The sequence below is a fragment of the Staurois parvus genome, unplaced genomic scaffold (assembly GCF_062004578.1).
Source record: "Staurois parvus isolate SC_StPar_1 unplaced genomic scaffold, SC_StPar_1.0 ptg001370l, whole genome shotgun sequence".
Classification (NCBI taxonomy): domain Eukaryota; kingdom Metazoa; phylum Chordata; class Amphibia; order Anura; family Ranidae; genus Staurois; species Staurois parvus.
In genome coordinates this window covers 849,154-921,242 of record NW_028319166.1, presented here as the reverse complement: position 1 = coordinate 921,242, position 72,089 = coordinate 849,154, and the positions used below count along the sequence as shown (strand labels likewise).

The 72,089-nt window shown below is 42.3% G+C and overlaps 1 protein-coding gene across 1 annotated transcript; it reads left to right on the top strand.

Annotated features, from left to right (window-relative positions):
* The first annotated feature begins 20,729 nt into the window (after positions 1 to 20,729).
* MRAP2 (melanocortin 2 receptor accessory protein 2) lies at positions 20,730 to 60,043 on the top strand. The gene is made up of 4 exons (XM_089661693.1): positions 20,730 to 20,797; positions 30,320 to 30,453; positions 47,239 to 47,338; positions 59,515 to 60,043. Exons 2-4 carry the CDS (start codon positions 30,327 to 30,329, stop codon positions 59,894 to 59,896), a joined length of 609 nt encoding a protein of 202 aa, XP_089517819.1. The 5' UTR covers positions 20,730 to 20,797; positions 30,320 to 30,326; the 3' UTR covers positions 59,897 to 60,043.
* Positions 60,044 to 72,089: the final 12,046 nt, after the last annotated feature.

The window sequence follows — 72,089 nt, the reverse complement described above, 5'->3', positions numbered from 1 at the left end:
ATCCATTTACAGTACATCTCATAAACAGTGACACTTGTCAACTTGTCATACTTTTGCACTTGTCTCTAGAAAGTGTGCTAGTTCATCTGCTAAAACAGATCTGATCCATCCTGGACACCCTTTTGTTATTGTACATATCTCAATGATGTTCCCCAATGCTTTACTTACTATTAACTTACTATATTGTGTATTTAAGTTGTATGCTACATTTACAAGGCATTTGACATGTTTTCAACATTGTCCATCCCCTTTTATATTGTGTTACTGTTCTCCTTCTCGAGCCATATTGATCACCCGTATAGACGATTCTCAACTACTGAGTTTACATATTATTGTCTTATGTTTCCCCATGAGCTTTGTAAAATATTACACTTTCTTCATGCCTGAGCTTGATCGTTTTGTGTTTCCTATCCTGAAATCCTCTATCATTATGTATATTACACATTGTATCCCATACAGCATTGACATCATTGAAAGTAGTTCTCTCTTATGCATACTTAACTTCCACTGTGTTTTGTTTCCGATGGTTTTTACTTTAACATTTTCATTTAAAATGCTGTTTTGTTATGTTAAAATTCTTTCTGGTATTGTACATAGGGAATCACTCCTGCTTCTCCCTGTTTAATATTTGATTATCACCATTTATAGTGCATGTCTGTACTTATGAGCCCCTTATTTGAGAACCCTTCCACTATGTGTTGTATGCCCTTTATGGTTTTGAGAGCCCTTCCACTATGACTTCAATAGCATTATACTGATGTTTGATCTAACTTCACCTCCTGTTCTTAGTCAGGTTGTGCTTCTGTCACTCTTTTTGTGTCATGTTTTCAAGTCTGGTACAGAAGTGGCCTCCCAGCTTTTTTCTTTACATACTGCCTCCCCCTAGCGTTTTTTGACAGTCAGGAAACCCTAAATGTTCCTTCTCCTTGGGTGTCCCTTTTATCCCTTTTTCTTTCTGTTACTTAATCTTTTCTGCCCCCCCCACCTTTTTTCTTTCTCCTCTCCATACCCTTGCTGACACCATTAGGTGAACCATGCTCAAAGTGATTTTCCTGGGTGTTCAAGGGCTTAATGTCTCTTATAAATGTGTTTTAGGATCTAATGCCAAAGCCTGCCTTTACACGCACATGAACTTAAATGGCATCCCAGTCTTAGTCTGTAGGGTTTAATATTGAGTTGGCCCACCCTTTGCAGCTATAACAGCTTCAACTATTCTGGGAAGGCTGTCCACAAGGTTTAGGAGTGTGTCTATAGGAATGTTTGACCATTCTTCCAGAAGCGCAATTGTGAGGTCAGGCACTGATGTTGGATGAGAAGGCCTGGCTCGCAGTCTCCACTCTAATCCATCCCACAGGTGTTCTATCGGGTTGAGGTCAGGATTCTGTGCAGGCCAGTCAAGTTTCTCCACCCCAAACTCGCTCATCCATGTCTTTATGGACCTTTCTTGTGCACTGGTGCGCAGTCATGTTGGAACAGGAAGGGGCCATCCCCAAATTGGCAGTCAGGCAAGTACTGTTCTGGCAACCACCAAACCCAGACACATCCATCAGATTGCCAGACAGAGAAGCATGATTTGTCACTCCAGAGAACACACCTCCACTGCTCTAGAGTCCAGTGGCAGCGTGCTTTACACCAGTGCATTCAGAGCTTTGCATTGCACTTGGTGATGTAAGGCTTGGATGCAGCTGCTCAGCCATGGAAACCCATTCCATGAAGCTCTCTATACACTATTGTACTAATCTGAAGGCCACATAAAGTTTGGACATCTTTAGCTATTGACTCTGCAGACAGTTGGCGACTTCTGCACACTGTGTGCTTCAGCATGCGCTGACCCTGCTCTGTCATTGTACGTGGCCTACCACTTCGTGGCTGAGTTGCTGAATGTTCACATTTGCTTCCACTATGTTATACCACTAACAGTTGACTGTGGAATATTTAATAGCAAGGAAATGTCATGGATGGACTTACTGCACAGGTAGCAACCTATCACGGTACCACGCTAGAATTCACTGAGCTCCTGAGAGCGATCCATTCTTTCACAAATGTTTTTAGAAGCAGTCTGAATGCCTAGGTGCTTAGGATGTGTCCCCCGTATGGACTATAATTAGTTGTGATGTTAATTTTTAATGTTCTACCACAGGGGTTTCCAATGTTTAAAATACAGGGCTAGGTTACTGTAATCCAGCACCCCCCCCCCGACCTTAGGGGGGGGTAGATTGTGGACAGCAGGAACAAAAAGTGCTCTGGCATCAGTGGACAATGTCTCAGACTTTTCAATTTGGTCAAGGTTGGAAAAAGTTGCCTGGTCTGAAGAGTCTTGATTGTCACACCTGAGCAATTCTTGCAACTAGTTTCTCCATACAGCTAACGTCTTGAAGCTTTCAGTACCAACAAAGTATTTTGTACAAAGTATTAAGCATTTCAGTTAGCATGTTCATAACTTTTTCCCTGTGTCATTCCATTTTTTTACACATATCTTAATTTCTGAGCTTTATTTGTTTTGGTTTCTTTGTATGTATGAATTGCATGGGTTGTTACCGACATATGGTGAAAATTTCATTTCAGTAGCACATTTAGAGATATGTTTACTGAGAAAAATGGTGTCGTGTTCAATACTTATTTTATCTGCCGTGTGTGTGTGTATGCATGTATGAAAACTGATCAACTGATTAAACTGATCAATCCTGATGTACTGACTGCCTCATCTGATTTCTTGAGGTCCTAAAATGCCAGGACAGTACAAATACCTTCAAGTGGCCCCTTTCTGTAAAGTATACAGTCCAATGTATTTAGTACGAGGCATGGTAAGCTTGTTGAAGTTGTAATTTTTTGTCACAATTTTTTGGAAAATGAAGAAATATAATTTTTTTTTTTTCACAAAATTGTCATCTTAACAAGTTATGTTAACCACACAGCATAGGCATGCTTCTAACCATATGTGTGAGACAGCCTAGATTTATAGAGCAGCTCAAAATCCAGCGGGCACTTTTGAAAGTTTAAGACTAATAAATTACACATAAAATTGCGCAACTGATTTTCTCACTACATATCACATTTTTGGAGGCCCTGGGGCATCAGTGGATGTAACTACAAAATGACCCCATATTGGAAAGCAAACACTTCAAGGTATTTTCTAAGAGGCATGATGAATGTTTTGAAAATGATATTTTTTGCCACAAATTCTTGGAAAATGCAGGACAGAATATGAATTTTTTTATTTTAATTTTTTTTACAAGAAGTTGTTATTAAGAGATTTCTAACAAACATCTCAGGCATACTTAGAAATATCCCCTAAAAGATATTCTGCTTTCTCCCAAGTATGGGGATACCACTTGTGAGACTTTTTCATAGCCTAGCCACACAGGTCCAAAATCCAAGGAGCACTTTCATGCTTTCCAGTGACATAAATTAATCATCTAATTTCTTGACTACCTATAACATTTTTGGTGCACCAAGACAGTAGAAAGCAAACATCCCAAGGTATTTTCTAAGAGACATTGTAAGTTTTTGGAAAATGCAGAATATGTTGCCAGATATTTCTCACATAGATATTTCTCACATAGCATTGACATACTTAGAATTACACCCCAAAACACATTTTGCTACTCCTGAGTATAGTGACTTTTTTAGTGCCTGGACTGATTATGTACCAGACTTTGTATCTTGTGCATCACACAAATGGCTGGGACTGGTGTCCTACAGTAACACAGTAAGTTGGACATGCAGATGGGTCAGTTCAGGTGCAAGCAAAGACATGGTCAGCAAATAGGCAAAGGATTAGTCCAGGTGACAGGCAGAAACACGGTCCATTAACAGGCAAATCAGGAACACTGATTCTAGCTTCACTGGTCTGCCAACACTGTGGCTGGTGTGGTGATGATTGGAGAACTGTGGCTATTAGGGTTCATTAACACGTGAGGTTGGGGGCAGTAAAACGTTGAGTCACAGTTTTACCATCCCTCAACTGCTACCCCTTTTAGTTTCATAGGCAGCGGCTGGGGGTGTACACCTGCCATGGCTGTGATGCTTTACTTTGCAGGTGTGGAAGGAATTATACCCCCTGTACGCCCATTGATCGTGACCAATTCAACTGAATGGGGTTGCTTGTGCAGGGTCCAAGGAGTTGAAGCTGGTAGTGAGGAGGCAATACAATGTCTCCTCAATCTCTGTCAAATGCTCCCTAAAGACTGATTTAAACACGGATGACTCTTTAGAGAGCATTGCACATGTGTACAAGTCCTTATGGTGACACAATAACTGCTGTGGTGTTGATCGGGGACACTGTGATTGATGCGGTGTTGATTAGGAACACTGTGACTGGTGTGGGGGTGATTAGGGACACTGCAACTGGTGTGTGGGTGATTAGGGACACTGCAACTGGTGTGGGGGTGATTAGAGACACTGCGACTGGTGTGGCGGTGAACAGGGACCCTGTGAGTGGGTGCTGGTGATTAGGAACATTGAATGGTGACAATTTGTGTAAAAAAAAAGAACAAAACAAAAAATTTTTTTTTTAAAATTTTGTCACCATCGTGACACTACTACTCTGGGAAGGTGATCTGGATTTTTGTTTTATTTGTCATGAATGGCTTTCATCTATGACTCTTGTTTACTATGATTGGCCACAGTTATCACATGGTACAGTGCCAGTGTACTTGGCCCTGTATTATGTGATCACTGACCGATCACAGAGATCACCTTAGTAAGCAAGCTGTCATGAATAAAGCCATTCATGACAGCTGTGTTTACATGTTATGTCATAGCTGTGATTGGTCACCACATTCACATGGTACCTGGGCCAATCACAGCGGATTGGTACCAAGCACTGTGATCTGCTGTGTCACAGATCGCACAGTATCAGGAAGTCCCTGGATGTCCTTACGGAACTGGAGAACACCAGTCCGGCTTAGCGAGAAGTGGTTAAAGTTGTGTGATTTGTCCAGAGATCAATATTTAGGTAGTAATTATCAATTCTTTAAGGATATCTGAATATTGTCACATCTACATTTTCACTTCTGAATCATATAGATTATGAAAACACACTTATATTTTGATTATTATGATAATACATCTTCACTGTACTATATTTCTTGTCTTTGTTGAGTCCTTTAGATAGGAGAATGTCCTATATATGCATAAATAAATAGCAAAGCGTATAAACGCTCAAGTCCTCATGCACACTTGAGCTCAAAAACACTGCTTTTACAGACGTTTGAGCTTTTTATTTTTTTTCTCTGCCTCTAAACTCCCCTTCATGTTAACCTATGTATCCATGCACACTATAGGCATTTAGAGGCAGGGGGGTTTAGAGACAGAAAAAAACCCATCTCTTGTGCTCTCAAGAGAGGAGTGTTTTGACGGAAAAAAATACCTAAAACCAGGTAAACACATCTAACCGTTAGTTAACGCTAGGCTCTTTTGGAGCTTGAGTGTTTTTTTCATTTCAGTCGCCAGAATAAATTAACGTTCTTGCCAAAGAAATTAATAAACCCCCAAGTGCTTGATGAGCCTAAACGCATTTGAAAAAAACACAGCTTAGGAGAGTTTTTGCAGCTGCTCTTCTGATAGGGGAAAAGTGTTTAGAAGAGCCCCAGCGTGCATGAAGCCTGAGTATCCATTCAAGTGCGATGCCCAAAAAAGGTTCTGGAACCATTTTTGGGCATTGCACATCCCGTGATTTTGTTTTCATGATCGTGGCGCAGTTGTCACGTGGAAAAACGTGTTACGATCACGGCAAAAATGCCCTGTGTTTTCAGGTGCCATTGAAATGAATGGCACCTGAATGCGTGTTTTCAAATTGCATGCAAAATCGCGGCGATTCCACCAGTGATTTGTAATGTCTAAGTGTAAATGGAGCCTTACCCTGGGTTCACACTGATGTGGTGCGAAATTTGCACCGGTTTCTGTGCGATTCGCACCATAATCATAATCGCCGCGTCATAATCGCACCCCGTTCACACGAACCATTGTGGGTGTGTATTTTAAGTTAATGACACCCCAAAATCAGTTCCCAGACCACGGTGTGATATGCAGAATCGGATCTCATGGCTGTGAACAACCATGTGATCTGATTCTAGTGCGGACTAAAAAAAGGGTCCTGCATCTTTTTGGTGCGAATGTGGTGTGATTCGAGCCATACAAAATGTATGGCTCGAATCGCACCGCACAGAATTTGCATGTGATTTGCACAGGAATGTGGTGCGGTTCCTGTACAAATCACATGCGGTATGTTGCACCGCACAAGTGTGAACCCGGGCTTATAGTTATTATTTTCCAAGAATGTGCCTCAAAAGTATAAACTACTTTGTTTTATAAAATAGTGAAAAATATTTAGTTCACTTTCATTTGACCTCTCTTTGTTTTTAGGTCACTTGTAGAAAGGTTCCAGAAACATTCCCTTGTTCATAATTATGGTTGCATTTCTTGCAGTTTGTTGGCATTTCTCAATGTTAGACAATGCAAGGACAGCTGTATAGGCAAAGAGTGTAATTTTTTTGGTGTTCGATAAATAGATTTTGTCTTTCCCAGTTATAAAACTGATTGTTGTTGCATCTGTAAATGCCTTGCAAACAGAGAAAAGTAGTTTAAGTTTAAAGTGGGGTTCTCTTATTCAGGCTTTGTTAGAGTATTCCATCTACAATTGATCCTCACCTTTGGAGTATCCTTGATGCAATTGCCTTTCAAAATGTCTTTGAAAATCAACACTCCAAGGACCTTTCTCTTTGACTCGTAACACCTGTGATACTGAGTTTACCTGAAGTATCTCATCAGTATATCATATTATTGATCACTTTATACAAGAGAAACCCTGACATGACAAACTTATTTAAATGTCATCTCATTGTAAGAAAATTTGTATACTGGACTTGGATCATACTTTCATCACCCTCTCAACGCTATATAAATCTTCTTCTACCCCTGAACTAGCAACTTGGTTAGATGTTCGCTGTGAATTAAATATTTGCCCGTCTGATCTAGTGGAGAAACAAGTGTTGGACTAAGGCCCCTTGCACATGGGCGTTCTGTATGTCCGTTTTCCATCTGTCCGTTTACGGATGAAAAGCGGACCCCCCCCCCCCGAAAAAAAAAAACATTGGTCATTACATACCACCAAAAAGAAAGCTCTGTCTCTGTTGCAAGACTGTGAAAAATTTTCAGCGTTTTCTGTGCGAATTCTGCACCGCATCAGAATTGCACCCCATTCATGCGAACCACTGCGGGTGTGTATGTTAAGTTAACAACACCCCAGAAGCAGTCCAGAAAACGTGGTGCAATGTGCAGAATCGGATCGCATAGGTGTGAATACCCATGCGATCCTATTCTAGTGCGGACCAAAAAAAGGATTATGCACCTTTTTGGTGTGGGTGTGGTGCGATTAGATGATTAGTCTGGAGCAAGTCAGTGCTAGAAATCATTAGCAGCTAGCAAAACAGGTCAGTATACAAAACCTTCAAACACTAAATAATACATAAAACCTGCAGCATTAGAAATTCTGTGATATAAAAAAAAATACAAAAAGTTTTTAACAATACTTCATTCAGTTTTGTTGCATTTTGTTGTTGGTGTACTTACACAAGAGTAAAAAAGAAAACATATTCATGTGACTGTATGCTCAAAACTGTGTTTTAAAGAAAAGTATGGTGATTTCACATGAAACCTTGTGTGCCTTGCTGGTCCTCATGTAGGGCTGAAGGTGATACATTGGCTTCCCTGGAGAAGAACATAGAATCATAGAACTTCTGGCGCTGCATACTTTGTTTCTTCTACAAATGATACTCATTTGTCTACTGTAGTTTCAGACCTATTTCCTTTATTAATACTGATGTCAAACTATTAGCAAAAATCTTAGCCTCCTGCCTGAACTCTTATATCACTAACCTTGTCTCCCTGTACTAAATAGCCAGAGATTATGTCTGTCACCTTCTTTTTCTTATAGATTTATTCAAATCCAGTAAGGTCCCATCTCTAATACTAATTCTTAACATCAGAAAAAACATTTGACAGCCTCTCATGGAACTGCTTTTTCTTTGTTCTGCGTTAATTTGGAAATAACTTTCTCACTTGGATCCGAGCACTTTATATGGATGCACTGGCTTTTATAAAATACTTTGGCTTTCAGTCCAATACCTTTCCTACCCATTGTTGGACTAGGTAGAGTTGCCTCTCTCCCTTACTTTTTGTCCTATCAATTGGGACATCTTATTCATCAGTGCTCTGATATCTCAGGCCTTGACGTAGCTGGCCACCACCACAGATTATGCAAAACCTATTCTATACCTTCCCAATCTGTTTAAACTGTTATGTAATTTTACTTCACGTCGAAAATCCAGAGTTTTGAATATACATCTCTCTCCTGAGACAGTCCGAAGACATTCAAAATCATTTTGATTTCACATGGACTCCAAATAAGCTTCCTTACCTGGGTATCTAATTAAATAATTCCTACAATACTCTTTTTCCATGCTAATTACCCAGCACTATTAAGTACTCTGAAAGCTCTACTGAATGAATAACAATACCACTTGATCTCTTGGCTTCAATAGATTGTAGCAGTTAACATGACTCTGCTTCCTAAATTGTTATATTATTTTAGGGTTTTACCAGTAAAGATCCCCCTCATGTTCTATATTTTTTTAAACTAACTTTCCTGCTTTTATATGGAGAGATGCTGGACCACGGGTTGCAAAACATGCCTTATTTCAAACCAAGCTGTTGGGTGGCTTAGGAGTTCTGAACCTCTTTAGCTATTTCTGTGCTGCCCAATTTACTCTTCTTCATGCTCAAGTTAATATCCCACTTTGGTTCAGCTTAGAAGCCTATACTATTGCCCCCCTTTCTACACAATCTCTCCTTTGGCTTTCACCATCTGGGTGCAAAGTACTTTCCTGATAGACTCCATGGCAGCATACGTATGGGTTAGTCCCCCCCCCTTCTTCTCCTATAGGACCCCACTCCCATAAATCTTTGCTCCTCGCCAGAGGTCGTGTTCCTTTTTTTATCCTCCTCTTATGGACCTAGTGCAAGTCTTACCTGGTTCCTGCATACAGATGGTCTGCGACCAAAGCCTGTGACGTACCCTTTGTCAGTTCCAAAGGTCCAGCTAAAGGCGGAGTTTTGGACATGGCTAATGGATGCTGTGCAGGGAGTGGCGGAGCAGGCGTCCCCTCATCTCATTCCAGTGTTCCCCAGTTAATAGAGGGGTGGAAATGAGTGAGCAGGAGTTAGTGCCTAGAAGAGCTCAGGTCTGCCAATGGCGGGCGAGTGGCACTTGGGCTGGATAGCCTGCTAATAGCATTTAGCGCCCCGATCGGACGAGGCGGTCTCCAAGTCAGGCGGTCGTGGCTGTGCGGGCTTGGTAAGCAGTGCCCTTGCCCATGTTTGGGTCTCATTTTTGCTCCTTGTTGTCTTTGTTTCCCTGGTGCTAGTGGGTGCCTGACCGGTGCTTCCTGGTCAGTTTCTGGTGTACTGCGCATGCGTGAGTCAGCCTTGGAATTTTGTGGAACCAATCAAATTCAGGGTCACCCTGAGGATGACAGAGTGTATTGTCGTTGAAATGCATAAAACACATTGTACTCTCATATCTATGCCTGGTCATGGCAGCAGAGAACACGGGCATATGATGAATCAGGTCTGCGGACCAATACAACTGCAATTCATTTTTTTCAGTAATGCCCATGTTGAGGGTTAGGCCCAAAAAAACTGTAAATTCAGAAACCGTAATGAGTTTCCATGTGACTGGTCTGGCAAGGTTTGAATTTGGTTGGCGGCGATAAATTGTGCATATAAATTGCTTTGATCCACAATCAACATATACAGATATTCCGTGAAAAAACGCTCCAAAAATCAAGGAGGTATGTGAAAGACCAAGATGTACTAGACCGCTGGTGCTCGCCAGTTCACCAAAAGGTAGAGCGGCTCTAGTACAGGCACTCTGCTGCATATGAGAGTCATCAAAATTTACCGGCAAGTGCTAACAGAGATCAGGCCAGATTCTGCAAACACTGCAATTTTGTGTGCAATGTATCGTGTGACAGTGATCTACTGACACTGCACTTGCTGGGGGAGAAGGGAGGGGTAAGCGTAGGGGCTAAACGCAGGTGCCGGGGCTGATCCCGCTAACGCTGCGTTTTTGGGGACACTATACTAATGTGAACGCTGGTATAGTGCTGATCTGATCAAAGATATTGATCCGTTCAGACACTATACTAGCAATGGAGGTTTATTGTGCAGCGTGCTCCTGCCAATCAAGGGGTTAAATGTGATGACTGGTGTACTGACTGACAATCTGACGCTATCTGGGAGGGGCGTGAAAACCACAGGAGCGCATATAGTGTGTGTGTATATGTGTGTGTGTGTGTGTGTGTGTGTGTATATATATATATATATATATATATATATATATATATAGTGATTTAGCACACCCATGCCGCCCTGTAGCAGTATTTCTGCTATAGGGCGGTCAGGAAGCAGTTACAGAAGGGGTTTGTGTTACATCGATGCGTTACTTTAACTGACAATTGCGCGGTCATGCAACACTGCACCCAAATTAAATTTACATCCTTTTTTACCCACAAATTGAGCTTTCTTTCGGTGGTATTTGATCGCCTGTGGGTTTTTCATTTTTTGCGCTATAAAAAAAAAAGGCTGACAATTTTGAGAAAAAAAACGATATTTTGGACTTTTTGCTATAAAACATGTCCAGTAAAAAATGTAAAAATCAAATTTCATCATAAATTTTAGCCAAAATGTATTCTGCGACATGTCTTTGCTAAAAAAAAATCCAAATACGTGCAAATTAATTGGTTTACGTGAACGTTATAACGTCTACAAATAGCGGGAAAGATACTGGGATTTTTTTTTTTATTCTTATAATGGCGGCGATCAGCGACTTATGGCAGTGATTAGTGACTTATGGCAGGACTGCAGGACTGAGGCGGACATTTTGACACTGGGGGGGAACTGACTTGGGGTCACTGACATCCCCAGCGACACCAATACAGTGATCAGTGCAAAAAAAAAAACCACTGACACTGTACTATTGGCACTGATGAGGAAGGGGTTAACTTTTTTTTTTTAGGCAATGAAAGGGTGTGAGGGGAGTGTTTTACTAGGGGGGGGGAGGGCCCTTCTTGATAGACAACCGCTTGAAGCCCTGTTGGGTAAGCAGCCGTTTGACTTTTCTGAGACAGAATTCCTCTTGCTCTCCTTTAATTTGTTTTATTTTACTCTCTTGAATGTATTTTACTGTTATTATGTTACTGAACTCTTTATACCATGTGCGATGAACAAAACATGCTTTAGCTTCTCGTATTTTGCAAAAGTTTAATAAGAATATTAATAAAGGAAATGCTGACTATTGTAAGCACCCAATGTCGGTGCTAAAGCAGAACTACACTGCATCTGAGCACCACAAACCAAAAACACTATTTAACTAATTTTTAATATTCAAGGCCATCTCACCCATCTGTTTATGTCTCCATGCTTTATTTTGTTGAGACATCACTTTGAACCCTCGCACCCCCCCCCCACCATGTGACCATCTTGAGTAAGGGAAGATGATTCATGTAGCATTTACTTCCTGGAATCCATCTTCCCTTAGCTCAGGCATGCGGAAAGGTGGGTGTGCTTACCGAAGAAAACCCCTCCTCCCCTCTTCCTCTCCTGAAGACTAGTGGGATGTTTGACATCATTTGATTAGGCCTGAAAATCAGGAAGACACTGAAGAAAATGAAAATACTTGTTTAAAATAAAAACCCTCTAACTGCTCCTTTTGCTGAACTGCGTGACCTGTTTAAGGAATCTGAAAAGTAACAGACTTACTCTCTGGCTCATAATAATGGCAAAATGCTAAAAAAAAAAAGAAAAACAAAGCAAGCACCACATCTAAGAATTGGTAATCTGTTTACATTTTGTTTTTGGGTTTAATACCACTTTAGGACATATGAAGCAGATAAAAATATCATTTTGGCTTCCTGCTTTGGAGACAAAATTTAGCTCAGGCTTTAGAACAGAGGTGTCACTCAATTTAATTCGGGGCCACATTAGTATTATGGTTGGCCTCAATGGGCTAGTTGTATCTGTAAGGCTAGATGTCCAGAGCACCCCACGCACCCTTACATCAGATGTCAAGAGCCCCCCACCTATACATCACAGTGCACCCCCCTTACCTTATGCTGCTGCTGATAAGCTGGGGGTGAAGCTGAGAAGCAGAAATTGCAGGTTCTGGAGGAGGACCAGAGGAGGGCTGAAGTCAGCTGTCAGAAGAGTTCTGACTTCCTTTCTGCTGCCAATTGCTGAGACAAGGTGGGGGCAGAAACAAGGATGATGTAGATGCAGGAGAGGAGCAAGGGCCACATACAGTTGTGTCCAAAATTATTCAACCCCCACTGAAATTGAGTGTTTTGGCCAGTTTGACATTGCTTTTGATCATTCAGTCATCTTGCTTACATTTACATTAAAGAGGCACTTGTAGGTCAGACAAATATAACATAACAGTTATAATGAAATAACCACAAATGTCTTTTCTGTGCTCACAGCATTATCAGTTTTATTCAACCCCCAAGTGACATTCAATCTTAGTACTTAGTACAGCATCCTTTTACAGTTATAACAGCTTTTAAACGTGAAGCATAGCTTGACACAAGTGTCTTGCAGCGATCTACGGGTATCTTCGCCCATTCTTCATGGGCAAAGGCCTCCAGTTCAGTCACATTCTTAGGCTTGCGCACTGCAACTGCTTTCTTTAAGTCCCACCAGAGGTTCTCAATCGGATTTAAGTCTGGTGACTGCGATGGCCACTCCAAAATGTTCCAGCCTTTCCTCTGCAACCATGCTCTAGTGGACTTGGAGGTATGCTTGGGATCATTGTCCTGTTGAAAGGTCCAACGTCTCCCAAGCCTCAGGTGTGTGACGGACTGCATCACGTTTCCATCCAATATCTCCTGGTACTGAAGAGAATTCATGGTACCTTGCACACGCTGAAGCTTCCCTGTACCTGCAGAAGCAAAACAGCCCCAAAGCATGATTGACCCTCCACCATGCTTCACAGTAGGCAAGGTGTTCTTTTCATCATAGGCCTTGTTCTTCCTCCTCCAAACATAGCGTTGATCCATGGGCCCAAACAGTTCTAATTTTGTTTCATCAGTCCACAGAACACTATCCCACAACTTTTGTGGTTTGTCCACATGGCTTTTGGCATACTGCAGTCGACTCTTCTTATTCTTTGGAGACAGCAAGGGGGTACGCCTGGGAGTTCTGGCACGGAGGCCTTCATTACGCAGTGTGCGTCTTATTGTCTGGGCTGAAACTTCTGTACCCACATCTGACAAATCTTTTCTCAGTTCCTCAGCAGTCACACGGGGACTTCTCTCCACTCTACGCTTCAGGTAGCGCACAGCAGTCGAAGTCAGCATCTTCTTTCTGCCACGACCAGGTAGCGTTTCAACAGTGCCCTTTGCCTTGAATTTGCGAATGATGCTTCCTAAGGTGTCTCTTGGTATGTTTAACATCTTTGCAATCTTCTTATAGCCATTGCCCTTCCTGTGAAGAGAAATCACCTCTTCTCTTGTCTTCCTGGACCATTCTCTTGCCTTCACCATGTTTGTAACCACACCAGTAAATGTCTAGAAGGAGCTGAGTATCACAGTCATTTTAAAGCTGCCTAATTGGTGCTTATTATGCTTGATTGCTGCTCGGTGACATCCACAGGTGTTTTCAATACCTGATGGAAAGCACCTGTATGAACCTCTGTTCTTCAGAGTGGTAGTCTTTAAGGGGTTGAATAATTGTGGCAATGAAGAAACCACATAAGAACCATTTACTACTGTATTACATAAACAATTGATGTCATTTTAGTTGCATTTGGGTAGTTACAACGTCCTTGTAGGATTTGATTCTGAATACAATTCCAAATGTACACTATAGTCCCTAAACCCCTTTACAGCATTGGGGGTTGAATAATTTTGGACACAACTGTAATATGGCCTGGTCGGAGCTGCACAGCACGCTCCCAGCACAAAGATCGGGGTGTCAGTTAGAGCCCGGGTCCCGTTCTTATGATCAGGACCCAGAACTCCCGATTCTGGGTCACATGTTTGCTGTGAAAGCCTCTGATTGGATATCACAGTGACCATACTTTGTATCTCTCTCTATCTTTTCAGTTAAAAAAAAAGTGTAAAAAATTCAAATTAAAAAATCGAATTAAATTAGGGTCAGGATTTTTTTTTTAACTTTTAAATTAGTATCAGTGTCAGTTAGTGGCAGGATAAAAAAAAAAAAGCAAAATGCGCCATACTACAAACAACAACTGACATATGTGGTATCGCTGCGATCATCAGGAGCAGGAGAAATTTATTGTGGGTTGTTCTTTGGTGGTTTGTTATGGTAGTAGCAAGAAATTTACAACTAAATTAAGAAAAAAATTATTTTTTGTTTACTGTTTTGGGTCAGTTTTCCTTTTAATAATAAAAAAAAATCAGGAGATATCCATTAACATTTACCGCCAAATGAAAACCCAATTTGTCCTGAAAAAAACAAGGTATAATCCACCCCGATGCACAAAGTAGTTGTGACTTGTAAAGTTTTGCTAACACACAGTTGCAAAGCTATGCTTAGGCTTTAAGATTTGTTTTACCCCTATGCGTGAAGGGGTTAATAAGAATTCTGGTTAGTTCATTTATGAAGAAAGAAGGCACTCATATTATGAGAATGTGTTACTGAAAAAAGAGATTGATAACAGATTTACCACTTGCCCTCTGGAAGATTTACCGTCCTTCCTGACCAAGCCATTTTTTTCCTATTCAGCCTTTTTTTCAAACAAATAGTTTTCCTTTGGTGGTATTTGATCACCAATGGGATTTTTATTTTTTGTGATATAAACAAAAAAAGTAAACATTTTGAAAAAAACCGAAACTTTCTACTTTCTGTTATAATAAAATATCCAATAAACACACATTTCCTCATAAACTTAGGCCAAAATGTATTCTGTGGCATCTATTTGGTAAAAAAAATTCCAATAAGTGTATATTAATTGGTTTGCGTGAAAGTTATGTCTACAAACTAAGGTGTGTATATATATTGGAATTTACGCAGCTTTTACTTTCTGACTGCCCATCACATTTCTTGAGGTGCTAAAATTCCAGGGCAGTTCAAAGACCCCCAAATAACCCTTTTTTGGAAAGTAGGCACCCCAAAGAATTTGCTGAGAGACATGTTGAGTCAATGGAAAATTGTATTTTTTTTACCACAAATTTTGGGGAAATTACATTTTTTTTTTTACACAAAGTTGTCACTTAAATGATATATTGCTCACACATGTCATGGGTATATGTGGAATTACACCCCAAAATATATTCTGGTACTTCTCTGAAGTATGGGGATACCAGGTGTTCAAGACTTTTTGGGAGCATTGCCGTGTACAGTAGCCTGCAATCCAATGACTCCTTTGAAAGCCTAAAGGTGCATAATTTCCTAATTTCACTTCCTCTCTACCTACACTATATTGCCAAAAGTATTGGGACACCCCTCCAAATCATTAAGGTCAGGTGTTCCAATCACCTCCATGACCACAGGTGTATATAATCAAGCACCTAGGCATGCAGACTGCTTCTACAAACATTTGTGAAAGAATGGGTCGCTCTCAGGAGCTCAGTGAATTCAAGCGTAGTACCGTGATACTGTTGCCACGTGTGCAATAAGTCCATCCGTGAAATTTCCTTGTTACTAAATATTCCACAGTCAACTGTTAGTGGTATTATAACAAAGTGGAAGCAACTGGGAACAACATCAACTCAGCCGCAAAGTGGTAGGCCATGTAAAATGACAGAGCGGAGTCAGCGCATGCTGAAGTGCGCAGAAGTTGGCAACTGTCTGCAGAGTCAATAGCTAAAGACCTCCAAACTTCGTGTATCTTTCAGAATAGCACAACAGTGTATAGAGAGTGTCATGGAATGGGTTTCCATGGGCAAGCAGCTGCATCCAAGCCTTACATTACCAAGTGCAATGCAAAGCGTTGGATGCAGTGGTGTAAAGCACGCCGCCACTGGACTTTAGAGCAGTGGAGACATGTTCTCAGGAGTGACCAATCACGTTTCTCTGTCTGGTAATCTGATGGATGTGTCTGAGTTTGCAGGTTTCCAGGTGAACGGTATTTGCCTGACTGCATTATACCAAGTGTAAAGTTTGGTGGAGGGGGGATTATGGTGTGGGGTTTTTCAGGGGTTGGTCTTGGCCCCTTAGTTCCAGTGAAGGGAACTCTTAAGGCATCAGCATACCAAGACATTTTGGACAATTTTATGCTCCCAACTTTATGGGAACAGTTTGCGCATGGCCCCTTCTTGTCCAACATGACTGCACAGTAGTGTACAAAGAAAGGTCCATAAAAACGTGGATGAGCGAGTTTGGGGTGTAGAAACTTGACTGGCCTGCACAAAGTCTTGACCTAAATCCAATAGAACACCTTTGGGATGAATTAGAGCCAGGCCTTTGGGATGAATTAGAGCCAGGCCTTCTCTTCCGACATCCGTGCCTGACCTCACAAATGTACTTCTGGAAGAATGGCCAAACCTTTCCATAGACACACTCCTCTTATGGACAGCCTTCCCAAAAAGGTGGGCCAACCCAATATTAAACTCTACGGAGTAAGACTGGGATGCCATTAAAGTTCATGTACATGTAAAGCCATGCGTCCCAATACTTTTGGCAATGTAGTGTACATTTTTTTTTTTTTGTTCAGCCCGTGGACTGAATGAAAAAAAAAGAACAGATTCCTCCATTCACATCGATCGATGTGGATGAAGAAATCTCTGCACAAAAAAAAAAAATATTAAAAATATATGCCAAAGCATAGGAGTGATCCACCCACTGATAACCCCAGGCCCCCATGCTTGGGCATATATGTTCTTTTTTTAAACTGTGGATGAGAATGAATGTTGTTCCTGCAAAAAAACCAACAATGGTTAACAATAAAACACAGTAACAACAGAACATTAACTGAATAAAACGACAACTATTTTTGGCTTGTTTATTTATTTTTGGGGGTTTCTTTTACTTTTTTAAATTTACTTTAACTTTTTTCTTTTTTTTTTAAAACCATAAACTTTCCAGATTTTAGGGTCTCTCAAAATTCCTGACTACCCAACATCTTTGGAGCCCCTTTGTAAATCCTGGACTGTGCCAGGCTATATCCTATATTAATTCTCCACTAGTGTGGAGTATTAGTCCTTGAGGTTAAAAAGCAGTCCTTGAGGCAGAGACCAGGTTGGCCAGGACAGGAGGGACAAAAAAAGCAGGTATTGTGTCTAATTCCATGTCTGCTACAGACATGACATCTTTTTTGGGGTGACTTTAGGGTTGGAGTACCAGGAATGGCATCAGGAAAATGCCTCTCCTGCAGCCAACTCAATGCATCTGGGTTGGGGGGGGGGGGTTTGGGCCACAGCACCTTCTGGATACAAAAGGGACGCGATTATCTCTTCCTGAAATTTTAGGAAGGATATACTTTGTCCCTCTTTGTCCAGTTGCTTTGTAAAGTACAAAAGTGTTGTACAGAGCAAATTGAAATAAATATAGACACTTTTTTGTACCAGCATCTGGCTTCACGGGATACTAAGTACAGCTTCATCATCTGCTCATCCACCCCTCCCATGTTAGGGTTATAGTTGTTGATACAGAGGGGTTTCTCAACAACACCAGCTGCCATGGAAGTTTGGACTGTCGTGTCTGTGTGAATGGAAGACAGGATGAAAATATCCAATTTTTCCTTCCACTTCATTGCAAGCAATTCATCTTTTTGCAAGCAGGCTTTCTTTCCTTTCTAAGTTGGGTATTTACAAGTCGTTGGGGGGAAGCCCCGGCGATTAAGTCGCATGGTGCCACAATAGCCAATTCCATGATTGTACAAATGTTTGGCCGCCTCCCGCCTGCCATATAAGGAAATGACGGGCGGTGGTTCTTTCGTTCTGGGAGGACGCCATATGGCGGTGGTGCGCTGTGTCCCTGGAACACAGCGGATCAGTGGAAAGAGCCGATGACTTTGGTTCTGTTATGTGATCAGCTGTGTCCAATTACAGCTGATCGCATGTAAATAAGGAAATGCCGGTTATCAGCATTTCTCTCCTCACAAGATGTCACGTTGACAGCTCGTGAGGAGAGGAGAGCCGGTAATTGGCATTCCTCAGAGGGGACATCTACACTGATCATTAGGGTACTTTGACAGGTGGCACTGATGGGGCTACACTGATCATCAGTGCACTGATCATGTGTCCATCAATGCCACCTGTCAGTGCCCACCTATCAGTGCCAGTCAGTGCTCATCAGTGATGTCTGTCAATTCCCACCAGTGATGCCTGTCAATGCCCATCAGTGCCACCTATCAGTGCCTCATCATCAGTGCCCATCAGTGCTGCCTATCAGTGCAGTCTGTCATTGCCCATCACTGCAGCCTCATTAGTGCACATCAGTGAAGGAGAAAAATTACTAATTTACAAAATTTTATAACAGAAACTAAGAAAAAAAACTTTTTTTCAAAATTTTCAGTAGTTTTTGGTTTGTTTAGCAAAATATAAAATACCCAGTGGTGATTAAATACAACTAACAGAAATCTTGATCTGTCTCAAAAAAATGATAAAAATGTCATATGTGTACAATGTTGCATGACCGCGCAGTTGTCATTCAAAGTGCGACAGTGCTGAAAGCTGAAATGACGGGCGGTGGTTCTCTCGTTTTGGGAGGATGTCATATGGCGGTGGTGCGCTGGGCCTGGGCAGGAAGGGGGTGAAAGTGCCCGGTAGAAAAGTGATTAAATAGTGGCACACTTGTACAAAATTTGTCCACATATAAGTGGTACCCCATATGGAAAAAGTGTGACACCAAGTCCCAAACTATCTTGCCACTGCTCCCCATGTAGTCTGAGCATCCGGGGGGCTCCACGTGACTATCTTTTTCCCTCATAAATCCAAAAATGATATCTATAACCTGTTGCCCTCTCACAGTTGTAATACATTTTGACCCCATATCTGGCACACTTGCTGGGGAGAAACTGTTCGAATGCAAGGCGGCCAGAAAAATTAATGAGGGACTCATCAGTGCAGATGTTTTGCTAGGTCGCATTCACATCTGCAAATTTCTGGTTAAGGTGATTTATGAGGGGCCGAATTTTGAGGAGCCTATTATATTCAGGGTCACCCCGAGGACGACAAAGTGTATTGTCATAAAATGCATAAATCGCATTATATTCTCATACCTATGCCTGGCCATGGCAGCAGAGAACACGGCATATGATGAATCGGGTCTGTGGATCAATATGACTGCAACTCATTCTTTTTAGTAATGCCAATTTTGAGGGTTAGGCCCAAAAAACTTTAAATTGGGAAACCGTAATAGGTTTCCATGCAAATGGTCTGGCGAGATTTGAATTTGAATCTATAGTGCAATGTGACTTCTGCGCTATCCAATATATTTAAAGTGTAAATGTGCTAGAAAACTGGTGAAAAACTCGTGATCAGGTGCAGCTCACATCAATGTGCGTTTCCACACTTACAAATAAAATTAAACAGATAAATTCCACTCCCTCTTCACGTTTAAACTAAATCATAATAAATGCATGTAACAAACGCATGTGCTAATATATTCAATGGAAATACAACCCCAAGTGTTATATAATACAATAAATAGTAATAAATAAGTGACAGTAAAGCAAATAGTTAAATTTAATCAATCTGTGACAGTCCAAACAAATCCTAATTGGTGCAGTACATGCATCTTCTTCCCATATGTGATTAATTGAATCTATATTAACCATCTTCATGCAAACGCGACTCCCATCACCTGAATGATACTGCGCTCACCTCTGTAATTAGATGCAAGAACATACGTTATTAGGTCTAGATGCACTTTTCCCTTAAGAGATAAATATCAAGGTAAATGGTCTCTCCTTGGGAAAGTGGACAATCTTTTCCTCCCTGGACTTATAGACACTCACTCTTCCTTTCTCCTCCATTATGCAAATGCTCAGATAAACACAGAACAGCCTCTTAGAATAGAATACTTAGAATCAAGCAATTTATTAAAAGTATTGCACTTACATAAAATCTGAGGTCAAAGCTCCTTTTTAAAACAAAGCTCCTTTTAAAACAAAACTGTGTATACAACCATGATTCAGTACTGAATCGTGGTTGTACACACAGCTTTGGGCTCAGATTTTTTGTAAGTGCAATATGTTTTAATAAATTTTTAATCAAAACCAAGTGTATCAAATAGTGAAATACACAATATTGTGCTAGATGCAAAAATAAATTATGAAAACAATTTAAAATTAAAATACATAACATCCCTTGCTGCCACTATATAAATAAATCAAATAAAAATTAAAACCCACAGTGATAGTGTAAAAGGGGCGCACACACTTAACAGTGATAAGCTAATAATAAAACAAATTACCATATATTCCAAAAAATTTAAACAACCAAAAAAATCTCATATCAAAAAAAGTTATTAATATGTGAAAAAATTAAGTGGGAAAATAAATAAATGAATGTGAATCCAAATCAAACATCACATATTTAAATCCACCATGTGATGAAAAAACATCCAGTGAAAACAGAATATCCAGTGATAACAAAACACTGTGGTCACAGTGCACCCCCACACAGGTGTGCACTTACCAATGCTCTATTGTCCTCTGCTTTGGTAGGTGAGAATAAAGAAGAAGAGGGCTTTAACTGGTAAGCGATAATACAAGAGATGAAAGGAGTCCCCAATATCCACTTGTTCAGCCACCTGTGCACAAGGATCTCACAAGGTATCCGATGTCACTCCATGGGCAGCAATATCATGTAAACAGAAGAAGGAACAATACCTGCTCCAATGGTGTAGTACAAATATATCGAATGCTTTGTTGCTTTAAATGTTGCACTTACAATGTGTACAAAAAATACATTTTATACAATATATAAAATCTACAGTTAAAGTTTAACTTGAAGTTGATCTCTTGACCACTACAAAGAAAAACAGCCTTGACAAGAAGTTTGAAGTAGTTAGCGTATAACAGGGGTTGCCAAACCTTTCAACCAAAGGGCCAGTATACTGTCCTTCAGACTTTAGGGGGTCAGATTATGGCCAGTGGGGGTAGAAAATGTCCTGGCCATAGCATCAGTGAGAATAAACATAGCCACAAGGTTTGTGGTCAGAAGGAGGAAGAATAGTGCTCCATCATTGGTATTAGTGGGAGGAATAGTGCCCCATCATTGGTGCCAGTGGGAGTAATAGTGCCCCATCATTCAACTAACACGTTCCTCCTGCTCTTTTTAGGAGTGATCAGTATATAATAAAACAACCAACACTCTATTTAATACCTTTACAAAACTGTGCAAAACAATAATGGTGCGCATAAAATACAAATATAATGAATGAATATAAAACATGCAAAAACAATTCTATAGTGATAAGATCCAATAAGGATCTATTTAGTGCCAAATGCTATATAGTGCCCAAAAAGTGTAATAAGGTCCTTTCTAAGGCCTCATAAAGTGGAAAAAACAATCAACACAAATCCCCAGGGTTACCCGGAATCATATTCCAATACACATACAATCCCCTACTAGTGTAGAATACCAGTGAATAATCTACTAGAACAAAGTGACCAGTGTTAAAAAGCAATCAACAATACATTAAAAAATTATATATATAGTAAAAAGTAAACAAAAAACTCTAAAATGTCCACAAAAATCTTACATGAGTCATGCTCCAAAAAATATATAAATATATTCCATGCAAGGTGATAAAGGTGAATGTGTATTCACACCAACTGAAAAAAAAATCCTCAGTGGCTGAAATGCCCCCTCACCTCCTTACTATGACCCACTGGGCCAGCTTGCTTTCAGGATCACCCCAGGATCCTTCACAGGCAGTATCAGGATACTGGATGGTATCCCCCTCTCTGGCGGCACTTGCGCTCCTCCGGTCCTCTCCAGGTATAAGTATCCGCTATACAGCTTACTCTCCCATTGTAGAACCTAAGGGGTTAATCCTCTGCATTGTGTAAAAAGGCTGTTTGATCCTGTCTTCTCTGATCCTCCTCTTGTTCAAATGCCCGTGTCTTATCTCCTGATAAGACAGACTGAACCCGTAGCCATTCTGCACATGCTCAGTGGTGTCAGTGGGAGGAATAGTGGCCCAACATTGGTGTCAGTGAGAGGAATAGTGCCCCATTATTGGTGTCGGTGGGAGGAATAGTGCCCCATCATTGGTGTCAGTGGGAGGAATAGTGCCCCATCATTGGTATTAGTGGGAGGAATAGTGCCCCATCATTGGTGTCAGTGGGAGAAATAGTGCTCCATCATTGGTATGAGTGGGAGGAATAGTGTGTCATCATGTGTCACTGGGAGTAATAGTGCCCCATCATTGGTGTCACTGAGAGGAGTAGTGTCCCATTATTGGTGTCAGTAGGAGGAATAGTGCCCCATCATTGGTGTCAGTGGGAGGAATAGTGGCCCATCATTGGTGTCAGTGGGAGGAATAGTGGCCCAACATTGGTGTCAGTGAGAGGAATAGTGGCCCATCATTGGTGTCAGTGGGAGAAATAGTGCCCCATCATTGGTGTCAGTAGAAGGAATAGTGCCCCATCATTGGTGTCGGTGGGAAGAATGGTGCCCTATTATTGGTGTCGGTGGGAGGAATAGTGGCCCATCATTGGTGTCAGTGAGAGGAATAGTGGCCCATCATTGGTGTCAGTGGAATGAATAATGCCCCATCATTAGCGTCAGTAGAAGGAATAGTGCCCCATCATCGGTGTCAGTGGGAGGAATAGTGCCCCATCATCGGTGTAAGTGGCAGGAATAGTGCCCCATCATCGGTGTAAGTGGGAGGAATAGTGCCCCATCATCATTGTCAGTGGGAGGAATAGTGCCCCATCATTGGTGTTAGTAGAAAGAGTAGTGGCACATCATTGGTGTCAGTGGGAGGAATAGTATCCCATCAGTGGTATCAGTGGAAGGAATAGTGCCTCAAGGGCCTGATAAAGGCTAGCCAAGGGCCACATCCGGCCCTCGGGCCGCAGTTTGGAGACCCTTGGCGTATAACATGGGAAAACCATGTATATTAATTAAGTCAAGAGGTCCACACATAAAGGTCTGTATGTGTCTTAATTAACACTTTGAAATATACTTGAATAGGAAAACACTATATGTAATATATACATGTATTAATTAGGGATGCACCAATACCGTTTTTTTCAATGAGTATCGATATTTTTGGTCAAGTACTCGCCGATACTGATTACCGATACTTTGCTGTGCGATTTGCGTTAATACAAAATGTATGGACGCAAATTGCACTGCAAAGAATAGCAAGTGATTCCTGTCCAAATCGCATGCGGTTTCCTCACTGCTTCTGTGTGGACCCAGGCTGTCATAGCCTAAGCATAGCCTTAACAGGTCAGGGAGTTTTCCTGCAGCAGAGAGTGGTCAAGTGGGGATGTATACTACTGTAGCAGAGGCTCCATGTTCTAAGTAATCGGAGAGTAGAGAAAGCGACGGCACTGACCAATCAGATGCCCACTAGCCCCTATTGTCATCGCTGCAAGTAGAGGAGAGAAAGCCGCTTCAGAGGTCTGGGGATTTGAAATCTCCGTGGATTTCTGCATGCCTAATGCAGGCCATAGATGGGTCGAAAATCGGCCGATTTTTCGGCCAAAAATAAAATCGGCCGATTTTCGGATCGTTAGTGGGCTATTTGTTCGGCCGTTTTTTGGTATTTTGGCCGTTTTTTTTAATCGGGAAAGTTGGAAAAAAATCGGCAATAATGGGCTAATCGGCCGATTTTTTACCGATAAAAAATCTGCGCATGAGCAGTGACCTGCAAGAGGAAGACAAAAAGAAGAAGAGGAAGAAGAGGATGATGATGAAGAAGAAGAGGATGATGATGAAGAAGAAGAAGAGGATGATGATGAAGAAGAGGATGATGATGAAGAAGAAGAAGAGGATGATGATGATGAAGAAAAAGAAGAGGATGATGATGATGAAGAAAAAGAAGAGGATGATGATGATGAAGAGGATGATGATGATGAAGAGGATGATGATGATGAAGAGGATGATGATGAAGAAGAAGAAGAGGATGATGATGATGAAGAAGAGGATGATGATGATGATGAAGTAGAAGAAGAAGAGGATGATGATGAAGTAGAAGAAGAAGAGGATGATGAAGTAGAAGAAGAGGATGATGAAGAAGAAGTAGAAGAAGAGGATGATGAAGTAGAAGAAGAGGATGATGATGACGAAGAAGAAGAGGATGATGATGATGATGAAGTAGAAGAAGAAGAAGAGGATGATGATGAAGAAGTAGAAGAGGATGATGAAGAAGAGGATGATGACGATGACGAAGTAGAAGAAGAGGATGATGACGAAGAAGAAGTAGAAGAAGATGATGATGAAGAAGAAGAGGATGATGATGAAGAAGAAGAGGATGATGATGATGAAGAAGAGGATGATGAGGAGGAGGAGGAGGATGATGAAGAAGTAGAAGAAGAGGATGATGATGAAGAGGATGATGATGAAGTAGTAGCAGAAGAAGAAGAGGATGATGATGAAAAAGAAGAAGAGGATGATGATGAAGAAGTAGAAGAAGAAGAGGATGATGATGAAGAAGCAGAAGAAGAGGATGATGATGAAGAAGAAGTAGAAGAAGAAGAGGATGATGAAGAAGTAGAAGAAGAGGATGATGAAGAAGTAGAAGAAGAAGAGGATGATGATGAAGAAGTAGAAGAAGAAGAGGATGATGATGATGAAGAAGTAGAAGAGGATGATGATGAAGTAGAAGAAGAGGATGGTGATGAAGAAGAAGAAGAAGAGGAGGATGATGATGAAGTAGAAGAAGAAGAGGATGATGATGATGAAGAAGAAGAGGATGATGAAGAAGAAGAAGAGGAGGATGATGAAGAAGTAGAAGAAGAGGATGATGATGAAGAAGAAGAGGATGATGATGATGATGAAGTAGAAGAAGAAGAGGATGATGATGAAGTAGAAGAAGAAGAGGATGATGAAGTAGAAGAAGAGGATGATGAAGAAGTAGAAGAAGAGGATGATGATGACGAAGAAGAAGAGGATGATGATGATGATGATGAAGTAGAAGAAGAAGAAGAGGATGATGATGAAGAAGTAGAAGAGGATGATGATGAAGAAGAGGATGATGACGATGAAGAAGTAGAAGAAGAGGATGATGACGAAGAAGAAGTAGAAGAAGATGATGATGAAGAAGAAGAGGATGATGATGAAGAAGAGGATGATGATGATGATGATGATGAAGAAGAGGATGATGAGGAGGATGATGAAGAAGTAGAAGAAGAAGAGGATGATGATGAAGTAGAAGAAGAGGATGATGATGAAGAGGATGATGATGAAGTAGTAGCAGAAGAAGAAGAGGATGATGATGAAGAAGTAGAAGAAGAGGATGATGATGAAGAAGCAGAAGAAGAGGATGATGATAAAGAAGAAGTAGAAGCAGAAGAGGATGATGAAGAAGTAGAAGAAGAGGATGATGATGTAGAAGAAGAAGATGATGATGATGATGAAGAAGTAGAAGAAGAAGAGGATGATGATGAAGAAGTAGAAGAAGAGGATGATGATGAAGTAGAAGAAGAGGATGGTGATGACAAAGAAGAAGAAGAAGAAGAGGATGGTGATGACAAAGAAGAAGAAGAAGAAGAGGATGATGAAGAAGAGGATGATGATGATGAAGTAGAAGAAGAGGATGATGATGAAGAAGTAGAAGAAGAAGAGGATGATGATGACGAAGAAGAGGATGATGATGACGAAGAAGAGGATGATGATGACGAAGAAGAGGATGATGATGATGAAGAAGAAGAAGAAGAGGATGATGATGAAGAAAAAGAAGAAGAGGATGATGATGATGAAGAAGAGGATGATGATTAAGAAGAAAAAGAAGAGGAGGATGATGATGAAGAAGAAGAGGATGGTGATGACAAAGAAGAAGAAGAGGATGATGAAGAAGAGGATGATGATGATGATGAAGTAGAAGAAGAGGATGATGATGAAGTAGTAGTAGAAGAAGAGGATGATGATGAAGAAGTAGTAGTAGAAGAGGATGATGATGAAGAAGTAGAAGAAGAGGATGATGAAGTAGAAGAAGAAGAAGAGGATGATGATGAAGAAGAAGAAGAGGATGATGATGAAGAAGAAGAAGGATGAAAAATAAAAGGAATTCCAGTCCGGCAAAAGTGTCTCTGCAGAGAGCTCCGCTATTTCTTTGACAGTTCTTTGACAGTTCTTTGACAGTTACAGAGGTTGCGACAATGTATCTATTTGTTTCCGAATAAAAACATCTGTATCCTAAATGGATACAAATAGATACATTGTTGCAACCTCTGTAAATGTCAAGGAACTGTCAAAGAAATAGCAGAGCTCTCTGCAGGGACACTTTTTGCCGGCTGTAGACAGGATGAAAATCGGCCGATTTTTTTTACCATTGATGGTAACGTCGGCCGCTTGAACGACCGATTTTTCGTTTTTTAAAAGAAAAATCTGCCGTTTTTCGACCCATCTATGGCCTGCATTAGTGCATGATTTTATACACCTGCAGCCATGGAGGTGATTGAAACACCTGAATCCAATGATTTGGAGGTGTGCCCCAATACATTTGGCAATATAGTGTAGAATTGTATGGTTAGACACTTGACACAGAGCTCGGTGAACTAGAGCTCATTTTCACAAAGTCATAAGTATATTAATGTCCTTGGGATGGAGAAATTTAATCAAAACAAGAAGAGTTTGATATAATGATGAACACTTTGGGTGCCATATTGTCTGTAGACAAGAATTTTAACTGCATAAAACTATAGACAAAAACAGTTAGAAATATTTGCTAATAAACATATAGGAATTATGGGAATGAATGTTTGTCTGGATGTATGATAGGTATCAAATTTATGGTTAGTTACAATGGCGTAGATCTTAGCAACTAATTATATTGTACTACCTGTAATCTATGGTCAAAAATTCTAATAAAAGTGGGTTTCTTTGAGCAAGTAATGAATTTGCTCCCAGCTGCAGCTGATATAAAGCCTCCTGCTCTTTTTGGAAATGCACTGCCTGGTTGTTTTTGTTACTTTCCACATCAGGGGATACTATACTATTGTGAATGCTGGTTTAGTTCTCATCTGATCAAAGATATTGATCTGTTCAGACACTCTAATAGCAATGGAAGTTTATAGTGTGTATGTGAGTGTGTTCCTGGCAATCAGAGTGTTAAATGTGATGGTAATGTAGTGGCGGACAATCTGACCCTGTCTGGGCGGAACGCTAACTGACGCTAACGCTATCTGAAGTTGCCCATGACACGAATACAATGATCAGTAAAAAAAATCTGTACACTGTACCAATGACACTGGTGACAGGGCAGGGAAAGGGTTAACTGGGGGGGGGGGGCGATCAGGGGGGTTAAATGTGACCTAGCTGTGCTTTTACTCTGTCAGTGTGCTGCTTTGAATCTGCTTTATTCTCTCTAGAATGGAAAAGAGAGCAGCTAGCATCATTTCCTGTGCCTGTGTAATGTAAACACAGGCTCAGGAAGCCCTCTGATTAGGTACAACTGATCAGCAGGCCCAGGCCCAACTTCATTGGCCTGGAACTGGTGAGTGATGTACCGAATTACAGCATCGCTGGGCCCGTGATCCCCCGGTGCGTGCCCCCTGCCCGAGAGTATGGATCCCACACATATATTATATGATTTCGCACACAGTGGCCACCTTATAGCAGTATAGTTACAGGAGGCGGTTACCAAGTGGTTTAGATAAAGTAAGGCCCCTTTCACAGGGGTGAACTGATCAAGTCCACCTGTAGTTTATTAGGTGGACTCAATTAGGCCCACCATAATTCTCTACAGAGCGGCATGGGTCCTTTTACATCTACCTACATCCGATCCTATCCACTAAAAACAGATGGATGGGGATCCGTTCTCCATCCCTCTAACAGATCGGATGACAGTTGGGTGTAAACGGACAGGTGGTCTGTTTACATCTGACCATGCAAAGAGGACAATGGTCTGTGTCTGCTCTGCATAAGCAGAGTGGACATGGACCAGCCATCTGTTTGCTCAGCAGGCAGATTCCCTGCTAAGCAAGCTGACTTCTAGCGGAGTCCACCCCATGTGAAAGAGGACTAAACAGTCACATGCCCTGTATCTATACATGACTGAAGTTTTTTTCAGTAAGAAATTATTATTTATTCTCCTGATTTGTATTTGTATTATAAAGAGCAAATGAGCCCTGGTTTCATTCCGTTTTTATCATATACTTATAGCAAATCATTACAAACAGCAGAGTGTGCTCTAACTGGAGCATGAAATCTTAGCTTTAGACATACTTGGCTATGACATTTTGCACAGATATTTGTGTCTGTGCACATGTACTTGGTAGTTAGATGCAAGTATGTATTTGGTAGTTAGATTCAAGTAGACACCATAAAAAGTAACATTTTTTAAAAAAATAATGGCATGTTATTTTAATATTAAACCTGTCCTCCATTGTGGACCTCCTTGTGAAAATACTTTGTTTTATACTTAGACCCCATTTATGCTTGAGAATGGGGCCTTTAGGCTACGTTCACACTAGCCTTTTGTGCAAGCGGCAGAGAGACGTTTGGGAGGCGTTTTTACCGCTTCCCAAACGCCTCTGCCAATTCTGCACATTACAGCACATGGTGCTGTTCTAACGGGAGCGTTTGCGTCGCGTTGCGTTGCGTCGCGGCAAAACGGACGCCTCTGGTCGAGTCAGGAGGCTTTGAAGCCTCCTATTCTCGTCTATGGTGCCGCTCCGCAAACGCCCGGCCGGCGTTTGCGGTGCGGTTGAGGGGCGTTTGCGGGGCGCTTGCGGAGCGGTAACACCACTCAAACTGCATTATAGGCGTTTGTGGGGCGTTATTAACGCTCGGCAAACGCCTAGCAACCGCCGCTAAACCGCACATGCGGCGTTTGTGGAGCGTTTGCCGAGCGTTAAAAAACGCTCCGCAAACGCCGGACCAACACTTGCCAAACGCTATAGGGGCGTTTGGCAAGCGTTGGAAAAACAGCCAAGTGTGAACGAGCCCTTAGAGTTTAGATGTGGGAGACAAAGTTCCTGGCGAATAAGCTCCCACAGCTATTCATGACCACTTACATAAAATCGCCTAAGCAGTGATTACCATTGAATGATCAGCCCTGGATGTAGACAGGGCTGTGAATAGCTGCAGGAGCTTGCAGCCTTCTGTTGCTTTCAGTGGGGCTTCCGCTTACAGTTAATCACCCGCAACCTCTGCTGGGTCTCTCTCAAAAATTCTCTAATGGCCCCATTCACATGTGTAAAAAGAAAAAAAGCATACGCAAGCGCTCAAGTCCGTGCGCCTCCCAGGACCACAGTAACAGACACTTGTTGGGGTGCAGCCCTCTAAAGATCGGGGGAATCTTGAAGGTACTGGAAGAAAGCAAAGAAGGGGCGCACTCTCTTCGTGCATTACCTTGATAAAAAGGAATTTATTTGAAATGACAAAAATGTATACTCACAAACCAAGATTCATAAAACAAACTGAAAACCAGTGTGACGGTCTGACAAAGCGGTAATCTGACAGCGTGGTATACTAACGCGGTTTGGGAGACGTACTCCCTTCTTCAGAGCTAAAGTAAAGAAGAGCCGATATTCATGAATGAAAAGGCAATGTGTAGCTGTGAGGATGGCGCCTCCCGTTTTTTTAAGCCCAGTGTGCATGGACCCTTAAAGATTAAATAACACAGTAACAAAGCTAGTATTCACCTTCCTATCCTCGGTCTGATAGGCATCATTAACCCCACTCCCTCTGAGCCCAGCCTGTTACTGAGCTGTGGTGAGCCCTTCTGTCTATCACTCTTCTTTCTTCTGTTGGCTTATTGTCAACACATTAAGTGAGTGGCTCAGTGTACTTCTTCCTCTCAAGAAGCTGAAACCTGGTAAATGTCAGGTATGTACATTCTTGTACAGGACTACATCAATTTGCGGCTCTATATCTACCTAGTGTTCAGCTTTAAAGCCAATAAAGCTGAATGACAGCCAGGCACGTAGCATTTTCAGAGGGTGTGGTCAGCAGTGGCAGCCTGTATATTTTTCTCATGACATATTTATCTTATTGGGGGATTGACCATTTTAGAAACGTATAGGGAATAGCAGAGTTGGATTACAGCTTTTATATCTAGATTAACTATGCTTTGAACAATGGCATACATACTATATTAAACACATGGTAAAATTATATAATTCCATTTTCTGTATCTCAGGTTTGAAATTTTTCTTCTCCTGTCTTTGTAGGATAGAAATGTCAGGAAATAGTGTAAATGCTAGCAGAACATCCCAGAAACAACCATCCAATTCAGAATACACATGGGAATATGAGTATTATGAATATGCACCAGTCTCATTTGAAGGGCTAAAGGCACACAAATGTGAGTACTTGGAATATAACTGATATTGATTTTGGATTACAATATTGATGATTTTCATTATGCTGAGAAATGCCTTTGTAAAAATAGAAATACATGAATAGAGATGAACTAATAATCAAAAATTCACTCCATTGATCTTCACTTAATCTGGTTTGTGATCACATTCTCTACTGGCATTTAATACTGCTGGTTGGGGTCTCTTTAAAGTGGTTGTAAACCTCTGATATGAAGTATGAACAAAGAATATCACTCTACAGGATAGTGTGTACCTATCTCAATTAATGTGTAAGTAAACTCCTTTTTGCATATTTTACCTACAAGCAAGCCTTTAAGAAGGCTTACCTGTACTGTAAATATCTCCTAAGGGACCTCCAGCAGATTGACAGCCTCAGCTCTGTTTCTGTGTGCTGTGTAAAGGGGGGGTGTCTCGTCCCTCCAATCAGCTCTCAGAGCTCTCCTCACTTCAGCTCCCCGCCCCCTGCTTTTCAGAGCTGAGAGATCCTCTGTAAAGTCTGCATTTTGAATGGATGTAAGGGACAGACAACTGTAGATAAACATGTACAACTTATATAGGAGGATTTCATCTCTGTGTATCACCCAAAGGCCAGTCACTTCACTGGGTATATGTAAGGGTGTAAAGTAAAGATGTTTGCAGCCCAGTACAGCAGGCGTGGGACTTGGAATGCCCACAGCAAAAGGATTGTGCCTTGGCCCCCTGGCATGCTGTACAAGCCTGTATACTCTTCTAAAGTAAGTTGGGGCCTAATGGGCAAACAAATCCTCTGTAACAACAAGAGGTAGAACAAAAAGTGAGCATGAACTGATGAAGGCCTTACCCACTCATCGAATTTATGTAAGACACATGCAAGCTGCAAAAAAATAAAAAATAAAAATTTCTTCCTCCTTTTCACCAAATTATCAGTCTACCCTGTCTCACACCTGATCTCTTCTATGTTAAAACCTCTGAGGTTTCAGTTTCTAAAGAGAATCATTGTATTTACTGGATCTTAATTAATTGGTTGATTCATTAACAGAAAGATTTGTAATTACATGGAAAACAATGTGGTTCTGCCTTGTGGCTGTGAATTGTGTCTACCAAACAGCCTAATTCTGGAATATGATCAAAAATAGATGAGCTTTCAATGAAGAATATATAGCTAGCATTAGCTTAGCTAACTATGGTTTTTCATTAAATTAAAGAGTAGAATTCAGATAAAGGGGTTTACACAAAAACCCCAAGTTAGAGTAATAATGGATTACCCCATAAAATGCACTATGCTTTACATATGTTTAACAGCTTGAAACACCATCTCCATCTTAGATTTACAATCCATCCATGATGTGATAGCTGTCCTATGGTTGTTTGACATAGAGTTGAACATTACTGCAACTGGTACATTATCTGGTACATTATCTGATGTAATGTCTAGTAAAAAGGAAGCAATTTTTTAGGATAATTAAAACAAAAAACTGTAGATGGTCCAGGAGGAATACATGTTAAAGGCAAAGGGAATACAGTTATGTTTGATGTACATTTATTTACCTTTTTTTTTTTTTTTTTTTTTTACAAGGACATTGCAACATGTTGTAACATGTTTATCACTAGTTTCCTGAAAGGTTCTGGTATTACCTTTACACATATTGCAATCAGCACATCACAAGAGTCTCCTGTCCTGTTCCATCCACTGACAGCAATGATTAGAGGAATGTGAGTAGCACTGGAAAAAAAGCCATCACTTTAAATGTATTTTCTGAGAATGAAAATTCTTAGAGATAAGTGTAATTTTGAGATACAGTGTGTTTCTTACATTCTACTGCAATGTTACATACTGTAAAGTCACATTTTGTAAAACATTTATTTGAGGAAGAGATGTTCTTCAAATTTAAGTGAATTATTCACCTTCCTGTGTATCTCAGTTGGATTGCATTTTATGTATTTATTTATTACAGATATTAAACATCAGTAATATTTAAAAGAAAAGATTTTTTGGCCATGCTTCTTTTGTGAGTGCACTATTTTTTTGCTCTCCTGTGACCCACAGTCAGCTCATAGTGGGCTGTTTCCCACTGTCAGCAGATATGGCAGAGCCGCTCCATACTCCAGTAGGATCCCAACATACAGTCAGGTCCATAAATATTGGGACAGCGACACAATTCTAACATTTTTGGCTCTATACACCACCACAATGGATTTGAAATGAAACAAACAATATGTGCTTTAACTGCAGACTGTCGGCTTTAATTTGAGGGTATTTACATCCAAATCAGGTGAACGGTGTAGGAATCACAACAGTTTGCATATGTGCCTCCCACTTGTTAAGGGACCAAAAGTAATGGGACAATTGGCTTCTCAGCTGTTCCATGGCCAGGTGTGTGTTATTCACTCATTATCCCAATTACAATCAGCAGATAAAAGGTCCAGAGTTCTTTTCAAGTGTGCTATTTGCATTTGGAATCTGTTGCTGTCAACTCTCAAGATGAGATCCAAAGAGCTGTCACTATCAGTGATGCAAACCATCATTAGGCTGAAAAAACAAAACAAACCCATCAGAGAGATAGCAAAAACATTAGGCGTGGCCAAAACAACTGTTTGGAACATTCTTAAAAAGAAGGAACGCACCGGTGAGCTCAGCAACACCAAAAGACCCAGAAGACCACGGAAAACAACTGTGGTGGATGACCGAAGAATTCTTTCCCTGGTGAAGAAAACACCCTTCACAACATTTGGCCAGATCAAGAACACTCTCCAGGAGGTAGGTGTATGTGTGTCAAAGTCAACAATCAAGAGAAGACTTCACCAGAGTGAATACAGAGGGTTCACCCCAAGATGTAAACCATTGGTGAGCCTCAAAAACAGGAAAGCCAGATTAGAGTTTGCCAAACGACATCTAAAAAAGCCTTCACAGTTCTGGAACAACATCCTATGGACAGATGAGACCAAGATCAACTTGTACCAGAGTGATGGGAAGAGAAGAGTATGGAGAAGGAAAGGAACTGCTCATGATCCTAAGTAGAGATGAGCGAATCGAACATGACGAAGTGGAATTCGTTCCGAAGATTTGGAAAAATTCTATTCGCGACGAATCCGAAGATTAGCAAACTTCGGATGCACGAATCAAATTTTCCCAAAAATGGCGGCGACATGTGTGGCGACGGAGAAAATGGACAGAGAAGATGGGGCGGGGATCTCTGGGAAGGCGCGCAGACAAGGCGCGCTGACCCATAATGCATTCATGACATGTGATCGCATTAGCCAATCAGCAGCCAGCCAGCACTGTGTAATGGTGGAGCTATAAATCGCGGCCATCTTAGAATTCTCCATTAGCCTCCGGTCATTCAAGAGAGACAGACCTGTGTGTATTAAGGGACAGAGTTAGGGCCACAGAGACTTTAGGGCCACAGAATCGTTACTCAGGGACACAGAATCGTTACTCAGGGACACAGAATCGTTACTTAGGGCCACAGCTATCAAAGAATCGAAAATTTAAAGTGACATACACCCTTTTTTTTTTGGTGGCTGTCGTGCACAGTTGGTGCTGCAGTTTGCCGATTGTGCAAAATAAACTGACTTTCTGCTTCACAACCACTATTGTACGTTCAAAGAGTTAAATCCATTTACACGCCGGCTGGCGGTAATATTTTTTGGGTGATTAGTGCATTCCAGTGACACAAACGTACAGTTTCCAGCCAACGGCAAGCTGCAATTGACCGATTGTGCTAAATAAACTGACTTTCTGCTTCACAACCACTATTGTACGTTCAAAGAGTTAAATCCATTTACACGCCGGCTGGCGGTAATATTTTTTGGGTGATTAGTGCATTCCAGTGACATAAACGTACAGTTTACAGCCAACGGCAAGCTGCAATTGACCGATTGTGTACAATAAACTGACTTTCTGCTTCGCAACCACTATTGTACGTTCAAAGAGTTAAATCCATTTACACGCCGGCTGGCGGTAATATTTTTTGGGTGATTAGTGCATTCCAGTGACCTAAACGTACAGTTTCCAGCCAACGGCAAGCTGCAATTGACCGATTGTGTACAATAAACTGAACGTACAATAGTGATTGTGAAGCAGAAAGTCAGTTTATTGTACACAATCGGTCAATTGCTGCTTGCCGTTGGCTGTAAACTGTACGTTTATGTCACTGGAATGCACTAATCACCCAAAAAATATTACCGCCACCCGGCGTGTATATGGATTTAACTCTTTGAATGTACAATAGTGGTTGTGAAGCAGAAAGTCAAAGAGTTAAATCCATATACACGCCGGGTGGCGGTAATATTTTTTGGGTGATTAGTGCATTCCAGTGACATAAACGTACAGTTTACAGCCAACGGCAAGCAGCAATTGACCGATTGTGCTAAATAAACTGACTTTCTGCTTCACAACCACTATTGTACGTTCAAAGAGTTAAATCCGGTTTTATTTTTGGGGTGCTTATTGAATTAAAGAGTATGTCAGACAACACGCAGAGGAGTGGCAGAGGAGGCAATGTTTCAGGAGCGAGCAGACGTGGCAGCAGAGCAGAGCTCATGCTGCTGCCAGGTCCAGAGTGTGTCATGGGTCCCTGTACGGCCTCCCATTGCTGCTGTCTCCATCGCCACACTCTGCCATGTGCTACTTTCAGGTCTCCTCACACTGCTGGTGGGTTCCATTTTGTCATAGGGTGCTGTATGGCCTCCCATTGCTGCTGCCTCCACCGCCACACTGTGGCTCCACACTCTGGTTTTGGCCCCGTGACTGCCCAAATGAGTGAAGTGTGCGGTGATTCTAAGATCGACGGCACTCATCTGCATGTCATACTGACTGACAGTATTATTTCTCTTCCCCAGCAGACTCCAAGGGCATTTAAATTAAAGGTACAGTGTTCTGCACTAATATAAAGGCTCTCTGAAGCCTAGAAACACCCTTTTTATAAGTTAAATTTGCAGCGAATATATTCGGCTCGAAGCGAATTTATTCGGCGAATTCGGCGAATCAGCCGAACCGAATTTTTGAATAATTCGCTCATCTCTAATCCTAAGCATACCACCTCATCAGTGAAGCATGGTGGTGGTAGTGTCATGGAGTGGGCATGTATGACTGCCAATTGAACTGGTTCTCTTGTATTTATTGATGATGTGACTGCTGACAAAAGCAGCAGGATGAATTCTGAAGTGTTTCGGGCAATATTATCTGCTCGTATTCAGCCAAATGCTTCAGAACTCATTGGACGTCGCTTCACAGTGCAGATGGACAATGACCCAAAGCAGACTGCAAAAGCAACCAAAGAGTTTTTTAAGGGAAAGAAGTGGAATGTTATGCAATGGCCAAGTCAATCACCTGACCTGAATCCGATTGAGCATGCATTTCACTTGCTGAAGACAAAACTGAAGGGAAAATGCCCCAAGAACAAGCAGGAACTGAAGACAGTTGCAGTAGAGGCCTGGCAGAGCATCACCAGGGATGAAACCCAGCGTCTGGTGATGTCTATGCGTTCCAGACTTCAGGCTGTAATTGACAGCAAAGGATTTGCAACCAAGTATTAAAAAGTGAAAGTTTGATTTATGATTAATATTCTGTCCCATTACTTTTGGTCCCTTAACAAGTGGGAGGCACATATGCAAACTGTTGTAATTCCTACACCGTTCACCTGATTTGGATGTAAATACCCTCAAATTAAAGCTGACAGTCTGCAGTTAAAGCACATCTTGTTTGTTTCATTTCATACCCATTGTGGTGGTGTATAGAGCCAAAAATGTTAGAATTGTGTTGATGTCCCAATATTTATGGACCTGACTGTATATTGTTGGGGTCTACCCAGCTGCCTAGTTCACATCTGGCTCCAGTTCTTAGCGTGCATTGCTGATTGCCAAAGCCAGCTGCGCCTGCTCCCTGTACAACCCAGCACTCTGGTGAGCTCTGAGGGAGCACAATGGAGAGCAGCGAGTGACTAACAGTCACTGCTCCCTGCTCTAAGCAGACCAAAAATCAGTGATCAGCAGTCATATGGTTCTTGGCCTTGGAGCCAACGTGAGCATGCTGCAACATAGGGGTGAGTATTTGTGTTTATTTTTTATTTACCCCATACATCTCTTTTAAAGCCTAATCCAATGTTTTACTGAACTTTAAACAGGTAATTTGGACCAAGCTGGTCCAAACAAACTATTTCCTTCACTAACACATGTAGCTACTGTTAGCACTGTATGAATTGTACGCAGTATCAGCTACATACAGTATAAAATGCTGTTTTTTTGGCAGCGGAATATGAACTTCCCATTCTGCTACCCAAACAAAATTGAATTGGGCTGAATGGTGCTCAGCCATTCACAGGAAGCTCTGTATTTTAAGAGTGAACACAAAGCTTCTTCTGATTGGCTGAGGCAGAGATCGTGGCATCATCCACTCGCTTGTCCACCACAACCAGAAGAAGCCCTATATTAATTCAGAAAAGCAACTTCCTGTGAATGGCTGCACAGCACTCAACCCAACTTTATTTTGTTCTGGGAGTGGAGTAGGAAGTCCTCGTCCCACTGCCAGAACACAGCTCTGTTTACTGAACATACATTTCTTACAGCAGCAACAAGAGGTAAAGTGATTGTAAAGCTTGTCTTTTTTAAAAATAAAATAACAAACATGTTATACTTACCTGCTTTGTGCAATAGTTTTGCACACAGCAGCTCTTATCCTCCTCCTCTGGAGTAACCCGCTGGAGCTCCACCCTCCACCAAGTGCCCCCAGAGCAAGCCTCTGCTCTGTGCCCCCCCCCACTGCTCAGCACTCGCTCTGATTGACAACAGCAGGAGCCAATGGGTCCTGCTGTTGTATCTGAACCAGTCAGGTGCGAGAGCGCCAAGAGAGCCTAAGCTCTCATGCACATCACTGGATCAAGATCGGGCTCATGTATGTATTTGGGGGGGCCATGGCAGAAGCTGCATAGAGAAGATTTCTTACCTTACTGCATAGACTACAGTAAGGTAAAAAGCCTTCTACCTTTACAACCACATTAATGAAGAAAATGGTTTGTTTGGACCAGCGTGATCCAAATGAACTTCGTTAAATTTCACTAAAACATGGTGTTATTCTTTAAAGTGGGGCTTGGCTGGTCTGTTGTGATCTATTTGTCAATTGCAATTTGTCCTTTGTCAAGTGCATCCATGTGATGGATAGATTGTGACCCCAGCGTTTCCAGCCACCACCTCCTGACTCTGTCCTCCTCTCAGATCAGGGCAGCAATAGGCACTGCAGAGCTGAAGGTAGGCCTAGACTCCTCCTCTGTTCTGACATGTCATACAACACAGCTGAGGGGAGACTTGAGAGGTCTTCCCTCCCTCTGTTGGCTGCCACACTGCAGACTGTATCTGAGGCCTGGTGAGTGAATTTTTTTAGAGGGGTCCTGATTTGTGCTGTAAGTGATTTTTTTGTTAGGGGGTAGATATTTGTGCTGGTTGTTTTTGCTTGTAGATACACAGGGCAGAGGTCAGAAGTAACTAATGCACATCACATACTACTAACCCCTGACTATGTGTTAATTACTCCTGACTTGTGCACTCTGTGTTAAATACTACAGACCTCTGAACTCTGCTTTACTTACAACTGCCCCCTGAATTATTCAAACAATTACTTTTTAATGGTGCCTTGGTAGGTTATTTCCTTGCTATCAATTGGTGATTATGTGTTCAGGTGGATCTCCACCTCTCTAGAGCTTTCTGCCCCTGACTTAAAGAATGTGCTACTCCAACATTTCATATCCCTGATATGTGTCTGTTGTACCATGTACTTTGTGTTAAAAGTATCATGTTCTGCTTGTATTGATTCCTTTGCTAGTGTGAAATACCTGATGCTCCTGCTAGTCCACTTGCTTTTATATTTCAAACTGACCACACTAGGTATGAGAGCACATCCATCCCAATGTAGTCAGGTTTCTGGTTGTACTTGGAACACAGCCTGCCAATGGCCAAGACTTGTACTGACATGCCACCCTGCAAGTCATTCACTGAAAATATCAGTATATTCTTTCGCTGCCTTCTGGTAGCACACCCCCTGCAGTCTCCACACCCTTTATGCAGCCGAGAACAGAGATTATGTGATCTCTTAGAAAAAGAAAAAAGCTATTTATAATGTGTTTTTATATATAAAATATACGCAAATGTTTTCCCTGTAATTTCTATTTTAAATTGAATGGGTTTTTTTTACAAGGGATCATATATAATTTAAAGAAGTAGGGACAAAGCTCTTTTTGGCCCTGCTTCTCCGCGGGACAGTGCACTTCATTCTGCATTCCTGATGCCTGTATTCAGCTGACAGCAGGCTAAAGCCTGCTGTTGGCTGACATCACTCAGCGAGTCCAGACTTTGGAAAGATCCCGATTTTAAGGTCAGGATCAACCCAGATGCCTGGACATGCTGCTGGTTGGTGGTGCTCCAGTGAGCTCTGGAAGGGCAGAGCAGAGAGCTGGTGACTGACAGTTACTGTGTCTCTGCTCACAGCAGACCAAGAACTGGCCAACCAGTGGTCTTTTATTGTTCAGTTTACAGTATAGAGGCAACAGGGGACAGATGCAGCATTGGACCAGTGCAGTAGGTGAGGGGGGTTACTTTAGCTTAAGCTTAAAATAAATTATATGCAGAGAAAAATACAGAGCTGCCACTGTCAGCCTTCTTCAGAAAATGTTAGACGATGGCTGTTAGGCTAGGTTCACACTGATGCAGTGTGAGTCTATTCAGATTTCTAGTTTCAAGGAGCACCTCCAGTGCAATTCAGATGCAGTTCAGCTGCGATTGCAATGCATTTTTCATGCGATTTGGATAAAGCGTGCTTTGAATTTATGCCCTAGGGTCTCTCTTCCTCTCATCAAAAACAGCAGAGACTTGCAACTCAACTGCATGGTTGAGCTGCCAGAAAAAAAGCCTTTACTACATGTCACAAAAAAGCCTGGTTACAATATGCCCGACAACACCTTGACATGCCTCACCGGGCTATTTTGTATCATTGGCACAGTAAGTGCTTCTTTCTGGTAACTCAACCATGCAGCTCATTTTTGTACAAGTATTGTGCTCATGGAAACCACCACACCATCTTTCTACAGAGCAGCCTGTATTTATCTTGAGGTTTTCTTTGTATTACAAGCAATGCTTTTGGCAGTTGTGGCTGCAATCTTTCTTGGTCTACCTGATCTTGGTTTGGTATCAAGAAATGCCCAAATTTTGCACATCTTAATAAGTGATTGGCCAGCACTGACTGGCATATTCAAGGCTTTGGATATCTTTTTATATCCTTTTCCACCTTTATAAGGTTCCATTACCTTGTTACACAGGTCTTTTGACAGTTCTTTTCTGCTCCCCATGGCTCAGTGCCTAGCTTGCTTAGTGCATCCACATGAGAGCTAACAAACTCATTGACTATTTATATACAGACACTACAGACACAGATCTGGGAAATTAACTTTTTAATTGCCATTTTAATGTGTGTGTAACCTTGTGTGTCTGTACCAAGGCCAAACATTCCAGGGTATGTAAACTTTAAATCATAATGATAACAGAAATTGCCCAAATGGCCCTGATCAAAAAAGGAGCCAAACAACTATGTGATAAAAATGGCAACTATGTGACAACTATCTTTACATAAAAGTTTTTTGGCATGATCAGTCATATTTTCAATATAAATGCCAACATTTCACGATTTCTGCCAGAGTATGCAAACTTTTGAGCACAACTGCATGTCATTACTAGCACTTAAAATGTCACGTGTTTCATTAATTTGATGCAAGGCTTCCAACGACATCCATACCTCCAGAAATGTATCACAAATGCCTTAATGAGTTACCCCCATGGTTCCTCACAGGTAAGGTTTGATTGGACGGAGTTCATACAAGATGCATTGCACTGGTGTATATTAGTGTTTGCATGCTGCAGTTTTATATTTTCTTATTCAAATCACCAGTGGAGTCTTTACCAATATGTGTAAAACACTTTCACGCTCCATGCACACTGGCTGAAAAAAACGCTGTTCCAAGAGGAGTTTAGTGTTTTGCCTGTAGAAACAACTAATGTTATCCTATGTGTCCATGCACATTACGTAGTCTAGAGATGTTTTTTAAGGTTAGAGACAGAAAAAAAAACCTTTTGATTTGCATGTTTGAGAGAGTTTTTCTGTCAGACAAAAATGCTAAACGCTAGTACAAAAAATTCTCAAAATTAGCATTTTTTTCTGCTAAGAGCACGGTTGTTTTTTTAAGCCAGGATGCATGGAGCCTAAAGATGCATCTGAGTGCAGTATTTAGGCATGTTAAATACAACCAGACCTCAGATGCATCTTACAGTGTGTTAGTATAGGGCAGCGGTTCTCAACCTGGGGGTCGCGACCCCTTTGGGGGTCGAACGACACTTTCCCAGGGGTCGCCTAAGACCATCGGAAAACACATATTTCCGATGGCCTTAGGAACCGAGACACCGCTCCTTGATCCGTCTGCAGGTGTGGGCGGGATGACATGCCGTTCCTGTCATCTGGACTCACCCCCGGGATCAATCCTTCCTCGTCGGTCACCGGCGAGGAGGTGGAGCTTGGAAAGGAGGAGCCGAGCGGCACCGCGAAGCACGAGCGAGTGAAGAGGAGGAAAGCGGCCGGAGAAGGAAGCCATCTGACCGGTAAGTGTTTGTACCATGGGAGAGGGAGGGAGCGAGCGAGCCCAGGCTGGAGCAGGGGTCAGCAAGGTAAGTATCATTGGTGTCAGTGGGAGGAATAGTGCCCAATCATTGGTGTCACTATTACCAATGATGGGGCACTATTCCTCCCCCCACTGACACCAATGATGGGGCACTATTCCTCCCACTGATACCAACGATGGGGCACTATTCCTCCCACTGACACCAACGATGGGGCACTATTCCTCCCACTGACACCAACGATGGGGCACTATTCCTCCCACTGACACCAACGATGGGGCACTATTCCTCCCACTGACACCAACGATGGGGCACTATTCCTCCCACTGACACCAACGATGGGGCACTATTCCTCCCACTGACACCAACGATGGGGCACTATTCCTCCCACTGACACCAACGATGGGGCACTATTCCTCCCACTGACACCAACGATGGGGCACTATTCCTCCCACTGACACCAATGATGGGGCACTATTCCTCCCACTGATGCCAACGATGGGGCACTATTCCTCCCCCTGATGCCAACGATGGGGCACTATTCCTCCCACTGACACCAATGATGGGGGCACTATTCCTCCCACTGATACCAATGATGGGGCACTATTCCTCCCACTGATACCAATGATGGGGCACTATTCCTCCCACTGACACCAATGATGGGGCACTATTCCTCCCACTGACACCAATAATGGGGCCGTATTCCCCCCACTGACACCAATGATGGGGCACTATTCCTCCCACTGACACCAGTGATGGGGCACTATTCCTCCCACTGACACCAATGATGGGGCACTTTTCCTCCCACTGACACCAGTGATGGGGCACTATTCCTCCCACTGACACCAGTGATGGGGCACTATTCCTCCCACTGACACCAATGATGGGGCACTTTTCCTCCCACTGACACCAGTGATGGGGCACTATTCCTCCACCCACTGACACCAACGATGGGGCACTATTCCTCCCCCCACTGACACCAACGATGGGGCACTATTCCTCCCCCCACTGACACCAACGATGGGGCACTATTCCTCCCCCCACTGACACCAACGATGGGGCACTATTCCTCTCCCCACTGACACCAACGATGGGGCACTATTCCTCCCCCCACTGACACCAACGATGGGGCACTATTCCTCCCCCCACTGACACCAACGATGGGGCACTATTCCTCCCCCCACTGACACCAACGATGGGGCACTATTCCTCCCCCCACTGACACCAACGATGGGGCACTATTCCTCCCCCCACTGACACCAACGATGGGGCACTATTCCTCCCCCCACTGACACCAACGATGGGGCACTATTCCTCCCCCCACTGACACCAACGATGGGGCACTATTCCTCCCCCCACTGACACCAACGATGGGGCACTATTCCTCCCCCCACTGACACCAACGATGGGGCACTATTCCTCCCCCCACTGACACCTATGATGGGGCACTATTCCTCCCCCCACTGACACCAATGATGGGGCACTATTCCTACCACTGACACCAATGATGGGGGCACTATTCCTACCACTGATACCAATGATGGGGCACTATTCCCCCCACTGACACCAATGATGGGGCACTATTCCCCCCACTGACACCAATGATGGGGCACTATTCCCCCCACTGACACCAATGATGGGGCACTATTCCCCCCACTGACACCAATGATGGGGCACTATTCCCCCCACTGACACCAATGATGGGGCACTATTCCCCCCACTGACACCAATGATAGGGCACTATTCCCCCCACTGACACCAATGATGGGGCACTATTCCCCCCACTGACACCAATGATGGGGCACTATTCCCCCCACTGACACCAATGATGGGGCACTATTCCCCCCACTGACACCTATGATGGGGCACTATTCCTCCCATTGACACCAACGATGGGGCACTATTCCTCCCCCCATTGACACCAACGATGGGGCACTATTCCTCCCCCCACTGACACCAACGATGGGGCACTATTCCTCCCCCCACTGACACCAACGATGGGGCACTATTCCTCCACCCACTGACACCAACGATGGGGCACTATTCCTCCCCCCACTGACACCAACGATGGGGCACTATTCCTCCCCCCACTGACACCAACGATGGGGCACTATTCCTCCCCCCACTGACACCAACGATGGGGCACTATTCCTCCCCCCACTGACACCAACGATGGGGCACTATTCCTCCCCCCACTGACACCAACGATGGGGCACTATTCCTCCCCCCACTGACACCAACGATGGGGCACTATTCCTCCCCCCACTGACACCAACGATGGGGCACTATTCCTCCCCCCACTGACACCAACGATGGGGCACTATTCCTCCCCCCACTGACACTAACGATGGGGCACTATTCCTCCCCCCACTGACACCAACGATGGGGCACTATTCCTCCCCCCACTGACACCAACGATGGGGCACTATTCCTCCCCCCACTGACACCAACGATGGGGCACTATTCCTCCCCCCACTGACACCAACGATGGGGCACTATTCCTCCCCCCACTGACACCAACGATGGGGCACTATTCCTCCCCCCACTGACACCAACGATGGGGCACTATTCCTCCCCCCACTGACACCAACGATGGGGCACTATTCCTCCCCCCACTGACACCAACGATGGTGCACTATTCCTACCACTGGCACCAACGATGGGGCACTATTCCTACCACTGATACCAATGATGGGGCACTATTCCTCCCATTGACATCAGTGACTGGACACTATTCCTCCCACTGACACCAATGACGTGGCACTATTCCTCCCACTGACACCAATGAAGGGGGCACTATTCCTCCCACTGACACCAATGATGGGGCACTATTCCCCCCACTGACACCTATGATGGGGCACTATTCCTACCACTGACACCAATGATGGGGCACTATTCCTACCACTGACACCAATGATGGGGCACTATTCCTCCCACTGACACCAATGATGGGGCACTATTCCTACCACTGACACCAATGATGGGGCACTATTCCTACCACTGATACCAATGATGGGGCACTATCCCTCCCATTGACATCAGTGATGGGGCACTATTCCTCCCACTGACACTAATGATGAGGCACTATTCCTCCCACTGACACCAATGACGTGGCACTATTCCTCCCACTGACACCAATGACGTGGCACTATTCCTCCCACTGACACCAGTGACGTGGCACTACTCCTCCCACTGCAAAATTACAGTTATGAAGTAGCAACGAAAATAATTTTATGGTTGGGGGTCACCACAACATGAGGAACTGTATTAAGGGGTCGCGGCATTAGAAAGGTTGAGAACCACTGGTATAGGGTATATTTGAGTACATTGTTTTCACAGTGTAAAAAATCAATAATACAGCACAAACAATAATTTTAAATGTGAAAAAAATCAAAAGTCCCAAACAAACAGTTCTTCAGTGAAAAAATATTCTGTTATATCCAAACCGGACGTGTTCTGTAAATGGTGTCACCCCACAGTGCTACACAATCACCTCCTAATACACTCCAAACTCCCCAGATTCGTTGGACTCCTAGCTCGTATGGCATAAGAGTTAAAAAGGCTTATACTGGTGAAGTGTGTTCTCCGGTAAAGCCAGGACTCAGATAAACCCCAGATTCCATGTACTTCTTCAGTATTTACAAATCCGTGTTCTCTGCTATTATTCTGAAACCACAATTGAGCGAATTTTAAGACTGGAGCAGCCAGAATTTGGATCAACAATGCATGGCAACCAATCAGCTTCTAGCTTTCATTTTCAAACCTTAATTGAACAAGCTGAAGTTAGATGCTGACTGGTTACTATGCACAGTTGCTTCAGATTCTGTCTGTTCCAGTTTTAGTAAATTCCTGTATTCACAGTTAGACAGGTCATACAAAGTTTGAATTCCGGAAGAATTTTCTTTTGAAAATCGTAATTTTTGTTTAAATTTTGCACCATTAGTGGGCCGCAGCATCGCCTGATTCTTGTGTGGACATCAAATTTGAGTGATCGAACATGTTGGAAATGTATTGAAAAAGAAACCAATTTCTGTTCAATGATGGGAGAATCGTGCGAGAAATATAATTGAAAAAGAAATGAGCATGAGCTGTGACCACCAGATTATTGTCCAGACAGTTGCTGAATGTGTACTGTAGCTGTATATTTTCCAATCAAATTAAAGTTTAACTAACTTTTTTTAAAAGTTACAGCAACAGTGTTCTGTTAAAAAAAAAAAAAAAAAAAAGGCTTAGCCCATATGCTTAAAAGCTGATAGTTGTCATGTGGAAAATTCTAAATAAGGAAAATGGAAAATAAAGAGGGAATTTTGTATCCTGGCTGCTTTTACACTAATATGGTTACCAGCATGAATATTTTCATGATTTTTTTACTCAAACAGGAATTTTATTCTTGAGTTAAATTGGAAGAAAAGGTAATATACATAAGGTTTAAAATGCTGATTCCCCCCTCCTCATACCCATGCTGGCTACAGTTTGTAAAGTAGCTCTGTGGAAATACCTTAAGCCTTTTTTTTTTGCTTCCACTTTAAATGCTTTCAAAGTAAAAGGGCTGCTCTTTGCTTGTCTACACTTACAAACAAGATAATTTTCTAGAACACCAAATGTCTTTGCGAATAATGCTACAGATTTTGTGGCTTCAAAATTCAAAGGAAGGCTGAACCCTCTTTCTTGATTTTATTGCTTTGCTACATTGAACAGATGGATACCTTGTCAGAAATATACTTCCTTGGCCTGCTAGATTTATGAGTGCTACTTCCAATGCTGGCTTAAAAATGTTTTATAAAATCAACCCATGGTCCCAGTCCACAGAGAATAGGTGATGTGTTCCCAAAACCACTGTTGACTGTCACGAAGTCTACTTTAAGCTTACGGGATTAAAGACCTTTTCAAGTTTATGGTGGAATGCCAACCTTATCGTCATTCTTCCCAATAGTGATATTTCCCTTCACTTACTGTCCCTTGTGACAACAAGCTCATTGCTAGGTGCAGACTTCCTGTTCCCTCTCTCTGAGTTACAATCCTTATATGTTTCTGTGGAGCACCAAATGGATTCTCTAAAGGAATGTCTTGTAAGCGGAAACAAAAAATTGAGCTCATAGCAATGCCCTGGTTTTTAGTGGTATAGGAAGGAAAAATTCCACAAGCATGGCATAGAAACAACACCCTGATAGAGGAACGTACTCTTCTCCACTCTATTCAAATCTAAAAAAATTAAGTAAATAACAGAATGAACAGTTACAGAGACCTGTCAATTACACCTCTAAATATGCAGTTTGGTTGAAATCACTGCTGTCCTGTGACGTATAGTAGCTTTTGTAGCAGATAAAATGAATGTAATCTGTTACACAGGTTTTAGGGGTCTGCAGTGATGGAAGTGATCACACGGAGCTGCAGATATTCAGTGCATCCCTGAGACAGGGAACAGTAGCATGCCTTCTCTAGGTCTGCTGTGATTTCAGCAAGCAGTTCCCCAAGTAGCAGAGTACTTATAAGAGTTACAATCAAACCTCATACAGTACACAAGGCCTTTTTGGAGAAATCTTCTTATTACATTTACTTTCTAGAAGAAAAATGTGTTTTGTAAATACATTTTGACATAATTTTATACATTTCCGAACATATTGATGTGACTTATACATTAAAATCATTCTAAAGCCTCAAGGTTTTTACCTGTAATGAAATCTATGCAAAAAGGTAAAAAAAAAAAAACCCCATGTGGCAGATGATTTCCCCCCCCCATAATTACCAGAGTTTGATCTTGATCCAGCAATGTGCAAGAGAGCAGTGGCTCTCCTGGCTCTGTCCCTCCTCATTGTGCAGATTGATAGCAATGGGAGCCAATACCTCCTGCTCCTGTCAATCAAATTCTATGATGAGGGAGTGGGGAGCAGGGCTCCGTAAATAGACACAGACAGCAGGGCTCGGGAGCAAGCCCACATGTGTGCCACCACAGGAAGCGTGTTCCTATGGAGGAACATAGAAGAGGAGCAGAGAGAACTGATGGGGAACCTCAGGAGGACCGGGGCTGCTCTGTGCAAAACCATTGCAAAGAGTAGGTAAGTATAACATATTTGTTATATTAATTTTTAAAAAATGTAAAGCTTTAATATCACTTTAACTTATGTTTTTCTTTTCAGATTCAATTGTGATTGGATTCTGGGTTGGCCTTGCGGTCTTTGTAATTTTTATGTTTTTTGTCCTGACTTTACTGACAAAGACTGGAGCTCCGCATCAAGAGTAAGTGTAAAAGAGTGAAAAATCGTTTTCAGAATACGTTTTCATCTTACACTGAGGATATATTTTACTACGTTGCATGCACAATACACCAAGACTACATATAACTGATATGCAAATATCTAGCTGTGAGGGTGCACAAGACAACATATATAAAAAACATAAAGTGAACCTGTAATCCAGTAAAGTTTAAGAAACAAATATTCTTACTAAGAGTACACCACAAGATGTCTGCATTACCTTATTAGCTAGATGTTTCCTTTGTGCAACTTTCTGGTTATGTTTTACCTTGTTGATGGGGACTGATTTTCTCTGATTTTGTGGTTAAAGTGTTACTAAACCCAGAACCCAGCATTCACTATATCTGGTCTCCCACAGTACAGAGAAGATGGAAATGCAATTACTTTAGTAAATATAAACCGCTAAATATTTTTTCTCATCAGCAGTATATATAGCAGTCTTGTGACTTCTTTCAGTGTCCAGTCAAGCACTGGTTAATCTTGTAGGAGGAGTTTTCATTCTCCACTGATTGTTCTATGAGGCTGCATGACCCCTGACCCTCTGTCTGGGCAGCGCTGATTGGGCTTGTGCTGATCACATGCACCCTCCCAAAAAAAAGAAAAACTCTCTAGCAATATACACCAAACAGAGCATGTGCAGACTTACCACCGCTGCTCTGTACTGTGGCAGATGGATTGGGAACAGTAAAAGAAGGGGAGGATAGGAGAAGACAGGATCAAAAAGCCTTTTTTACACAGTGCGCAGGATTAACCCCTTAGGTGTCACAGCAAGTATAACAAGCATTTTTTACTGTATATACAGACTAATTTTACTGTTTTGGGTTTAGTAACACTAAGTCTGTCCAAACTGCCATCCCCCTAGACCAAGAGAGTGTCATTTTGGACTACTAAGGCAGTGTCATTAAACACTGGACTAATCATGACGTTTAGGTCCCAGCAGTAAAGTGAAACAAAATTAGAGAAGGAAACTGAAGACAATTGACTGAACAATAAAAAAGCAGCAGCATAATTATACTGTGTTAGCCATCAACAAATGTAGAAGTTTCGATTTAGGGTGATACCATTTATTGGCTAACTAAATAGACTGCAGAGCAAGCTTTCAATGTTGGCCTTTTCTTTGAAGGCCGGCATGCGTGAAAAGTTTCCTGTACAGTCTATTTAGTTACCATTTATTGGCTATCACCCTAAATCCAAACCCAACTTTATGAAATAGGACAGAGATACTCACCTTTCCAATGGCCCCTCTGGCGCTGGTATCTTCTCCTGTGTGCCATTTTTCGGGCCTCTTCATTGACTGGCATGGGATGATGTGACTCTTGCACGTACAGGAGCTAGTCATCCCAGTACATAGGATCAGGCCGGCCGCTGTAAGATGAGCTGCACGTACGCAGCTCAGCTTACATTCTGGGGATCTCTGTGGTCAGGCAGGTGGGTGTAATTTATTGCAGAACAGGCATTGCATGTCTGTTCTGCAATGAAAAGCCTTTGTGCTCACAGTAAGTGACAGTGGAACTTCAGTTAGCTGTAAAGCTTTAAAATGGAGTACAGGTTCACATTAAACCTTCAATACTGTGGTAAACATTAAAAAATGTGGCACACCTGCATATTATGTAAAGGATTTTCTATTCTATTTTCATTAGAGGTACACTCTAAACTTTGTTATGTATACAGGAAACACTGGTTCCCGCACTGCTGTAGTGCACCAGGCAACCCCCAGTCCTTTTTGTCTGGTGATCTGAGAACCCCTGATAGTATGCACAAGAGTACATCTTATACATACTCACTGCAGACTCCTTTCTGTCATATGTATAAAATGTCTCTGCTACATAGTTTCTTACAGCAACAGATCAGCTTAAAGTGTAAAACCTATATGGTAGATATGGTGCCTGCATTTGTTTTACATTTTTTCAGACTAAGAAGATTTTCTACAAAAACAGAGAATAACTGTTAATTATCCTAGAAATGCGTTTTCCTTATCACTTTCTGGGAGCAGAAAAGAAAGAACAAACATTCTAATCTTTCTTTTTTGTAAACTACTAGCCCCTTCAATCCACCGTGTAATAGAGATAAATACATACATGTCTGAAATCCAGTCTTGGGGGCGCCCATGTTTCGTTGCATCGATACAAACAAGGAATGAGTGTAGACATGAATTGGCAGGATGTATGTTTTTTGCAGGATGACCAAGTAGGGGCACCTTTTTTCTTTTGTATTGTATTCCAGGAAACTGATTTTACTGGTAAATCAAAAATCGTGTTTTCCTAGTCATACAGTAGAGGACACAGACTCTTTGAGCATTACTTGTAGCACCTTACGACTGAAAGTGGCATCACAAGAGGTGTGAACAACCACCTAGTAGAACTTAACATGTGTAAACAGACCTTGAGGTGGTAGCCTCGCAACTGGGAGAAACAGATACTTGATGCTAAAAAGCCCCAAAAGAACTGACAGATCTGGTAGAGTGGCCTTAACACAAGCCGTGATGCTAACTTTTCTGATCCATCAACCAATGGTGGAGCAAGAGTCAAGGAGACCCTTGCATGAACCTTCAAGAAGCACAAAGAGGGAATCTGATTGCCTAAAGGAGGCAGTAGCTGAGTGTTAAACTCACACGGTGCACACCATGTCCACACAGTGAAGTGAAATTTCTCTATGATTTGGAGCAGGACATAAGGGAGGACAATATCCTGATTAGGGTGGAAAGTAAAGACCACCTTCAGGAGGAAAGCGGTCTCAGGCCTTAAGACAACTTGTACAACACTTAGAAAGACTTCTGACAGGTTAAGGCCACATATTCAGAGATTGTACTCCCAGAGGTGATAGCCACAAAAAACGCCACCCATGGGGAAGGTCAGACAAGAGAATATCCCTAAAAGATCCAAAATGTGGCTTCTGCAAAGCTGAGAGAACCGAATTGAGGTTCCAAGCAGACAGAGACACCATACAAGGGGGAAGATGTGAGCCATGCCCTGAACAGAAGCCTCAGCTAGCGAGTAAGAGGTTAAAAGACTATGAAACAATATGGCTAAGGTTGAGATTTGTCTTTAAATGGTACTTATGATACTTAAAGCCAGATGTTGTTCCAGTTTGCAGGGAGAACAGAATACATCCCATGGAGTACTTTCTTGGATGAAAGTTCATTGGCTCACACCAAGCTTAATAGGCCTTCCAGGTATGATGGAAGACTTTTTGAGAAAGAGATTTCCTAGCCTTAACAAAGGTAGAGCTTCTTCCTAGGACCAAGTCTCCTGCCCGCAATATGTCTTCCAGGACTACTTCCAAGCACAACAGGCTGACATCTATCATGGAGGAAAGGGATTTCTTAATTCTAGCACTCGGTTGGAAATCCACCACTCTAGGGGAAGTTTGGTCTTGGAGGTCAGACACAGGGGGCAGTCCAAGGACTGAGTCTGTTTGTCTCACACTACCAGAATGTTGAGTTGCAATGGTCTGAAGTAAGACTCCGCATACAGCATTGAAGTGAAGGAGGCAACCATTAGACCTTAGACCTTAATGCAGACATAATTTGAGGGCTTCTTGAAGACCTGGGCATTATAGCAAAGGGAGCGAAGTTTGTCTGCAGGTAGAATGACTCTGGACAGGGCCATAGCTAGGCCCAGGTACTCCAATTTATGAGATGGCTCCAGCAAGGACTTCCTGAGATTGAGAAGCCAACCAAAGATCTGCAGTCTGCACTGTCTTTTAGATGCTGTCTGACAGCTCAAGCACCTTGGTGAAGACCTGGGGGTTTAGGACAAAGGGAAGGACAACAAATTGTAAATGCTGATTGTCCACTGCAAAATCTAGATAGTTTTGGGAAGAGCCACAGAGAAAGAAAATCCCTTGGATAGAAAGAGGCAGTGACTGACCTGGCATTTTCCATTGTCAAATATTTCACATATGCTTCAGATGAGTTAAGGCTCCACACTCTACGATCACATCTCAGATGCTGGCTTTGCTCATCTCCACTGAAGCAATCAGTTGTACTAGCAACAGAAATCCTGCACATTGAAATGAAAATTAAACTCCTTACTTTATTAATTATTATTACTTTATTATTAGCCAGCAGGAACTAGTTCTATTCTCACGTTTCATGCTAGGCTCTTCGAGAAGGCGCTATGCCTAGGGTGAAACATGTCAAAATACAACTCGAATTCCAAAAAAGTTGGGACGCTGTTTAAAATCTACATGAAAACAAAATGCAATAATTTGCCGATCTCATGAACTCATATTTTATTCATAATAGAAAACATATCAAATGTTTAAACTGAGAAACTACCATTTTAGGAAAAAAATAAGGTAATTTTAAAGTTGATGACCATAATACATCTCAATAATACATCTCTGGGACAGGGGCATGTTTACCATAGTGTAGCATCCCCTCTTCTTTAACAACACTGTAAACATCTGGGAACTGAGGAGACCAGTTGCTGTAGTTTTGGAATGTTGTTCTATTCTTGTATGATATTGGATTGTAACTGCTCCACAGTCCTGGGTTTTATTTGTCGTATTTTTCATTTCAAAATGTGCCAGATATTTTCAGTTGCTGCAGGCAGGCCAATTAAACACCCAGACTCTTCTACTATGAAGCCACATTGTTGTCATAGATGCAGTATGCGGTTTAGCATTGTCCTGCTGAAATATGCAAGCCCTTCTCTGAAAAAGACATTGTCTGGGTGGGAGCATATGCTGTTCTTAAACCTGGATATATATTTTAGTATTGATATGCATTAATGCACCAGCATATCATCATGGATGCAGGCTTTTAAACTGAGGACTGATAACAAGCCGGAAGGCTCCGTTTCTCTTTAGTCTGGAATATGTGGCACCCATGGTTGCCAAAAAGAGTGTTAGATTTTGATTCATCTGACCACAGAAAGTTTTCCACTTTGTAACAGACCATTTTAAATGTGCTTTGGCCCAGAGAAGACAGTGGTGTTTCTGGATCATGTTCACATACGGCCTTTTGTTTGCATGGTAGAGCTTTACCTTGGACTTTTAGATGGCATGGCAAACTGTGTTCACAGAACGTGGATTTTGGAAGTATTCATGAACCCTTGCAGTCGTGTCCATCACAGAATCCTGACTGTTTTTAATGCAGTGATGTCTGAGGGCCCAAAGATCACAGGCATCCAATATTGCATTTCGGCCCTGTCCCTTGTGTACAGAGATTTCTCCAGATCATCTGAGTCTTTTGATGATATTATGTACTGCAGATGATGATACATTTAAAGTCTCTGCAACTTTATTTTGAGGAATATTATCCTAAAATTGTTCAATTTTTAAACGCAGCTTTTCACAGATTGGTGAACCTCTGCCCATCTTTATTTCTAAGACACTCTGACTCTTTAAGATGCCTTTTTAATACCCAATCATGTTACTAACTTGTTGCCAATTAACCTAATTAGTTGTGTTTGTGATTATCTGCGCACAAGTTTGTGAATAATTTAAGCTGCAAGCATGAAGTGAAACAAAAAATACTTGAATGTATATAAAAGAGTAAATGCTGTGCTATTTCCAATAATTTATCTGTGCATAATGGTCAATGTAATCTGGTGATCTGTGTGTTCAGCAGTTAATAATGAATCCGAGAAAAAACTCAACCAATCATTAACCGTAAAATAGCAAAAGTCCACACACTGTTAATGTAGTAATCCCATACAACATGTGATATATATAATTCCCAGGTGAGTGCTGAAAGAACATGCAAGTAGAAAACACCTCCATCACTGTAAATCCCTTATGGGCAAATGATCACCTCTCTATTGACCCACACAACAAAGGTCAATATGTGCTCCAACACCATATGGACTCCTTTCCTTCATAATTAGCAAAAATTCTTGGAGAACCTTAGCAACTTAGGTGAGGGACTGGATGTTCTAGTATGTATTTACATGTTAACAGTGTTCTCATTGTCTATTAATTTACCTAAAGCAGAAAAATAGAAAGCCACTTGCATGTCGTAAGACCAGTCATGAAATTATAAAGCTTTAAAAAGTTCCTAGTCGGGGGCCCTGATAATGTCATTACAACAAAGAGAGAGAGAGAGGAAAAAAAGAGTGGGCCTCTAAGCTCTCATTTACCAGGTTGAACACGTAATTATTTTCCATTGAGTTGTGAGCATTTTGTTAAGAAAAGAAATGGCAGGACCTACAATAGGAAGCACCGACTTACGTAGGAAACATTCCTCGAGGATACTTTTGGGTGAAAGGCTTGGAAGAAGTAAACATCTTCTCTGGGTGAGGAAAGTCCCCGTACCAGATCGGCTGTATTAGCGAGTGGACTAGGAAGGTCTTGGCTGTTTTAGTAAATTTAACGAACCCCATATAAGGATACCTTGTGGCTAGTGGGCTCAGGCTGCTCTGACATTAAAGGGTAACTCTATTTTCGTGGGGGAAAAAAATATTGCAAGTAAAAAAATAACAGCATATACATTTGTGACACAAACCACATTATAATATTATTAAAATTACCTCTTCTTTTCAAGCTGCAGCACTATAATTTTCTGTAAAGTGCTATGCAATATGGCAACCTGAAAGCATTCAGTACACAGATGGTGTACATAACGCCCTCAGAAATGTCATTTTACTGCTTGTGTGATTGGCTTACTGATTTTCCCAGAAGTCTACACTAAGATACAAATCAGATTTTGGGCATCCTCACATCCTCTGCAACAAACATTTCAGTTTTGGCGAGAAACTCCCAAAGGTTGATCACGGGATTCAGTCCCTGTCACTTTCCTCCTCACTGGAACTCTGCAAATGCAGCAGCTGATTGATAATTATAAAGTCAACCCCATTCACTTTGCACATGGCCATAGACAAACAAACAGATATTTCTTCAGAATAACAAAAGGTAGGAATCTGCAACAAAGTTTGTTAAAATCCTGGCAATGTACATGGGTCACCCAGGGGAAATGTCTTTTTCTCGATGAAAGCAGAGCTACCCTTAAAGCAAGGGGTGTACATAGTCAAAAATGGTAGGTATGTTATCCCTTAGCTTGGATGAAATGTCTTTTCCTCAGCTATTGCCTCCTCCTTAGGTATTTTGTATGGCTCAAGTGTGAAATTAAAGACTGATTCAGGAGAGGAGGTAGAAAGAGTTGACTGTGACCCTTCTCAAGATTGAAAAGAGGTAGTCAGTGTAGCCGATGGGCTAGCAGAATGGCCTGAGGAAAGCAGGGAGTCAGAGCATGGGCAAACATCAGAGGAAAGGGTATGAACACCCTGAATGGATGAACTACTATCCCCAATGGAGCTAAAAGCTGATCCTCATCTTGCCCTTTTTTCCTGTGCTTGAGATCTTGTCATGCTGGTGATACTTTCCCCAGAAGGTTACTTACAACCTTTGCAGCAGTAGAGAGGGAGGGGGAAAGTCCTTGTAGGCTGCAGTAACCAGGTATTAACCACTGTAATTTGCCCTCAGCAGGGAGAGAACCAGGATATATCCAAAGTCCTGCTTGTAAAGAGGAAGAGACAGGACCTGCAGCTCAGTTCAAACTGCATCCAATTTGCATATATGTGAACCAGCACTTTGGTTTACCCTGTAACTCCCAGCATCCTGTCCCAGCCACTGGAAGGGAGTTCAGCAGGCTTCCTCTATACTGCATATCTAGTAGACAGGATTAATAGGAGAGTAACCCCATTCTGACTTCACCCTCCACTATGTGCACTCTGTTGCTAACTCCAGATACTGAACTACGTGCCAAAGAGTGTCCACAGCAGGATCCAGTGCCAAAAGCAGTCGCTGTGGTGCAGGCGATTATTATAGAGAGAAACCTCCAGATAAGAAGGTAAGATTTTCTTATTAGAGGTACATTAACTAACGATGCTAACAAAAAACTGTGGCCGTCTGGGAAGGGAATGTTATGTAGGGGGATGTCCCCGCAGTTTCTTTTTATGCCATTGTTCAATAGCTTGAAGGTAGCTGCATATAATCCAGTCATAATTATTAAAGAGACTGTGTCCTTTATTGTACAACTATGAAATTCTGACTTAAACACAGCTTATGTTTTAGTTATTGCCTTGAATTATGTTTTTGACCTTATGCATGGAGAGATGAGTACCAGTATTTTGATTGGAACAATTCATATTTAAAGTTGAACTCCAGCCTTACTTTCTGTCTTCCACAGATCTACAGGTTCCTCTCCTGTACTGACATTGCTTACTTTGATTTCACTGTACATTTTAAATGGCTCACAGTGTGCATTAGAAGCTGTAGCAAGTCAGATAGAGCGCAACCTTATTTCCTAGCTGAAAGACAACCTGCATCCTCTAGCTCTTTCTTCCCCAGCCTTAATGTCCCTTTGATTGTGTTTTAGTTAACATGTAAATGTTACATAGGGCAGTCTGCTTGCAAATATACCCTTATCTAAGCATGCAGCCTGGTTGTGAGGGGGCAGTGAGCATGCATCCTCCCCCCAAACTATACCAGGCCACACTCTTTGACACGGGAAGGTTAATTTACCAGGGGAGTACCTGCATTGTTTTGAACTGGCTTGAATGGGCTACATTCATAACAGCTGTGATTACTATTGTGTGCTCTGATTGGCCCACAGCTATCACATGGTACAGGGGTGCTGTGATTGGCCCGGGTGCCATGTGATACCTCTGGGACAATCACAGCATCACAATAATAAGCACAGCTGTTATAAATGAAACCCATTCATAACAGTTGTGTTTACATTGCGATCATGTGATCACGTGATACTGTAGCTGCTCAAAGTGGCCGGGTACCATGAGCCACAGACACATCGGACACGGCAGTCGCGGGAGCCTGCCCATGCCACCCACTCACAGTAAATATCTTGTGGTTGGGCAGGAACTGGTTAAGACTCATTGGTTGTTACATTTCACCTTAGCAAACTGGCTGTTCATCCGCTGTATTCTCAGGAACCAAATACATCATTCGTTTGAAAGGTGTAAGCGACTGTCCCATACAGAGTCCTTGGTTGCTAGAATGCAGGTGGTCATTTTTTTGTGGGGTCCCCCTTATAATCCACACCAGAACCTCACCCAGGATAAGGGCCCAGTATAGATGAAAAGTATCCTTGGCTATTTTGTTTACAAGCAGATTGAAGTGGAGGGGAAATGTAATTTAGTGGCCAGCAATATAAGGTATTTTTTCCATCTAAATGTCACTATTTCTTGTGTACATTGTACAGGTTTGCCCCTTCCCAGGCAGGTTTAAGGGCTCATTCACAATATAGGCAGTGACCTATGTTTTTCCTGAACTGAGTAACACTGGTGTGATGTGCTGGAAATGCAGCATGTCTGCATTATTCTGCAGTGCACTGGATGGCACTGCATATGACCTCACTGAAGTGCAAAACACTGTTCTGCTGTGTGAAGACATTAATGAAGTGTCATTGTTACACTTGGGGAAAAAAAAGAAAGCAGCTCCATGAAATGTTCATAGCACCACTCACTTCTGGTGCTCACACGGACAGCTGCTTGCATGGTAAACCTGTGTTTTACTGTGTGGGATAGTGTGAACTTTAGCCTAAGAGATCCCATAAGCCTGTGATTTAAAGGAGCTTTGCATTTTTATTTTACTTTGTCTTATTAAATGAGCTACTTCCTGTCAAACAGTATTTATTTAATGGATTGGTACATGCCCCCTCTGGCAGTGGCCAGTTCCCCATAGCCTTTGTTTACAAATGCCTTGCCTATTAGCCTTTGAAAACGGAGATAATCATTTTTCAAGATTCTCCTCCCACTACTTTAATGGTGTTTTCAATTTGCAGATTTCTGGATGTGTTTGTTGAATTTGCCCTGGAAACGACCGTAAAAAAAATTTGGTAAACTTTAATTAAGAACACACATAAAATGTATCTAGTAATTGACAATATTTTACATCAACAGAAGATATCTGACGTTGGACTAAGGGCAGTGAAGGGGACTTGCCAGCGAAAGACTAGCTGTCCTGGCAGGTGGAAACTGCATCAGCGAGGGACCTGGATTGGGGAACTCAGGTGAGTATAACTGACTTTACCAGGTAAGGTAGAGTTATGAGCTGGCAGGATGAGTTAGAGGGAGGGATGGGAAAATTATGGATTTTGACTGGAGCTGGGTTTTAAGAAAATATTTTAAAATGGCAGTCACTCTGTTAGGGTTCAATCACAAGTGAAGTTGGGGGCAGTAAAACCATGTTTTTGAGTCACATTTTTACCACCCTCAAATGCTCTCCCTTTAGCTACAGTGGCATACACATGCCATGGCTGCAAAGCTTTGTGTCCAAGCCTTGGCAGAAATTATACCCCATCACCTTCAGCAGACACTGGTACTGCCCCCTTAATGCGACACATTCAAGTGAATGGGGCCTCACTGCAACTGCCCCACAACTACATGCAATGCATGCAACTGCCGCATGACGGTGTGGAATTTAGGGTCCTGATAACCAGCTTATGGTCCTTTGGCACTTTTTGTGCAGCTCTCAGGGCCCTTGCAACGTCACTATGTGTCTTCAGTCTATGATTCCAGAAGTATGTCCCTATTCTCCAACAACTCCTGTTGCATGGTTACAGTCTCCCACCAAAGCCTGTAGCATGCCTTTAGTCTTTGACCAAGGCCTGTAGCATGTCTGCAGTCTCTGACCAACTCTTGAGTCATGTCCATAGCCTTTGACCATATCTTGTTGTGTGTCCACTGTTTCTGACACAGAGAGGGTTATTTATTAAAACTACATGGTGCAAAATCTGGTGCAGCTCTGCAGAGAAACCAATCTGCTTCCAGGTTTTATTGTCAAAGCTTAATTGAACAAGCTGAAGTTAGAAGCTGATTAGCTACCATGCACAGCTGCATCAGATTCTGAATGCTCCAGTTTTAGTAAATTCCCCCAAGCATGTTCAGTGAATATTATGTGCAGCCCTTTTTTGATGTCAGGGGCTGCATTTGAGGCCCCCTATACCAAGAACGTTGACCACTGCTGATTTAGGAGATTAAAATAGGCCTGTCAAATGCCTCAGACAAGCGTTCTGGATGTTTCGCCAATTTTTTTCCACCTTTTTTTCCGTTAACCAAAAGTCCTATGTGTGATAGCATTTTGTTGTCACAGGTTCCTCTTATTGCGACAACAGGGGTGTGCAAGCTCATTCTACAAGCTGAAGGTATATGTGAAATAACTTCTTTTTTTTTTTTTAAGATTTTGATAGGGTAGGGAAGGATAAAAATCTATGATGTCAGGGTTGGTTTTCCCATCACTTGCTGTTCCACTGACAATAGAGAAATACAGACGGTCAGTTTCCCCAGCTGGCACAAAGACAGCAATAAAAGCATGACTGGGGTGCTGATTTATTTTCTTACTGTATTCAAAATTAAAGAAAAAAAATGCCTGTCTGTATACTTACAGTTCCTGCAAAGAACAATAAATTGTAGCGTTAAATACCTGAATGTGTCCTTAGATCAACCTCCAATTCCAGCAGTACATATACTGGCAGGGAAGGTACTGATAGGAGACAGAGTAATAACTTTACCGATGTGCTCCATTACTGCCCTGTCTGTGCTGCTGTGGAGGTTTAGAATGTGGTAGGGGTGATGGAATGAAAATTACAAATCACTTGGCAGATAAGACAGTTGAGCTATATGCATTTTTCCTGTGTAATTCGCATCTTGTCTGGAGTTCAGCTTTAAAACTAATTAGTATTACACAAATTATAGGAGATGGTTGCTGCAGCAATGCCTGCATTAAATGTTTTTATTCAACTCTCAAGGGTGTTGGCCTGCATGTTGTGGTTGTCCTTGTGGAGGCTGACCATGGCAACTGGAATCAAAAAAGGGAGAGAGCAATTAATGATGATCAAAATTTGTTACTCCTGCTCTGCATGCATAATGATAAGGCTGGGATATAAACACCAGGCTATAGAAATACTCTTGGTCACATGTAGTAGTGGTAGGGTGCTTTTACAGGAGCCTGAAGATCTCAGGTCATACTGCCATCTCTCCTTTGTGGACTTGGACAGCTACATCAATCAGACATGTGCACAGTCTATCTGCTGGCAGGGTGTGTGGCCTGGTAATAGCCGCCATTCATCACAGAGAAAAATAAAGGTCTGTATACACTCTGATAATTGTCAAGTCTTCACAGGAGTGAAGAACTGAATGATCTTTCATACGCGTATTTTACTTTTAGACTTTAACTTGCTTTCTTCTATGCTGTCAGAAATATGGAGCAACCCGAAAAGAGATTAAGAATGAACAGCTTTCTAACGGACTTTGGCAGACCAGCAGAAGTCAACAGAGTTTTCTCCCAGGATGCAGTTGAAGAATCTAGGTCACTATTTCATTGCTACATCAGTGAAGTTGATCACCTTGCCAGTTCAAAACGGATTTCCAAGACTAAAGACAATGGTATTCTCATCCAACAGACTGTTAGAAACCCCAAAGTGGAAGTAGATCCCAGTGGCTTTGCTAAATTCAACATCCCAAACTTTGTAACCACAGACCAGAATTCTTCAGCTGATGAAGATCTTATTATATATGATCCCCCAATTATATTAGAAAATCATCCAACTAGCTCAAACCAAAATAGCTTTATAAACTGATCAACATCTGTCTCTTTTCTTTTTGCACTGTATGTAGAGGCAATGAAATGGAAAAAAACAAACAAATTTTATACGGTTTTATTCACAATTAAAACTTGATTTTCAGTGCTTTTCTGTGTCAAAATAAATGCACTATTTATATGCTTACTTCAAGATGTTATTTGCTTTGATATAGTGTCTTGTCATTTTTGGTTTACGAGCAGGCTTATTTTTTAGATTCAGCTGCCTTAAATTTAATTATTGCATTTTACTTTAATCTGTAAACAGTAAATTGAAGTAATCGTATCATGACATAAATATGCTTATAAACTCAGGGCATTTATAATTACTGTATATTGCAATACATTTTAGATTTCCATGGTTAATTACTTAAAAATACACCCATTTATTTAAAGTATAACTAAAGGCAAAGTCATTTTTTATGATTTGGATAGAGTGGAGATGGATTAGAACCCGTCAGGTTTTTCTTGCAGTCTGTTTCCCCGTTAGGGAGATTCACCTTCTCTATTTATCCTGTTTACCATTATCATTGAAGTGGTCTTGAGAATGCCCAGTGGGAGGGGCGAAACGCGTCGACGCACTTCTGGTCTGCCGTCTGAACGTCTTACGCAACTTCCAGTGAGTGGAACGCACGCTAAGCGGTGCGTTCCAAGCGGCCATTTTGGGATCTGTCTGTCTTACATACTGTCATCCTCTGCAAATCGAGCTGTGAGATTTCTGGAGCTGTTCCTGGATGTTGTGTGTACTTTATCCAGCCGGGGAAGGCTAATAAATATGCTTTTATGGATTTTGTAAAATGTGAGTGGCCTGGTATTTGTATATTATTTTATTATACAGTATTTATAAAGCGCCAATAGTTCACTCAGCGCTGTACATTACAGAATATACATGTTATATGGTCATTAGCAATATCACACTATATGCAATATTTTTTCCTTTGGCACAACTGTGGAGCGGGTTTGGAGGTCCCTATCAAGAAGAAAGTGGAAGGATCATCCTAGCCCTGTATGGTGGAATGGAGGTCTGGAGGCTATAGAGGGGGTGTAGGATCCCTAAAAGTCCTAAGGCCTACTATTCACCATTATCTGGTGAGTGCGGTTTATGTTGGTTTTGCACTGGTGGATGGTGGAAGCACATATCACAGAAGGATAACCAATTTCTTTGTTGAAGCACTCTGGAGTTTGGGAGAAAGGACTTTACATTTTTTGAGTTGTTTTGGACACGTTTAGTTTTTTTGGACACTATAATATAATATATATGATATATGATTTTATATTATGTATAAATAATCTGGTTTAGGTATTGTTTTGCGCTGTTTTATTTTGGTTTTTAAAAGTAAAAGAAAACCCCAAATTTTGGGTTGTCCCCAGAAAAGTAATACAGGGGAAATGTTCCAGTGGGGGCACTAGTTCAGGTAATCTAGAGGTCCCTAAGGAATTCCCTTAATTTGCAGGGATTTTCTTGCACTTAGTTTGTCTCTGGGAGAGGAAGTGAAGGGAAATGTCCCCAACGGAGCACAGATGGCAAAAAATAAACTTGCAGGGGTTATTACCTGATGCTCTCTTACTCTATCCAAAATGGAAAAAAAAAAACCCCAAAAGTTTTGCCCTATAATTCTACTTTAACAGCATTACATATACTGCTTGACACCATGGTTTGGCTGCAAAAATCTGCAGCTTGAAATGTTTGGTTGTGCAACATCACAGTTCTATGCAACTGTACAATTATGTAGTTTTGCAGGATGGCCAGGCCAGTACTGATTGTCTAGCAGTTACTACAATATTGAATAAGTGTAGTTTGTTTTGTGATCTCAAAATAGAGATTTTGGTTATTTGATTTTACCAGTGACCAATGTAGTCTGTCCTAAATGGCCTGCAACAATCACCTTGGACCAAATGGTTAGCAACAGTGGAAAAAGTAAAAAAAAACAGTAGTTATATGAGTAATAGTAAGCCTATCATGTGACTCTCAGGAAGTAAGCTTGGTCCTTTTTTTAAAATATTTAATACTTCCTGTACAAGAGCAAATTATTGTTACAGAAATTTTAATTTAGATGATGATGATAATTGACTCACATATGGGATGCCACCAGCAGCAGACATGGTGAGGGTGGAAGATGTGGACACACAAAGACCACATCTAGTCTTGTACCATTGCTTCTATTCTATTTCATGTACACATACCTTTAATACATGGGCAAGTTTTAGAAACTTGTCATTTTATTAGTCTCTCATATCCTGTCCCAGCAACCACACAGGAAGTGAGAATAACCCCAACCCCAACTTGCTTTGCATGGATCGAAATAAGTCTGGTCCCTGCTGAAAGCCGAATTTTGATCAAAGTCTTGCTTTAATCTGCATACTTGTTCTTTGCAATGCATGACAAGCAGATTGAATTTTCTGAAGGAGAGGTCACTATGGCAGTCTGTATATTTAAGTGATTGCTAAAGCCGACCCTAGATGGTTCGAATCTCGGCTGATTCAGCAAGGACTGGTCACGATTCGATCCATGTATGGGCAGGCTGATTGTACTCAAGTCGATCCATCGATTAACTTGATTACACCAAGCATCTCAGATTTTTAGGATGTGATTATTGCCAGTGGCTATAACTAGCAGCAACAATGCTTGTGTTCTCCCAGCAGGGATGGCTCCCTGCTCCCCCCGTCGGGAGAACACAATAGCTCTGGTGGAAGGGATTGTGACTGTGTTGATGGTGAAATGGAGTAATTTTCTTTCCTGCAACCTGTAGTTTCAGGAAAGAAAATCGCATCTATGGCCTACCCAAGTTTAAATGTACCTTATATACAGAAACCAGTTTAGGACACAAGGCAAACAGTGTAAGGCACCTTCCCCCCCCCCCCCAAAGAAAAAAACTTCAACAAAGTACTTGGGATATACAGCGTGTGCCCAATTCACCTCCACTTACTGCCATGCTTTGAACCACCCCCTTACTGCTCTTATCGCTACGCATCATTAGAAGTGATATTAGTGGAAACTGAGTAAATACCATGTGACAATAAATGACTTGGTCACTCTTTGATCTATTGATTTTTCTCTTTTTTCATTAGTTTATTTTTTCTTTTACTTTATTTCACTTTCCTTTATTTTCTTCTGTAATTTTTTTTATTTCTGTTGCATTAAAAAAGTGAAAAGCCATTATAATCAGAAGGAATTATTAAGTAAAATGTATACATTTTATCTATAGTGACACTAGTTTTAAACCAAATACTGGTGAAAGTTTAAAGAGATAACTTTTTTTTAGTTTTTGTTAGTTTTAGTCTATACATTGCATAGGAAAAATCATTTTGCAGGATAATATCACCAAAAGAAAGATTTAATTGTCATTACTTAGGACAAAATAAATATATATTGTTTTTTTGCATTACAAAGATATCGACAACTGAATATGCCCATAGCAGATAGGTAAATTTCCTCTGGTCCATAAAAGGGTGGGGGAGCTACTGCATATCAGTAAACTATAATACATCGTAAACTGTAAAAAAAATTTTTGGGATAGAGTAGGGTAGGATTGGAATCCCTATCAGGTTTTTTTTACTGCTTACCTCTTGTTTTGGTGACAGTCATAACATTCTGGATTTCCCATTACTTATTTTTTTTTAATTATCTTTTATTGGTTTCATATTACAAAATTCAACTTTATAATCATCTGTATACAAACAAAAAAGAAAACAATTTTTCACAACATATTTGACCCAGCCCCCCCCCATACTCTCCCCCCTCCTCTAATTTGCCCCCAGTTTCTTCCATAAATATTGTTCCCTATTACTTCCTCTGTTTTTCTTCTCATTACCCTTCAGTTCCTTTTTTCTTTTTCCTTCCTATACAACCTCCTCTCCTTTCATTTATCTCTTCCTGTTTTTGAACCTATACCAGTTCTAAATATTTTTTTGACGTTTTGAAATCACACCACCTCTTCCATATTTTATTAAATTTTCCAATTTTATGCTCTCCGATGTGATACAATTCTTCCATCCTGTATACATATTGCACTCTATGTAACCAGTTTTTTTTTATTTTGGGGGTCTCTTATACCTGCCAATACCTGGGGATCAATATTTTTGCCACGTTTATTAGGAGAAATTGTAACATTCTTATATTGTTTCACTGAAACTTCAGTATTATGGAATAAACAAACCCAGGGATCTTTCAAAATACTATTTTCAGATATCTCCTATATTTGTTGAATTATTTCTTGCCAGAACTCTTGTATCTTGGGACAATCCCACGATATATGTGCCACTGTTCCTTTTATTCCACATCCCCTCCAACATAAAAGTGAATTTTCTGGTCGTTGCTTATGTGCCCCATTCGGTGCGATATACTATCTTGCTAAACATTTATAATAAATTTCTATTATATTCATATCCACTGCCCCATGTGCTAATTTAAATATTTTCTTTTTTGCTGTTCAATTTTGTTCCAAGCTCTTTTTCCCACTTCTCTATAAATAGAGGACAGATAGGTCCAGATATTATCGTAAGTTATAAATAGTCAAAGTTGCATGTTTTTGAATTTTTTCTGAGCTGAACAATTGTTCCAACAGATTCATACCTTCCATCGATCTTAATGGCACTGCAACAAAATGTCTTAATTGATAATATCGCCATTCATCTAATATAAGGAATAATTCCTTTTTAAATCTTGAAAAGAACAGATTTCCCCTTTTTCTAAAATTTCTTTTAATTGTGCATTTCTATTTTTCTATTTCAATGGTTTTTATTAATTTTTAAACAGTATAAAAGAGAGGCAATAAAACACGCCCACGCAGGGGCTATCAATTGCACAGATAAAAAAAAATGCAAAAAAAAAATTGCAACCACGGCTCCCATATTTTCAAAAATTTATGTTGGGAGTCGTTGCGGACACTCGACATCTGTTCGTTGAGCATCATAGTGGTCATACGATCCCGCACCCCCTGAAGAGGGACAACCGGACTCTTCCAGGCCTGAGCAATTGTTCTAGTGGCCGATAAAAACAGATAGGAAGCCAACTTCTGCTGATGAGCCAAGAGGCCCGGTATGGGGCAATGAAGCAAAGCATACCGAGCATCCCGACGGATGGAGAGATAGAACAAGGTGAAAAGGAGGCCAAACACACAAGACCAAAAACGAAACAGTCTCGGGCATGACCACCAGATATGCAATACATCTCCACGATGGCCACAACCCCGAAAACATTGATCACTACAGACAGGGTTAGCCCGGGCCAACCGAGCCGGAACCCAGTACCAGCGAAACAATACCTTATAGGCTGCCTCCAGCGTGGTCGTATTAAATGAGCATTTAGCTATGAGTGACCAGGCCTTATTCCAGTCCTCCGGATCCACGGCCACTCCCAGGTCGCGCTCCCACTGAACGACATATGAAAGAGAAGTATGCGGCGAGCGTCTATTCAAAGCTGCATAAAGAAGGGAAGTAAGGCCTGGGGCACCTGGCCGTTGTTGGCAAAGCTGTTCAAAGGCAGATTTCTGGTACGGGAAGACAGACGTGCCCCGCAATGAGATCAGCCAATGCCGCAATTGAAGGTAACGAAAAAACTCCGCCGGAGGGACATCCCGTGACTCCTGAAGAGAATTCCAGGTAGGGAAGGACCGAGAGGTCAAAAAGTGTTGCACATGGGAAAAACCATTGGTCACCCACCAAGAAAACGCCCTTGGTTGATCTAAACCTGGTGGGAAGAGGGGGTTGTTAGTGATTGGGAGCAAAGGCAAAAAAGGTGACATTAGGCCACTGGAGTAACGTACCGAGTCCCACACTTGCAAGCCATGGAGCAAAATCGGACTCAGTGCCGTGGGACGCAGGGCAGAGGGAAGCCATAGAAGTGTCGATATCGCAATAGGGGCACAATTAGGTAGTTCCAGGAGGACCCAGAGAGGTATGTCTGAGGAAGCATGCAACATAGATAGCGGGGCGATCTGGCTCGCCTGATAATATTTAGTAACATTGGGAACCCCAAGGCCGCCCTGAAGTCTATGGACAAAAAGCGTAGTTCTGGAAACTCTGGGGCGTTTATTGGCCCAGATGAAACGCATAATCTTTGCCTGAAGCAACCGAAGGAAATGAGGAGGAACCTGCACTGGGAGGGTGCGAAAATAGTATAGCAGTTTCGGCAAGATGGTCATTTATACTGAATTAATCCGTCCAATCCATGACAGGTGAGGAAATTGCCAAGAATGCATAAGAGAGGACACAGAGCGAAGCAGTGGATAGTAGTTTGCAGCAAACAGTGAGTCATAGGTGGGGGTCAAGCGGATGCCTAGATATTCAAGAGAAGAAGAAGCCCATTTATAAGGGAAGTGGGACTGTAGGCGCAAAACTAAATCTGAGGCCAAAGTAATATTAAGCGCGACAGTCTTATCCAAATTGATACAGAGACCCGAAATCAAGGAGAAGTGCTCAAGAACCTGTTGCAAATTTGGAAGCGTCATCAAGGGGTTAGTGAGAGTCAAGAAGGCATCGTCTACAAAAAGGTTCAACTTGAACTCCTGTCCAGCGTATGGAACCCCCGATATATTGCAATCAGTCTGGAGCGCCATAGCCAACGGCTCAAGCGCCAGGACAAAGAGTGCTGGGGACGGGGCATCCCTGTCTCGTACCTCGCCAAATAGGAAAGGAATCTGAGAAATACCCAGCGTATTTAACGGAAGCCGACGGGGAAGAATACAAGGCTTGAATCCAAGAAAGAATAGAATCCCCAAAACCCCAGCGAGACAGCACAAACCGCAGATAGTCCCTGGATAGAGAATCAAAGGCTTTATATATGTCTAAGGACAGTAAGAATCCCGGTATTTTCCGTTGTTGTAGAAAATGTATAAGATGAACCACCTTACGAACGTTATCACCCGCCTGTCTCCCAGGGATGAAACCCACTTGATCCCTGTGAATCAGGCTACGCAAATATTTATTGATACGACAGCTGAGAATCTTGCCTAATATCTTCAGGTCTTCATTAAGAAGAGAAATGGGCCGAAAGGCTTGCGGTTCCTGCACATCATCGGTTGTCTTAGGAATCATAGAGATATGAGCTCTAAGCGCATCTGGAGAGGGCAAGGAGCCCTGTCGTAACTCATTAGTCAAGAAGGGTGCTAACAGAGTTGCAAATTTCTTATAGTAGAGGCCGGAAAAGCCATCTGGACCTGGGGCCGCGGTGGACCGTAGAGATTTAATAGCTTGTAGCACTTCCAGTACGGTAACACCGGCATTGAGGGCCTTCTGCGCTGCCTCAGATAGTCCAGGGAGTTGGAGGTCTTGAAAAAATGCCTCTGCCTGAGCCACAGGGAAGGGATCTGGTTTAGCATAAAGACGCAAGAGAAAGTCTGCAAAACGGATGACAATCTCCTGGGGATTAGAAGTACAGCCACCCACGGGAAGTCGCAATCGGATCGGTTTGTGGGGTTTCCCCACAGAATTGAGTTTCCTGGCCAGCATCGGACCAGGCTTATTCGCACAGGAATAAAATTTGTGTTTGGTCCAACGCAGGGCCCGCTCCGCCTCTGAAGAGGCGAGTAGATCCAACTCTGCTGCCAGGGTGTCCCGGGCACGTTTACGGGCCATGGATGGGAATGACTTCCAACGAGCGTCCGCAGAGGCCAACAGAGAATGAAGCTCCAAAAGTCGGCGCTCCCGTTCCCGCTTCCGAACCGCCGCCAGCTGTATAACCTGACCCCGCACCGTGGCTTTATGCGCCTCCCACAGGGCAACTGCCGAAGAAACAGATCCCGAGTTTTCCGCAAAATATGTGCGTACAAAAGATTCTATTTGTTGGCAAGTGACCTGAGTGGTCAATAAGGAATCATTAATGCGCCAGTGAAAAGGGCGCCACACCGACCCAGAAAGTGCCAGGAGGAGTACCAAGGGATCATGGTCCCACCAGGGCGAGGAGGGAATAGTTATCCGCCTGACCAAAGGAAGCTGCTGAACACGCATGAATATATGGTCAATTCTACAAAAACTGTCATGAGGGTTAGAGTAGAATGTAAAGTCGTGCTCAGTTGGGTGAAATTCTCTCCAAACGTCCGCCAGCCCCGCCGTCCTCAAGAGAGAGCGCATACGTTCCTCTAGCACTAAATCGTGAGAAGGGGCCGTCCCCTGAGCATAGCGCCTGTCCAATGTAGAATCCATGGTAACATTAGAATCTCCCAGAAAAAAAAGAAGACCCTTGGAGTGTCGGGAGACAATGGTGCAAAGATGAGAAAAGAATTTATGTTGAAAGAGATTGGGTGCATAATATGAGACAAAGGTAACCTCCTGATCCCAGAGGGTGCCCTGCAGAAGCAAGTACCTACCCGTGGGGTCCGCTATATTCCGAGCACAGACAAAAGGAAGATTGCGCTTGAAAGCTATTAGTACACCCCGGCGTTTCTCAGGGGCCGCGGCAGTGTAAAAGGTGGGAAAGTGAGGCGAAAGATACCGCGGAGCAGAGGACTGGGAAAACCTGGTCTCCTGTAAACATACCACATCAATTTGTTGCGATTTGAGGTGATGAAAAACTTTAGCCCGCTTCTGAGGCGAATTGAAACCTTGAACGTTCTGTGAGTATACTTTCAGAAGGGGTGAGGCCATGGCGGTATCAGCACAGCACGCTCAGCAGAAAAAGCATAGGTTGGCCACCAGTTACCACTCCCAATGGCGCACGGACTATGGCATCCCGAAACCCTGCATGAGGAGAAAAAAAAAACAGAAAGGAAAAGAAAAGAAGGGAGAAAAAAAAGAAACAAGAAATATATATAACAGTACAAACGTGTCACGTCAATGGTGACATGCATCCTCCTATACCTGAAGGATACCGGTTGGGGGTGGCTCTACCACCTGACACATGGCTGCAAATGAAAACAACAAAAACATAAGCCCCCAGGGGGCAAAAAGGCAATTGACACAGTAGAACAGAACACTAAAGTAATAACTAAGAGTCCCAGAAGTGAGCACTTCCGCATCAACCTCCCGTTAGAAAACCCAGCTAAACTAGGGGCCAACCCCCTCCAGGAGGACGGGCACAGGCCGCCGTAGAACCTCTACACAGCCCAGGTGGTCCCCCACCCACCTCCCAAAAAGGCCAACATTCGAGCAGGCCCACCAGGCCAACCTCCCACCGGAGCCCGAAGGAGCCATCACCCCATACCCAAACGGGAATCCGAACAATGGCACCCGGACCCGAGATAGGCCAGGACAGCGAAAAGTCATAATCCACGAGTCCAAAAGGAGACCCCCCCTATTTAGTGGCGGAACCCAAGGGAGTAGGCTGGATCAGGCTTAGCCTGGAACTCTAACAACTGGAAGAGCCCTAGGGGCCAAACTCACAGTCCCACCAGGAGAGTCCAACGATGAAACACAATGCGGGAAATCCGAGATGCAACTTCAGCCCGGAGAAGAGCAGGATGGACTTGATCGTTGAGGGGTCTGAGAGAGGGCCCTCTTTCTGTTGGATGACTGCTCCCAGAGGCGGCCTGGTGGAAGCAGCCTTGCTGGGGATCCAGTGGAGTGAGCCGGGCTCCGAGCAGCGATCCCCGGCGGAAGAAGGTGCAAAGATTCCAGGAGCGAATGGGCCTCCTCTGGCGTAACAACAGAATGACCGCGGCCCTGGTAGTTAAAGGAGAGGCGGAACAGAAAGCCCCAGGCGTATTTAATTCCGTGGTTCACCAGGACCGAAGTGAAGGGCTTGAACTGACGTCGTTTCTGCAGAGTGGTCTGGGAGAGGTCCGCGAAGAGCTGGTAGCGATGTCCCTGGAATCTGAGATCTGGTTTGCCTCTGGCCGCCAAGAGAATGGTTTCCTTAGTGCGGTAGAAAGTGAACCTGATGATGATGTCCCTCGGGGGCCCATCCGGTCGTCTGGGGCCCAATGCACGATGAATGCGGTCAAATTCGAGCCGGTCGATGGGAATTGCAGGCGTCAGCTCCTGAAACAGAGCAGTAGCGGTGGAGGTGAGATCTGTGATCGTTTCAGGTAATACCCCTTAACCGCAAATTGCCACGACGGGAACGGTTCTCGAAATCCTCAAGTCGGAGCAGCACATCCGCTAATTCTTTCTTGAGGTCACACAAATCCTGCTCATGACCCTCAATGACCGTGGCCGCCGCATCCATTTTATCCTCAATTCTCGGATTTCACGCGAAAGTCGGTCAGCAAGCTTGGAGGTAGCGGAGGATAGTTCCGACTGTAGCATCGTCTTGAAACGGTGCAGAAGCTCAGCGTCTCTCAGACCTAGAGGGGAAGACCGCAGGGATGCCGCTGATGCCAGGTCATCTTCACCCCTGGGATCCAGCCCACCCGCGGGTAGGAGCAGCGGGGGACCCGAAATCAGGACCGGGGCTTCAACTGTGGTCTCCGGGGGAAGACTCAATCCCGCGGCCGGGGCTCTGGAACTCTCCGGCAGCAGGCCAAAAATCGAGGCCGCGGCTTCACCCGCGATCTCCGGCGGGTAGGCCGCCACTTTAAAAACGGGCTGCCGGGCGCTGGAAGCGCGGGAGGAGGCTGTTTTTTTCCCCATTGGGGCACCAGGGGACGAGGGGCCAGGAGAGGTTGGAGGAGAGGCGAGAAACCCCCCCCTGAGGGCTTAAAATCGGCCAATGTGCCGGTGGTCAAGCAGCCAAATTTAAATAGCAGCCATTCTTCAGGCTGCTCACGAGCGCCCCCGTGCATTTCTATTTTTAATACATTTACCTGTGATATTATCCTTTCCTGGTGGGAAAAAAATCTGTTCCAACTAGATGTATTAACGGTGAGTTATACTTAAATCTTAATAAATTAAATCCCACACCTTGATTACATTCAGTGTAACAGAGCTGGTGTTTACAGAGACCCTAGGGTATTGTGGAAGCCAAATAATCTCATCTAACTGTGTCTCACTTAGTGTATATTCTATTTTTAACCAACTTTTCCCCTGTGCATTATATATCCAATCTGCTGTTCGTGATAGTAACACAGAATAATAATATCTGGCATAATAATAAGATCTGGCACATTTAAACCCCCATTTGCTTTATCTTTACATAGGACCTCGTACTTTACTCTCGGTTTATTATTTCCTTATATATACCTGAGTATCACTTTTTTTTAAGGTCTCAAAATATGTCCTTGGTAAATATATTGGGAGCATATTAAATTTATACAACATTTTTGGTACAATTGCCATCTTTATCATATTTATTTTTCCAATCCAGGACAGCAATGCTATAGAAATTTTCCTCAGTTTGTCTTTTATTTAATTTAAGAGTGGAGTATACTTTGCCTGATATAGGTTATTTATAGATAAGTTTAACTTTATTCCCAAATAGTTTAGTTCTTTCTCTCTCCATGTAAACGGAAATTCTTTTAATAAGGCCTTTTTCTCTGTCCTCGAGACATTGATATTTAATATCTCTGACTTTGAAGGGTTTATTTTTAAATTAGTTAATTCCCTGTAATATTTTAGCATTTTCATTAAATTAGGTAGTGAATCTAGGCTTTGCAACGTAGAATAGCATATCATCTGCATAAGCCGCAACTTTATGTTCCAGATCTCTTATCTGGATTCCTTTTATGTCTGCACTGTTTCGTACTATCGCTAATAATGGTTCTAATGATATAACGAATAAAGGGAGAGAGTGGACATCCATCTCTTGTTCTGTTATGCATTTTAAAAAACTGTGACAGTGAGCCATTAACCTTTACCGCTGCTGATGGATGGCTACAGTCAGGTCCATAAATATTGGGACATCGACATTCTAACATTTTTGGCTCTATACACCACCACAATGGATTTGAAATGAAACAAACAAGATGTGCTTTAACTGCAGACTGTCAGCTTTAATTTGAGGGTAGAACGCATAGACATCACCAGACGCTGGGTTTCATCCCTGGTGATGCTCTGCCAGGCCTCTACTGCAACTGTCTTCAGTTCCTGCTTGTTCTTGGGGCATTTTCCCTTCAGTTTTGTCTTCAGCAAGTGAAATGCATGCTTAATCGGATTCAGGTCAGGTGATTGACTTGGCCATTTCATAACATTCCACTTCTGTCCCTTAAAAAACTCTTTGGTTGCTTTTGCAGTATGCTTTGGGTCATTGTCCATCTGCACTGTGAAGCGGTGTCCAATGAGTTCTGAAGCATTTGGCTGAATATGAGCAGATAACATTGCCTGAAACACTTCAGAATTCATCCTGCTGCTTTTGTCAGCAGTCACATCATCAATAAATACAA

Coding starts and splice junctions, on each gene's coding strand:
- MRAP2 (XM_089661693.1), top strand. CDS start 30,327: ATGTCAGGAAATAGTGTAAATGCTAGCAGAACATCCCAGAAACAACCA. Junction 30,454..47,238: donor AGGGCTAAAGGCACACAAAT/GTGAGTACTTGG, acceptor TTTTCTTTTCAG/ATTCAATTGTGATTGGATTC. Junction 47,339..59,514: donor ACTGGAGCTCCGCATCAAGA/GTAAGTGTAAAA, acceptor CTATGCTGTCAG/AAATATGGAGCAACCCGAAA.